This window comes from Aegilops tauschii, chromosome 1, assembly GCF_002575655.3.
Source record: "Aegilops tauschii subsp. strangulata cultivar AL8/78 chromosome 1, Aet v6.0, whole genome shotgun sequence".
Lineage (NCBI taxonomy): Eukaryota > Viridiplantae > Streptophyta > Magnoliopsida > Poales > Poaceae > Aegilops > Aegilops tauschii.
Window position 1 is genome coordinate 280,296,254 of NC_053035.3, and position 72,089 is coordinate 280,368,342.

The 72,089-nt window shown below is 43.5% G+C and overlaps 4 protein-coding genes across 4 annotated transcripts; 1 reads left to right on the forward strand and 3 right to left on the reverse strand.

Annotated features, from left to right (window-relative positions):
- Positions 1–14,266: 14,266 nt before the first annotated feature.
- Positions 14,267–14,779, reverse strand: LOC109771513 (uncharacterized). The gene has a single exon (XM_020330208.1). The coding sequence runs from the start codon at positions 14,777–14,779 to the stop codon at positions 14,267–14,269; it is 513 nt and encodes a 170-aa protein (XP_020185797.1).
- Positions 14,780–24,801: 10,022 nt separating this feature from the next.
- Positions 24,802–32,582, reverse strand: LOC120976549 (uncharacterized). The gene is made up of 6 exons (XM_045234686.2): positions 32,159–32,582; positions 30,788–30,817; positions 29,972–30,204; positions 29,716–29,868; positions 25,226–29,629; positions 24,802–25,141 (listed from the first exon to the last, which is right to left on the reverse strand). Exons 1-5 carry the CDS (start codon positions 32,558–32,560, stop codon positions 29,494–29,496), a joined length of 954 nt encoding a protein of 317 aa, XP_045090621.1. The 5' UTR covers positions 32,561–32,582; the 3' UTR covers positions 24,802–25,141; positions 25,226–29,493.
- A 931-nt stretch (positions 32,583–33,513) lies between these two features.
- Positions 33,514–33,921, reverse strand: LOC141029187 (secreted RxLR effector protein 161-like). The gene has a single exon (XM_073506131.1). It carries the CDS (start codon positions 33,919–33,921, stop codon positions 33,514–33,516), a length of 408 nt encoding a protein of 135 aa, XP_073362232.1.
- A 1,982-nt stretch (positions 33,922–35,903) lies between these two features.
- Positions 35,904–36,296, forward strand: LOC141029203 (uncharacterized). Its single transcript, XM_073506134.1, has one exon. It carries the CDS (start codon positions 35,904–35,906, stop codon positions 36,294–36,296), a length of 393 nt encoding a protein of 130 aa, XP_073362235.1.
- Positions 36,297–72,089: the final 35,793 nt, after the last annotated feature.

A 72,089-nucleotide genomic window follows, 5' to 3' on the forward strand; every position in this document is an offset into this window, starting at 1 on the left:
CGCTTGATCAGTCCCCAATGAGTGTCACGCGGAGCATGCATATGTAAGCAAATCTGTTGGACAGCATACGCGATGTCTGGACGTGTCAAGGTGAGGTATTGAAGAGCACCAGCAATACTTCTATAGAAGGTGGCATCGGACACAAGTTCACCAGCGGAAGAGGAGACCATGGGTTTCGTGTCAACAGGCGTGGAGACAGGCTTACAATTGGACATAGCAGCACGATCAAGAAGCTCCTCCGCATATCTTTCATGAGAAAGAAAGAAACCAGAGGCCGTGCGACGAACCGCGACGCCGAGAAAAAAATGAAGAGGCCCGAGATCCTTCATCTTGAATTCAGTGCTGAGGGAAGTGATGATCAGCCGAAGAAACGTTGTCGAGGAAGCCGTGAGTACAATGTCATCGACATAAAGTAGCAAGTAGGCCATGTCTGAACCACGACAGAGCACAAAGAGCGAGGTGTCCGAAAGAGCCGAAGTGAAACCAAGGCGCCGAAGGAAATCACCAATGCGCGTGTACCAAGCGCGAGGAGCCTGTTTCAACCCATAGAGTGACTTGGACAGCAAGCAAACATGCTCAAGATAGTTGGCGTCGATGAAACCCGTCGGCTGAGCACAATAAACACGCTCATGCAAAACTCCATGAAGAAAGGCATTAGATACATCCAACTGATGGACCGGCCAATGTCTAGAAGCAGCAAGGTGCAAAAGTGTGCGAACTGTGGCAGGTTTAACGACCGGACTGAAAGTCTCACCAGAGTCAATGTCGGCACGCTGTGTGAATCCTCGAACGACCCAACGAGCTTTATAGCGATCCAAGGAACCATCTGGTTTGAGTTTATGTCGAAACACCCATTTACCGGTGACAATGTTGGCACCCCGAGGACGAGGCACAAGAGTCCATGTGTGATTAGCCTGGAGAGCATCATATTCCTCTTGCATGGCAGAATGCCACGCGGAATCACGAAGCGCCGCACGAGCAGACGTGGGAAGAGGCGAGGGCACAATTGCGGCCGTGTGAGCATCCTCAAAACGCCGGTGAGGTTGAAAGACACCATGGCGCGCACGCGTAGTCATCGTGTGTATGGACACATCAGAGGGGCGGAGCCATGGGGCAGCACGTGAAGGTGCCGTCGGAGCCAGGACCGGCGATGGCGAAGGCACGGCGAACTCAATGGCAGGGCCGGAGGACACCACGGGTGGCGAAGGCGCGGCGAACTCAACGGCAGGGCCGGAGGACACCACGGGTGATGATGACGTGCTGGTGGAGGCTGTTGTAGAGTTGCTGGAGGCAGCAGCCGCGTCACTAGGGAGTGGTGTCGGGGCTGCTGATACGTCTCCAACGTATCTATAATTTTTGATTGCTCCATGCTATGTTATCTACTGTTTTGGGCAATATTGGGCTTTATTATCCACTTTTATATTACTTTTGGGACTAACCTATTAACCGGAGGCCTAGCCCAGATTTGCTGTTTTATGCCTATTTCAGTATTTCGAGGAAAAGGAATATCAGACGGACTCGAAACGGAACGAAATCAACTGGAGAAGTTATTTTCGGAAGGAAAGCAACCCAGGGAACTTGGAGTGCACGTCAGAAGATCTCCGGGCTGCTCATGAGGGTGGGGGCGCCCCCCCCTAGGGCGCGCCCCCTGCCTCGTGACCACCCCGGAGGTCCACCGACGTACCCCTTGCACCCACATATACCTACGTATCGTAAAACTTCCAGAAAAAAACCTAGATCGGGAGTTCCGCCGCCGCAAGCCTCTGTAGCCACCAAAAGTCAATCGGGACCCTGTTCTGGCACCCTGCCGGAGGGGGGGATCCCTCACCGGTGGCCTTCTTCATCATCCCGGCGCTCTCCATGACGAGGAGGGAGTAGTTCACCCTCGGGGCTGAGGGTATGTACCAGTAGCTATGTGTTTGATCTCTCTCTCTCGTGTTCTTGATTTGGCACGATCTTGATGTATCGCGAGCTTTGCTATTATAGTTGGATCCTATGTTTCTTCTCCCCCTCCTCTCTCTTGTAATGGATTGAGTTTCCCCTTTGGAGTTATCTTATCGGATTGAGTCTTTAAAGATTTGAGAACACTTGATGTATGTCTTGTCGTGCGTATCTGTGGTGACAATGGGATATCATGTGCCACTTGATGTATGTTTTGGTGATCAACTTGCTGGTTCCGCCCATGAACTAATGCATAGGGGTTGGCACACGTTTTCGTCGTGATTCTCCGGTAGAAACTTTGGGGCACTCTTTGAGGTTCTATGTGTTGGTTTGAATAGATGAATTGAGATTGTGTGATGCATATCGTATAATCATACCCACGGATACTTGAGGTGACATTGGAGTATCTAGGTGACATTAGGGTTTTGGTTGATTTGTGTCTTAAGGTGTTATTCTAGTACGAACTCCAGGGCTGTTTGTGACACTTATAGGAATAGTCCAATGGATTGATTGGAAAGAATAACTTTGAGGTGGTTTCGTACCCTACCATAATCTTTTAGTTTGTTCTCCGCTATTAGTGACTTTGGAGTGACTCTTTGTTGCATGTTGAGGGATAGTTATATGATCCAACTATGTTATTATTGTTGAGAGAACTTGCACCAGTGAAAGTATGAACCCTAGGTCTTGTTTCAAAGCATTGCAATACCGTTTACGCTCACTTTTACTGTTTGTTACCTTGCTGTTTTTATATTTTCAGTTTACAAAAACCAATATCTACCATCCATATTGCACTTGGATCACCATCTCTTCGCCGAACTAGTGCACCTATACAATTTACCATTGTATTGGGTGTGTTGGGGACACAAGAGACTCTTTGTTATTTGGTTGCAGGGTTGTTTGAGGGAGACCATCTTCATCCTACGCCTCTCGCGGATTGATAAACCTTAGGTCATCCACTTGAGGGAAATTTGCTACTGTCCTACAAACCTGTGCACTTGCAGGCCCAACAACGTCTACAAGAAGAAGGTTGCGTAGTAGACATCAAGATCTTTTCTGGCGCCGTTGTCGGGGAGGCTAGGTAAGTGAAGGTATATCTTTAGATCTTGCAATCGAATCTTTTTGTTTCTTGTTTTAGCACTAGTTTAGTTTATAAAAGAAAACTACAAAAAAATGGAATTGAGTTTATCTCACACGCTTCATCTTTTTAATATCTTTCGTGAGTATGATGGAAAGGAAAATTGTGCTCAAGTACTAGAAGAAGAAATCTATAAAATGTTTGGCACTAAATCCTTGAATGATGAGCATAATTGCAATGTTGTTAGTATGAATTCCTTGAATACCCATGATGCTAATGATGATTGCACTAGTTATGATGAAAATGCCTCCTATAAACATGTTAATTTTTGTGGAGTGCATGTTTGCGAGAACACACCAAACAGGGAAGATAGATATTGCAAGAGGCATAAGTACTTAGAAACCAAATGGTTTCAAGAAGAGCTAGATGAATGTGCTGAAAGATTTAATATTTCCCGCGACCCTTGTGAACTTTGCAATGAACATGGTCATTTAAAGCTCCAATGCTATTTGTTTCATGATCAAGTCGTGTCCAAATATTGTGATAATTTGATTACCCTTGAGCATCATAAAGAGCTTAGCCTTCTTTTGGGGTATGAAGAAATGAAACGTATAACTGAGGGTATTCCAAAATTTAATCTCGATAAGTTTCTTGATTTTGATCTAGAGAAGATTTATATGTATTGTGCGGTGAATTGCATTGAAAATCCCTATATTGCCAATTACATAAAGAAAAGAAAACAAATAGAGGATGAAGAAAATACTAATGAAAGGGAAGAGACTTCCCAATATCCTTCTATTATCTCTTATGATGAATCAGGTAACGCGGAGGAGCCTTCTATTCAACCAATCTCATTAATAAGGAGCTCCAAAAAGAGGATTGAACCCACACATGATGTGGTGAAGAAGAAGAAAAGAAAAAGGAAGAGAGGTAAAAAGGTATCTCTCCCAAATAAAGTTGCTCCTATTATAGTTGTGCCTCATGAAAATGAAGATGATACACTTGATGATGATCTCGTTATGCCTATTGCTTATTGTGATGATTATGATTGGGAGGATAATGATACTTCTTATGATCTTAAAAATCTTTTTGGCACTTGCTTGGAAGAATATGATAGTAATGTTTGCTATACTATTGGTGCTATCCATGCTATTAATGATGAGAGTGATTATGCTTATGATATGAAAAGGCCCAAGCTTGGGGAAGCTATGTTTGATAAGGATGACATATTTGAGAATATATTTGCTGCAATTAATGTTTGTCCCAAGCTTGGGGATGCTATATTTAATAATGCTGATATTTTTAGCCTCTCAAGTTTTGATATGCAAAGTGGTTATGATGATAGCATGCCTTCTACCTATGATGAATATATTGATGAATGTGGGTTCGGAAGAGTGTCAACTTTAGGAAGTAGTGATCCCACTATTTTGGAGGATGTTGAATCTTATAATATTTATGAAAGTGGATTTGGAGAGGTCATGACTTTATTTAGTGATGTATCCACTATTTCGGAAGAGGTTTCAATTGATTATGATGAGATCAAAGTTGCTACTTATGATGATTATTGTGATAGAACTTATGCTATAAAGAGTAGTGATGATTATATTTATAAAACTTGTCATGATTATGAGTACCCTTTCTCTGAACATTACTCTTTTAATGTGGAGACAATTTATAGTGTTCAAGTCTCTTATGATACTCCCACTATTCCGAATGAGAAGAATTTTGCTTATGTGGAGAGTAGTAAAATTTATATGCTTGTAGATCATGAAAAGAATGCTTTAGGTGCTAGTTATATTGTTGAATTCATTCATGATGCTACTGAAAATTATTATGAGGGAGGAACATATGCTTGTAGGAATTGCAACAATATCAAGTTTCCTCTCTATGTGCTTAAAGTTTTGAAGTTATGCTTGTTTTACCTTCCTATGCAAGTTGATTATTGTTCCCATAAGTTGTTTGCTCACAAAATCCCTATTCATAGGAAGTGGGTTAGACTTAAATGTGATAGTCATATTCTTCATGATGCTCTCTTTATGTTTCAATTCTTATCCTTTATGTGAGCATCATTGAAATCATCATGCCTAGCTAGGGGCATTAAACGATAGCGCTTGTTGGGAGGCAACCCAATTTTATTTTAGTTTCTTTCTTTTTGATTCTGTTTAGTAATAAATAATACATCTAGCTTCTGTTTAGATGTGATTTTAATTAGTGTTTGTGCCAAGTAGAACCTTTGGGAAGACTTGGGTGAAGTCTTTATGATCATGCTGTAAAAAACAGAAACTTTAGCGCTCACGAGATTAGCTAGAACTTTTTACTGGAGAGTGCTATTTAGTTGATTATTTTTGCAGATGATTACTAGAAAACTTCCTCAGGTCCACCAATTTAGTTTAGAATTTTTTGAGTTCCAGAAGTATACGTTTGATACAGATTACTACAGACTGTTCTGTTTTTCACAGATTCTGTTTTTCGTGTGTTGTTTGCTTATTTTGATGAATCTATGGCTAGTAAAATAGTTTACAAACCATAGAGAAGTTGGAATACAGTAGGTTTAACACCAATATAAATAAAGAATGAGTTCATTACAGTACCTTAAAGTGGTGATTTGCTTTCTTATACTAACGGAGCTTACGAGTTTTCTGTTAAGTTTTGTGTTGTGAAGTTTTCAAGTTTTGGGTAAAGATTCGATGGACTATGGAATAAGGAGTGGAAAGAGCCTAAGCTTGGGGATTCCCAAGGCACCCCAAGGTAATATTCAAGGACAACCAAGAGCCTAAGCTTGGGGATGCCCCGGGAAGGCATCCCCTCTTTCGTCTTCGTTCATCGGTAACTTTACTTGGAGCTATATTTTTATTCGCCACATGATATGTGTTTTGCTTGGAGCGTCATTTCCTTTTGTTAGTTTTTGCTTGCTGTATTTTAGATTAGTGTTTTGCGTCTCTAGTTTCAATAAAAGTGTCAAGGATAGCTTTTTGCCATGCTTATTTTGCAAGTATGCATGTTGCTGTTTGAAAACAGAAAGTTTACCGCTGTTGCAGAAATTCCACAGAAAAGTCAGAGTGTGATAAAATGTTGAAACATTTTGCATAATGAGCTATGATAAATTATCTACAGTGGGAATTTTATTTCGTAATTTTTGGAGCTAGGGAAGTATGGATATTGCTGCATTCTTTACAGACTGTCCTGTTTAGGCAGATTGCTGTTATGTTTGCATTGTTTGCTTATTTAATGATTCCATTTGATGATGGGAGTTCTAAATATGCAGAGGCATTTAGTATACAATGTTTAATAATAATTTTAGTGATTTTCTACAGTAGAGTATGATAAGGTTTGTGCATTGGTTTACACTAACCTATCTCACGAGTCCTTGTTGAGTTTTGTGTGGATAAAGCTTTTGAGATTTAGGAAACCGTGATATGAGAGAAATTAAGGAGACACAAAAGCTCAAGTTTGGGGATGCCCAAGGCACCCCAAGATAATATTTCAAGAAGTCTCAAGCATCTAAGCTTGGGGATGCCCTGGTAGGCATCCCACCTTTCTTCTCCAACAATTATCAGTTAGTATCGGTTGAACCTAAGTTTTTGCTTCTTCACATGATTTGTGCTATCCTTGAAGTGTTATTTTCTTTAACTTTGCTTGCTGTTTGAATAAAATACCAAGATCTGAAATTCTTAAATGGGAGAGTCTTCACATAGTTGCATAATTATCCGACTACTCATTGATCTTCACTCATATCTTTCGGAGTAGTTTGTTCTAGTGCTTCACTTATATCTTTTAGAGCACGATGGTAGTTTCATTTTGAAGAAATAGACGAACTCTCATGCTTCACTTATATTATTTTGGGAGTCTTAAATAGCATGGTAATTTGCTTAAATCATCCTAATATGCTTGGTGTTCAAGATTTGTGAATCTTTCTTTTGAGTGCGTTGAATACTAAGAAAAGTTTGATGCTTGATAATTGTTTTGAGATATGAAGATGGTGATATTAGAGTTATGCTAGTTGAGTAGTTGTGAATTTGAGGAATACTTGTGTTAAAGCTTGTGATTCCCGTAGCATGCACGTATGGTGAACCGTTATGTGATGAAGTCGGAGCATGATTTATTTATTGATTGTCTTCCTTATGAGTGGCGGTCGGGGACGAGCGATGGTCTTTTCCTACCAATCTTTCCCCCTAGGAGCATGCGCGTAATACTTTGCTTTGATAACTTGTAGATTTTTGCAATAAGTATATGAGTTCTTTATGACTAATGTTGAGTCCATGGATTATACGCACTTTCTCATCCTTCCACCATTGCTAGCCTCTCTAATACCGCGCACTTTTCGCCGGTATCATACACCCACCATATACCTTCCTCAAAACAGCCACCATACCTACCTATCATGGCATTTCCATAGCCATTCTGAGATATATTGCCATGCAACTTTCCACCGTTCCGTTTATTATGACACGCTCCATCATTGTCATATTGCTTTGCATGATCATGTAGTTGACATTGTATTTGTGGCAAAGCCACCGTTCATAATTCTTTCATACATGTCACTCATGAGTCATTGCACATCCCGGTACACCGCCGGAGGCATTCATATAGAGTCATTTCTTGTTCTAAGTTTTGAGTTGTAATTGTTGAGTTGTAAGAAAAATAAAAGTGTGATGCTCATCATTATTAGAGCATTGTCCCAAGTGAGGAAAGGATGATGGAGACTATGATTCCCCCACAAGTCGGGATGAGACTCCGGACAAAAAATATAAAAAAAGGAGAAAAGAAAAAAAAAGGAAAGAAAAAAAAAGAGGCCATAAAAAAAAGAGAAAAGGCCCAAATAAAAAAAAGAAAAAAAGAAAAAATGAGAGAAAAAGAGAGAAGGGACAATGCTACTATCCTTTTACCACACTTGTGCTTCAAAGTAGTACCATGATCTTCATGATAGAGAGTCTCCTATGTTGTCACTTTCATATACTAGTGGGAATTTTACATTATAGAACTTGGCTTGTATATTCCAATGATGGGCTTCCTCAAAATGCCCTAGGTCTTCGTGAGCAAGCGAGTTGGATGCACACCCACTAAGTTTCTTTTGATGAGCTTTCATACACTTATAGCTCTAGTGCATCCGTTGCATGGCAATCCCTACTCACTCACATTGATATCTATTGATGGGCATCTCCATAGCCCATTGATACGCCTAGTTGATGTGAGACTATCTTCTCCCTTTTTGTCTTCTCCACAACCACCATTCTATTCCACATATAGTGCTATGTCCATGGCTCACGCTCATGTATTGCGTGAAGATTGAAAAAGTTTTGAGAATGTCAAAAGTATGAAACAATTGCTTGGCTTGTCATCGGGGTTGTGCATGATTTAAATACTTTGTGTGGTGAAGATAGAGCATAGCCAGACTATATGATTTTGTAGGGATAACTTTCTTTGGCCATGTTATTTTGAGAAGACATAATTGCTTTGTTAGTATGCTTGAAGTATTATTATTTTTATGTCAATATGAACTTTTGTCTTGAATCTTATGGATATGAATATTCATACCACAATTAAGAAGATTTGCATTGAAATTATGCCAAGTAGCACTCCGCATCAAAAATTCTTTTTTATCATTTACCTACTCGAGGACGAGCAGGAATTAAGCTTGGGGATGCTTGATACGTCTCCAACGTATCTATAATTTTTGATTGCTCCATGCTATGTTATCTACTGTTTTGGGCAATATTGGGCTTTATTATCCACTTTTATATTACTTTTGGGACCAACCTATTAACCGGAGGCCCAGCCCAGATTTGCTGTTTTATGCCTATTTCAGTATTTTGAGGAAAAGGAATATCAGACGGACTCGAAACGGAACGAAATCAACTAGAGAAGTTATTTTCGGAAGGAAAGCAACCCAGGGAACTTGGAGTGCACGTCAGAAGATCTCCGGGCTGCTCACGAGGGTGGGGGGCGCCCCCCTGCCTCGTGACCACCCCGGAGATACATTGGTTGGTTGCAAATTGGTGTTTGTTTGTGCAGGGATTCGGTGGCTTGTTGCGTAGTCTCCTATTGGATTGATACCTTGGTTCTCAAAACTGAGGGAAATACTTGCGCTATTTTGATGCATCACCCTTTCCTCTTCAAGGGAAAAAACCAACGCAAGTGTAGACTAGATGGATTTTGAGAATATGATTCGCATGTATTGCAGCCCATAGGATGCATATATATAGAGGTACAAAAGCAATCCTATACTTGTACTCCAAGATCTAATCCTAGTTAAAAGGAAAGGATAGATGTGGAGATAGAGATAGGATGGTAAAGAGTACATCACGTATATGTGCTAATACATGCTAACTTATTCTTACACCCCCCCCCCCCCCCCGCAGTCGAAGCATCGTCAGAGGAGATGCCAAGACTTGATCGAAAAGCTTCGAATGAAGACGAAGGAAGCCCCTTAGTCATGATGTCTGCAAGTTGATGAGTCGTTGGGACGTGAACAACACGAAACTGTCCCAAAGCCACCTTCTCGCGTACAAAATGAATGCCCAACTCAATATGCTTCGTCCGACGATGATGAACGAGGTTAGCAGAGAGGTATACCGCAGAGATATTATCACAGAACACCACGGAAGCCTTGTCGACGACACAATGGAGCTCGACAAGAAGTTGACGAAGCCAGCAACATTCAGCCACGGCGTTAGCCACCGCACGGTATTCGGCCTCAGCACTCGAGCGAGAGACAGTAGGTTGGCGTTTGGAGGACCAAGACACCAAAGTGTCGCCGAGGTAAATGCAATATCCTGAAGTAGACCGGCGAGTGTCTGGACAGCCAGCCCAATCAGCATCCGAATAAGCAGCAATCGCAATGGAGGAACTGCCGGCGATCCTGAGCTCGTGAGAAGTAGTGCCGCGAAGATAGCGAAGTAAACGCTTGATCAGTCCCCAATGAGTGTCACGCGGAGCATGCATATGTAAGCAAATCTGTTGGACAGCATACGCGATGTCTGGACGTGTCAAGGTGAGGTATTGAAGAGCACCAGCAATACTTCTATAGAAGGTGGCATCGGACACAAGTTCACCAGCGGAAGAGGAGACCTTGGGTTTCGTGTCAACAGGCGTGGAGACAGGCTTACAATTGGACATAGCAGCACGATCAAGAAGCTCCTCCGCATATCTTTCCTGAGAAAGAAATAAACCAGAGGCCGTGCGACGAACCACGACGCCGAAAAAAAATTGAAGAGGCCCGAGATCCTTCATCTTGAATTCAGTGCTGAGGGAAGTGATGATCAGCCGAAGAAACGTTGTCGAGGAAGCCGTGAGTACAATGTCATCGACATAAAGTAGCAAGTAGGCCATGTCTGAACCACGACAGAGCACAAAGAGCGAGGTGTCCGAAAGAGCCGAAGTGAAACCAAGGCGCTGAAGGAAATCACCAATGCGCGTGTACAAAGCGCGAGGAGCCTGTTTCAACCCATAGAGTGACTTGGACAGCAAGCAAACATGCTCAGGATAGTTGGCGTCGATGAAACCCGTCGGCTGAGCACAATAAACACGCTCATGCAAAACTCCATGAAGAAAGGCATTAGATACATCCAAGTGATGGACCGGCCAATGTTTAGAAGCAGCAAAGTGCAAAAGTGTGCGAACTGTGGCAGGTTTAACGACCGGACTGAAAGTCTCACCAGAGTCAATGTCGGCACGCTGTGTGAATCCTCGAACGACCCAACGAGCTTTATAGCGATCCAAGGAACCATCTGGTTTGAGTTTATGTCGAAACACCCATTTACCGGTGACGATGTTGGCACCCCGAGGACGAGGCACAAGAGTCCATGTGTGATTAGCCTGGAGAGCATCATATTCCTCTTGCATGGCAGAATGCCACGCGGGATCACGAAGCGCCGCACGAGCAGACGTGGGAAGAGGCGAGGGCACAATTGCGGTCGTGTGAGCATCCTCAAAACGCCGGTGAGGTCGAAAGACACCATGGCGCGCATGCGTAGTCATCGTTTGTATGGACACATCAGAGGGGCGGAGCCATGGGGCAGCACATGAAGGTGCCGTCGGAGCCAGGACCGGCGATGGCGAAGGCGCGGCGAACTCAACGGCAGGGCCGGAGGACACCACGGGTGGCGAAGGCGCGGCGAACTCAACGGCAGGGCCGGAGGACACCACGGGTGATGATGACGTGCTGGTGGAGGCTGTTGTAGAGTTGCTGGAGGCAGCAGCCGCATCACTAGGGAGCGGTGTCGGGGCTGCTGATATGTCTCCAACGTATCTATAATTTTTTATTGCTCCATGCTATGTTATCTACTGTTTTGGGCAATATTGGGCTTTATTATCCACTTTTATATTACTTTTGGGACTAACCTATAAACCGGAGGCCCAGCCCAGATTTGCTGTTTTACGCCTATTGCAGTATTTCGAGGAAAAGGAATATCAGACGGACTCGAAACGGAACAAAATCAACTGGAGAAGTTATTTTCGGAAGGAAAGCAACCCAGGGAACTTGGAGTGCACGTCAGAAGATCTCCGGGCTGCTCACGAGGGTGGGGGCGCCCCCCCCCTAGGGCGCGCCCCCCTGCCTCGTGACCACCCCGGAGGTCCACCGACGTACCCCTTGCACCCATATATACGTACGTATCGTAAAACTTCCAGAAAAAAACCTAGATCGGGAGTTCCACCGCCGCAAACCTCTGTAGCCACCAAAAGTCAATCGGGACCCTGTTCCGGCACCCTGCCGGAGGGGGGGATCCCTCACCGGTGGCCTTCTTCATCATCCCGGCGCTCTCCATGACGAGGAGGGAGTAGTTCACCCTCGGAGCTGAGGGTATGTACCAGTAGCTATGTGTTTGATCTCTCTCTCGTGTTCTTGATTTGGCACGATCTTGATGTATCGCGAGCTTTGCTATTATAGTTGGATCCTATGTTTCTTCTCCCCCTCCTCTCTCTTGTAATGGATTGAGTTTCCCCTTTGGAGTTATCTTATCAGATTGAGTCTTTAAAGATTTGAGAACACTTGATGTATGTCTTGCCGTGCGTATCTGTGGTGACAATGGGATATCACGTGCCACTTGATGTATGTTTTGGTGATCAACTTGCTGGTTCCGCCCATGAACTAATGCATAGGGGTTGGCACACGTTTTCATCGTGATTCTCCGGTAGAAACTTTGGGGCACTCTTTGAGGTTCTATGTGTTGGTTTGAATAGATGAATTGAGATTGTGTGATGCATATCGTATAATCATACCCACGGATACTTGAGGTGACATTGGAGTATCTAGGTGACATTAGGGTTTTGGTTGATTTGTGTCTTAAGGTGTTATTCTAGTACGAACTCCAGGGCTGTTTGTGACACTTATAGGAATAGTCCAACGGATTGATTGGAAAGAATAACTTTGAGGTGGTTTCGTACCCTACCATAATCTTTTCGTTTGTTCTCCGCTATTAGTGACTTTGGAGTGACTCTTTGTTGCATGTTGAGGGATAGTTATATGATCCAACTATGTATTATTGTTGAGAGAACTTGCACTAGTGAAAGTATGAACCCTAGGCCTTGTTTCAAAGCATTGCAATACCGTTTACGCTCACTTTTACCGTTCGTTACCTTGCTGTTTTTATATTTTCAGTTTACAAAAACCAATACCTACCATCCATATTGCACTTGTATCACCATCTCTTCGCCGAACTAGTGCACCTATACAATTTACCATTGTATTGGGTGTGTTGGGGACACAAGAGACTCTTTGTTATTTGGTTGCAGGGTTGTTTGAGGGAGACCATCTTCATCCTACGCCTCTCGCGGATTGATAAACCTTAGGTCATCCACTTGAGGGAAATTTGCTACTGTCCTACAAACCTGTGCACTTGCAGGCCCAACAACGTCTACAAGAAGAACGTTGCGTAGTAGACATCAGCTGCCGACATGGATGGCCCAGGGGCGTCACTGGGAGAGGCAGCTGCTGCCGTGACACCACCATTCGCTGCCATGGCAGCCGACGTGGTTGGCATGGCAACCAAGCTGGGCGGCCTTGAAGAAGAGGCAGCCGCCGTGGCGGCCGTGGATGGTGATGCAGGGGCGGCCACGGCTGGACTCCCGGCGACCCGAGGAGCGGCCGGAGGGCCACGGCGTCGAGCGGCCGGTGGTGCAGGGACCACGACGGGTTCGGGCCGAGAGGGCCCAACTGATGGTGATGGAGACTCCGGCAGCATGTTCCTGAAAGGAAAAACACACTCGTCGAAAACAACATGGCGTGATGTTAGCACACGGCGACTGACCGGATCATAGCAGCGGTATCCACGATGATCAGGAGGGTATCCGAAGAAAACACAAGCTATGGAGCGAGGTGAGAGTTTATGAGGAGCAGTAGCGGTGGTATTTGATTAGTATAGACATCCAAAAACTCGAAGATGAGAGTAGTCAGGTGGGAGACCGAAGAGAAGTTGATGGGGAGGAAGATTATTGCGTGGACGACAAGGTCGGAAATTGAGAAGATAGGTTGCAGTATTGAGTGCTTCAGCCCAAAACCTAGGAGGCATATGAGCATGAAATAATAGAGTACGGACACTATCATTTAATGTGCGAAGTATGCGTTCTGCGCGGCCGTTTTGTTGCGAGGTATATGGGCATGTGAGACGAAGGTGGATGCCGTGTTGTGCAAAAAAGGTGCGAGAAGCATGGTTATCAAATTCACGACCATTGTCGGTTTGAAAGGCTAAGATGTAACGTTGAAATTGGGTGGCGACAAAGGCATGAAAGCGAGAGATAATGGAGAACACATCCGACTTGCGACGCAAAGGAAAAGTCCAAACATAATGCGAGTAGTCATCTAGTAGAACAAGATAATATTGAAACCCCGAAACACTTGTGATAGGAGATGTCCAAACATCGCAATGAACAAGAGCAAAAGGAAAACTAGCTTGACTATCAGACTGTTTGAAAGGTAAACGAACGTGCTTCCCCAATCTACAAGCATGACACGCTGTAGTGGGTGATTTATTACAAGTAAAATCAAAAGAAGAAAGTGTCCTAGAGAGAGCAGCATGTCCTGGATGGCCAAGGCGTTGATGCCAAAGGTCGGTGGTGCCGGCGAGAAAGGCTTGAGGTCCGGTGACAACAGGGTATAGGTCGTCGGGACTATCACATCGGAGAATCACCGCGCGGGTACGACGATCCTTGACAGAAAAACCAAGTTCATCAAACTCAACATTAACAGGGTTTGTACGAGTTAAAAGACGAACAGAAATTAGATTTTTAATGAGATTAGGAGTGATAACAACATCACGTAATGAAAGTTGAAAAGAAGAAGTAGGGAGAGAAGCAGTTGGCGACGAGGGCGGTCGCCTGGACCTGCTGGGCATGGCGCGCAAGACGTCTTTCCTCCTGCAAAAGAGCGCCACGAGCACGGGCGAAAGTCAGTCCAGCAGGGTTGATGGAGAGGGCGGCGATGCAGTGGCCAAATTCGCCGTTCAGCCCGTTGAGGAAGGTCGTGAGCATGTCCTGGTCCGTGACCGGAGTGCCCACGTCGCGAAGAGTGTCGGAGATGCACTTGAGGCGGCTCGCGAAGGCGGTGACGGAGAGGTCGCCTTGGACGAGGTTGAGGAAGTCACGCTTGGCGAACATGGACCGTTGAAGACGATTGTCGCGGAAGAGGTCGGTGATGACAGTCCAAGCGTTGGCGGCGGTGTCGGAGGGCTGGATGATGATCTCGAGGATATCTTTGGAGACCGTGGTGTAGAGCCAAGAGACGATGCATTGGTCTATTTGGGTCCACTCGACATCGCCGAGAGCCATGAGGGCATCAACGGAGCCATCGATATGATCAAGAAGACCTAGCTTGCGGAAGGTGAGATTGAAGAAAGTCTGCCAGATGCAAAAGTTAGACTCGTCGAAGTCGAGGATGACAGTGACGTGGTTGCGGATGTTGATGAGCTAGATGGCGGTGGCGCTAGGGGCAGCGGGGTTGGCGGAGCTAGCGGCAAAGGGGTTGGACCCGGAGGAGGCGAGGGAGGAGTTGGGGGTGGAGGCGAACTCGCCGAAGTCCATGGCAGCAGCAGCGTGGAGGACGTGGCGGCTGTAGCTAGGTTTCGGCGGCTAGGGTGCAGCGGAAGCAAGGCAAGGAACTAGAAAACTGATACCATGTAGACTAGATGGATTTTGAGAATATGATTCGCATGTATTGCAGCCCATAGGATGCATATATATAGAGGTACAAAAGCAATCCTATACTTGTACTCCAAGATCTAATCCTAGTTAAAAGGAAAGGATAGATGTGGAGATAGAGATAGGAAGGTAAAGAGTACATCACGTATATGTGCTAATACATGCTAACTTATTCTTACAGCAAGCTCAAGAGGTAGCACCGCCATCGGCAGCACCTGTGGGTGTTGGTTTGCAGCACTTGTCGCTGGTGGGGTTGAGGAGGGGCAGGGGTGGGGGCAGCCACGGCCAACGCATGATTGAAGAACCAAAGTAGCATGGTGGCCATGGCCGACCGGCACAGCCAGTCACCGGTGGGGGAGGTGCGAGCATCTACAGAAAAGAAATAAGGGGAGAGCGGAGCTTGCGGTGTACAAGAGATGTGAACGAAGAATGATGGGATGGGAAGAGATAAGATAACATTGGGGGGGGGGGGGGGGGGGGGCGTTCTGTGGTGGGCCTACGCGTAGACGCGGAGCGAGTGGTGCGACCGGCCGAAAACTCGGCAGGCGCACCGCAGAGAAACGTTTCCCTTACAACAAATAGGAGAGGAATGAGATGTGTAGATAAAAACACCGTGTTACGCATGCATCGAGCCCTTTGACTACCTCATTTACACTAGGCATCAGACTACTGATGCTTGCTTCGTATCAGACCAGACTACTGATGCTTGCTTCGTATCAGACCGGTCCATGGCCATCCGATCAGATGCATGCTGGCCGTCAGATTAGCTAGTAAACTCCCCGGCGTGATTTCTGGATTTGAAGCGTTAATTGATTGGTGCATCGTACTAACTGCCATGCATGCATGGGTACGTTGGTAGTTCCTTCTCTTTTTTGCGTAGATGGGCCTGGTAGTCCGCTGTTTCCACTAATAACGTTATGGCTTGTTTCCTGCTTCGAATAATTGCTTCTGAAAATCATTTGGCATGGATATATCTACGTAAGATAAAGTGCATATTTATATCATGGAAGCATTCCTTTTAAGCGTGGGAAGCATGCACTTCAAATAAATCTAGTACAATCACTATATGTTTTTCCGATCCCTGAAATAAAACTATGTTTTTTTAGATGCATTTTTATGCGACGAGCCGACGGTGACATGGCTTTTGTGCCATGGAAACATTCCACAAACTGATGGAAGCATATATTTTGTAGTGCAAACAGAAAAATATCTTTCAACGGAATGATTTATTATGGGATATATTTTTTGGAGAAGGAAATAAATGTTCGGTGTAAAAGAAAGCATTTTTGTTGTATATGGAAACATTTGCTTCACAAAGAAATCATCAGCAAGCACAACAAGAAAGATCAAGCACTGAAACAAATTCATAAGATATACAAAAAGAAATATATTACAACTCCTTTTTGCAACTAAATAAAAGATTATTGCAACAATATTTTTTACAAGCTAGTCATGGGCAAGATCTAAGCGTCCCACGAGCTCTCTTTGACTCTATCGTTCCAGTAAAACCTAGAACTTAGAGCAGTGACTGGTTTGTCTCCGTTATAGCGCACACAACTTTATTGCAAGGCATCTTGCTCGCGACGAAGAAGCACATTTGGAGCCGGGTGCATGTGTCTCCACATTAGAAGCATTCGGCGAGAAAGAAGAAAGCGCGCACTGATAGTTGTTGATACAATAAAATATGAAAAATGTATGTACAATAAAGTTTCACCAATAGAAGCAATATTGACACTGGGAAGCATATAATATTAGTGGTGGAAGCACAAATGTCTGCTAATGGTCTATCCGTTTTTAGACAAACCTAAGACAAGAATTTTGGGACGGAGGGAGTACTAAAAAGGTCTGTTATCAATATAACCAGAAACATGTATATGAATTAACTATTGTTGTCAACATAACCGGAAACATGTGTATCTAAATTAACTATTGCCAAGAAAATAATAATTTGTGAACCTAATTACACAATCTGTCTGGACTGAAGTACAATACTTCAGAAGCATAGATATTTGCAAGCAGCAATTTCATGCCATCTAACATAAAGCAAGAGTATAAAAAATGGAAGCATGGTTATGGATATTTCAGGAGCATCAGATTCATGCCTTCTAACATAAAATAAGAGTACAATTCTTCTCTATGCAGTAAAGAACAGAAGTATGATACATGTGTAGGATGGATATTTCAGGAGCATCAGATTCATGCAATTAAACACAACACAAATGAGAAGTGGTTACAGCAGGAAGATCTTGAACCTGAGAAGCATAGTTGTAATGCCACTCCATCTGCATGTACGAGCTTGTATTGGATATATAGGAAGCATAGAATCTCTGCAGCAAAAAAAAACATCTTGCAAGCACAACACATGCGTGGCCTAGTGGAAGCATACAAATCTAAAAACGAATATTGGCATCCTGGCCACAAAAATGTTGGTGATTAGTATCATCGAACATAAGTGAAAATTCTGTGAGCCTAAATCAATTTCTACAGGGACAAATCAAGATCCGGGAAGGCATTGATTTGAGTAAGAAAATACACTCCTGTACCTTCACATATTTAGAGGAAACTGAACCTAGGAACATGCAGATTGAGGACCCAAAGCAGACGTTTGGTCAACCGTTCCTCACATGCTACTGCATATGTTAGAGATGGCGGCAGCGGCCACGGCCGCGGCCGCGGCGGATCGGGAGGGAGGACTTTGGGGCTTGGACCGGGGCCGCAGTGTATGGGGATCCAAACCTCGGCAGCATCGGCAGGGAGATCAGAGGGATCCGGGGAGGATTGCAAGCTCCACTGTGCGGTCCGTCGGAAGCAGGGTAGGTGACGGTGAGCTCGGCGGTGGTGTGTGGTGGATGCACTGTGGGTACAGGAGGAAGCTGGCGGCGCACGCGGACGGATCTCCCGTCGGTGACGACGGTGAGGTGAGCAGGGACGGAAACAAGAGGTGCGATATTTTGGGGATAAAATGGAGACGGGAGTTATGGCGACAGTTAGATTAGCGTGCGTCCTTGCGTGTTGTGTGGACCGAGTTTTTCTAGGGTGCTGTAGGCCGTCAGATATTGCAAGGATCAACGGCAAGCGATCAGTCTGATGTTTTCTTCCTATCAGATGTATGATAGGGAGTGTTTCCCATTTACTATAGAAGATGGAAGAACAAACAACCAACGGACGCTTGATCCTTTCCCTATCCTCTAAATAAAAGTGGTAACGAAAGAATGAACAGTTGATGAATAAATAAAAATTGTGTCGCACGGATTTTTTTTCTGACATGAAATGTGTGGGGCATGTGGGGTGATGTGGATAGCTTGCATGTCTAGATAAATTAGGTAGTGGGGTGAACTTCTTAGATATATAGGATATGCCCGTGCGTTGCAACGGAAGAAAAATTAGTATGCATTTAAAGTTTGTGGGAATTATATGTGCAAGCAAAACCCTGTGCACACGTGAAAAAGGAACATTTAGCTTCACGCTTTCGCCGGGAGTAAACTAATCAATCCGCTATTTTTTCATTCATTAATCGAGGGCATTTAAGAGTTTTGTTACGTCATTGTATGCCAAAGACGGCCCATGAATTATTTAATCTACTTTTCCTTTCAATCGAAGAGATTTTAAGATATGAAATTTTTTAATATTATAGAAAACTTGAACCATTTTTTAAATCCTGAATAGTTTTTTGAAAATTATGTGTACTTTCAAATAAAATGTGAACAAAATTTGAAACAGGAACATCTTCTAAAACTCACAAACATTTTTTGAAAACACCAATTTTTTTTATAAAAACATGAACATTATTTGAATTTGTGACCACTTTTCTAGAACCGGAACATGCGTTGAAAAATCATAACATTATTCGAAAATGTGTATCTTTTAACGTTATTTTGAATTGTGAAAATTTCACTAAAACAAGAATATTTTTCGAATTTGGAGCATTTTTAAATTACCATTTTCTTTTTAGAAATGTCGAACAATTCTGAAAAATAATAAAAGTATTCAAAAAATGGGAAAACTTTTTTCAAGTTCCAAATATTTTTTTAAAAATGGAATTCTGAACATTTCTTATAATTTAATATTTTTGCCTGAAATTCTCAATGTTTTTTGAGTTTATGAAATAAATTCTATAAGAAGAATAAACTTGGAAGTGAAAAAAGGGATTGGGGAAGGAGAATAAAAATAGAAATAAAACACATAAACAAAGAAAAATGGGTCAGCCCCTTATTGGTTGTCCTGTGCAGAGCTCCGACTATTTGTCGCCCAGTGTAGAAAATAGAATTTTCACAGCTGCGTGGGTAGAAAAATAAGTGGGCTGGCATGGCTGGGCCACAGCGCGCGGCCCACATATGAAATTCTGGAAAAGACTTTTTTCTAGCAGACAAACGCACAAGAATTTAGTATCACCTCTGATAGAAAAAAAATTCTTTTTGACAGTGAACAGATGTAAAAATTGGCGAAACGCACCTTGCTTTATTAGTAAAAAAATAAGGTATAGATATAGACTAAGACCAAACCCTTTCCATTCCAAGGTTGTCTTTATATCTCTAACCTCCTGTTTACCGCCGTCCGACTATCGTCAACTAGCACCACATCATCTGCAAAGACCATACAACATGGGATATCTCCTTGTATATCCCTTTTGACCACATCCATCACCAAGAAAAAAAGATAAGGGCTCAAAGCTGACCCCTGATGCAGTCATGTCTTAATCGGAAAGTCATCAGTGTCGACATCACTTGTTCGAACACTTTTCACAACATTATCGTACATGTCTTCGATGAGGGGTAATGTACTTTGCTGGGACTTTGTGTTTCTCCAAGGTCCACCACATGACATTCCGCGATATCTTATCATAGGCCTTCTTCAAGTCAATGAACACCATATGCAAGTCCTCCTTTTTCTCCTTGTATCTCTCCGTAAGTTGTCGTACCAAGAAAATGGCTTCCATGGTCGACCTCCTAGTATGGACGATTTTTGGACGCTCCATCAAGCCGTTCATGTGTTGGGCAAAAATGAATAGCACCATGGAGTTTGGCCGGCAAATGTGGTTTGCATCGTAGTTTATAACATGTTCTAGCATTATGTGGCAATAACATGTTATGTTACCATAAACACTTGCCCTGGGTGCATTATGTTACTAGTTAAATTACTCTCACTATGACTATCCTACCAAAGCTAGGGATGTGACGGGTTTTCCTTCCCTTTTCCCATCTATATTTTATTTAAATATCACATAGCTAATTACCAATTAGTCGTGACTTGGTGCATCAAATTGCCAAGTGTTGATAAGTGATATTTGGTAAAGGTTATTATTTACCACGATCGTTAACCTTAAAATCGGAGATATTCTTCTTGCTTTGGTCAAGTTTGACCTGCTATTGCCCGTCATATGACCTTTAAAGATATCACCTTCTCAAAGTGAAAACACATCCAATCAACTTGTGATACACACACACACACACACACACACACACACACACACACACACATATATATATATATATATATATATAGACATGGATGAAGAAGCCGGGACCTTTTTAACTTCAGGACATGTATAGCAAAATTCTTAAGTAGTTCTTTGTTAATAAGTCACAAAAGTAGCACCAATCACATGTACTTCTGCCATTTGCTTGCGGTTCTGTAGCTAGAAGCTAGAAATCGTATATGTAGGACTGTTGCGTTATGATCAATACTGTCAGGTCAACAAAGCGTATGGCACTCCTAGGCCTAGGAACCCCATATAAGTAGCATCTACTACCTCCGTCTCGGTGAATAAGTCATTCGCGTAGTTCTAGTTCGACGATTTAACTATCTAAATATGTATTATATGTGACAAAAAATATATATTTAGAAACCACATCCGTGTAGAAATCTAGTGATATACTTTTCATGACATATAACACATATTTAAATCCTCAAATCGATAACCTAGAACTATGCGAATGACTTATTCACCTAGACGAAGGTAGTAGCTTAAGATGTCTTTGCACTGATATTTTCAGTTAAACATTGGCTTCATTTCTTTCCAGGGGGCAATGGAAAGATGCTGGGCCGAGGGATGTCCACCGGTGCTGGCAACAGAGGACAGCACATGAAGTTGTTGGCTGGCAGTGGCATGGCTCAGGGGTGTGGCTCAGGGGTGTCAGGTGCTGGCAAAGTTGTTGGTCCGGCGGATGCCATTCACGGGAGGCAGGCAGTAGAGAGGTCATGAGGGCAACATCAGGCTATAATATTACAGCAACGTTTGTTGCTCGTCTCCTTTTGGTGTTTACGCAGAGCAATGCAGTTTGCTTTGTCTGTATCTCCTCGAGGGAGCGGAACAACAATATTATCTGAATCGTGAATGAACTGCTTGTAGTTGCATATCGTCTACTGCCATGAAGGTTATGAATGTTTTTGCTGCTCTCATGTGCTATATATGGTAACCTTACTATAATCTTGTTGGCTGCTGTTTTGGGGAGTTCTCTTTATATTTGCATGTTTCCTGAACCTATTTGCGGTATGTTTTGAACTGTATTTTGCTTTTCTTTCAATCCATATAGTATATTTTACATTGTACATGAGAACTCTAGTTCCATTGTGGTTTCAGATAGTCTACATTATGGGAGAAAAAAGAAATAAAGTTCTCCAAAGGCAATAATATTACAGCAACGTTTGTTGCTCGTCTCCTTTTGGTGTTTACACAGAGCAATTGAAGTTTGCTTTGCTTGCACCTCCTTGATGAAGAGGAACAACAATATTATCTGAATCGTGAATGGACTGCATATAGTTGCATATTGTCTGCTGTCATGAAGGTTATGAATTTGTGCTGCTACTTGCCCATCATATGACCTTTAAAGATATCACCTTCTCAAAGTGAACGCACCTCCAATCAACTTGTGATACTTTACATGCTTTTTTGTATTAATGCATGTTTAAATCTGTGTACCATAATATCAAACCAGCTATGTTAGGTGCATGAGTTTTGTATCTCCCAATCCTACTCATTCTACCTTGTGGGGCAATAAAACATTATCCTTTTAACATCCCGTATTTTTTTCAGATTTTTCTGAAACTTCAAAACATTTTCTTCTCATGGTTTTCACCGAATGTTGGTTTCCGTATAATATTGGGAGAATATCATACAGAAACCAATATTCAATGAAAACTTCGTGAAAACCATATTTTGAAGTTTTGAAAAAATCTGAATATAATACGGGATGTTAAGAGGGTTATGTTTTATTGACACACAAAATTGTAAGTTGAAACACATTGCGAGATGTGAGCTATAAAAGGACAAATTCAGCCCTGAATAGTGACATTACCGTTGGACACTATTCAACACTGATTTTTTTTCATAGCTCACATCTCGTAATGTGTTTCAACTTGAAATTTTGTGCGGCAATAAAACATCATCCTCTTCACATCCCTTATTTTTTCAGATTTTTTTGAAACTTCAAAACTTCTTATGGTTTTCACCGGTTTTCACCGAATGTTGATATTCTCCCTATAGAGGGAGAATATCATTCGGAAACCAATATTCAATAAAAACTTTGTGGAAATCATATTTTAAAGTTTTGAAAAAATCTGAAAAAAAATACGGGATGTTAAGAGGGTGATGTTTTATTGCCACGCAAAATTTCAAGTTGAAACACATTGCGGGATCTGAGCTATAAAAAAGACAAATTCAGCCCTGAATAGTGACATTACCGTTCGGCACTACGATGATTTTGTCTTTTTCATAGCTCACATCTCGTAATGTGTTTCAACTTGAAATTTTGTATGGCAATAAAACATCATCCTCTTAACATCCCATATTTTTTTAGATTTTTTTTGAAACTTCAAAACATCTTCTTCTTGTGGTTTTCACCGAATGCTGGTTTCCGTATGATATTCTCCCTAGGTCTATTGGTCTTATATTCGTTAGTAGTGCGGAACCGGATTTGTAGCACCCGGGTGCTCCACACCCCTATATGAACATTAAATTCAAAAAAATACCGAGAAATTTGGAAGAAAAAAATCTGAGATTTTGGGATATCAAACCTGGGTTCCTGATCTACCCCCGTATGAAATTTCATGAAGAAATACCAGGAAACGTATTCGTGGCCAAAAAGACAAAAGTTTCCTATGTATAGAAAAAAACTGTTTGGATGGATTTTTGTTCGGACAGTATTTCCTTCGGGCGACGCTACGCGTCCGCCAGCGGATTATTTTCAAATATCCGCCACCTTCATAGCCGTTCGATCTGGCGTATCCATCAGCCCGGCTCTTTCCTCACAATTGCAACAAAGGCAGTGTTGCGGAACCGTTTGCACATATCTCTTGTTGCGGAAACTTTTGCAACAGAGATTTTGTTGTAGATTCTTTTTACCATTATCTTTTTTGAAACATGTGTGTCTTTGCGGACGGACTTCTGCAACACAGATCATGTTGCAAATTTTTTTTCTAATCTTAATGTTTTTGTAACATGGACGTTGTTGCGGGATGACTTCTGCAACCCAGATGATGTTGCAGAAAAAATTGGCATAGACACGCGTCCAGTGATGTAGGTCTTGGGTGGCTGATGACGGCTGCGCGTGTGGCATAACTGTAGTCGCTAAATGTTGTTCCTCTTGCAACAAGGCCTTTGTTGCAAAACATTATATTCTCTAATTTTCTGCAACAAAACCCTTGTTGCAAAACCTTTTCTTCTCTAATCTCCTGCAGCAAGACCCATGTTGCACAACCTCTTCTTCCCTATTTTTCTGCAACAAGACCCTTGTTGCAGAAATTGCAACAACATCTCGGACGCACCTAATTTTCTGCAACAAGGCGCATGTTGCAAAAATTGAGGGAGAGAGACATGCGTGGTCAAGAAGGACATGTGTCAAGCAAGGGAGGGGACAGACGCCCCGTGCTACATCTGCTGATTTGAAAAGATGTGGCCAGGCGTAATCCAAAGAGAAGATAAGGCAACACCCAAAGCGGTGTGCTGGTCCACTTGGACACGAGTTGCGTGGGAGGCGGCGGATGAACGAAAGAAAATCCGCCAGTTGACGCTGAGAGTTTCCCATTTCCTTCACCACGGATATGTTTTCTGGTATCTTTTCATGAAACTTCACACGGAGGTAGATTGAGAACCCAGGTTTGACATCCCCAAATTTCAGATTTTTTTTTAATTTTTTGGTATTTTTTACGTTTAATATTCATATAGGGGTGTAGAGCACCCAGGAGCTCCTGTGTATTTTCCTTAAGAGTACCCAGGAGCCTCATATTTTATCCTCCATCGTTTCTACATTACTCTCTTTCAAACAATGCTTTTGGTGTTCCTGGTGTACCATCTTGCTCTGATAGAAATTTCTATATTTCTTATTATTTGTTTTGAACTTCCAGCTGCACAAAGTAGAGATTAATTTTGATGTCCTTTGGTGGTACAAGTGTTTGGTTTCTTCCAAAAATACTTAAAGATCCAAAATTAAGATATGCTTGCATGATATGGTTAAAACTGAAATGGATTAGACAGAAGTAAGAATTGAATGTGTGACCCCGATGATACGAAGGTAATCTATGGTAGATCGATCCACAGAACTATGCATGTTCATACAGTTCCGTGGTTTACTGGTTTTAGCTTATTCTAGAGCAGACGGAAAAGGCACAATTAAAAAACAATGGGTACTTGCACCGGCAAGGCATGCCGCCACACCTCAACACAACCGTTTTTGGGATAACCGTAACACACAATCCACACAGCAAGTCTCAATTGCAGAGGTAACCAACACCTCAACACAACCGCTGTTATCCCACCCAGCAGTCTAAATAGACAATGCAGAATATTTCTGTAGTTTGGGTTACAGTTAGCACCTTTCAGCTCCAAGAGTCAGTGTGCCCCATTCTTCTTTTTCCAGGCTTTATATCAAGTACAGATAGCTGCAACCAGTATCTTCGCTTTTCACGCTTACAGCTCATCACGTATCCTCGCTTTCCACATCTTCGGACTTGTCATATGAAGTGCAATTCTTGTATACTTTCCAATGAGGGAGCAACCTGCAGAAATATAGAAGGTTAGTGCCAGCTCAAGATAAAACGAGCACCAAAACACAGGATCAAAAGATTAAGAATACTACATACATTCCCTCCATTGCAGCGGAGTTGATCAGCGAGGCAATCACGTCTTCCATGACCTCCGCCAAAAACAGTGCAGCTGTTGTCACAACTTCATCTTGTAACTTTACCAATTGCTCTCTGGGTTCACGCCTCTGCTCCTCTACTGGCCCATCTTTGCCCAATAAGACTGGCTCAGATGGTCTCCTCTTCCGGGTGTTGTCAGTCGTGTGCAGACCTGAATGTCTCACATACGAGCAGAATGACTCAAGAGTTTCATTGTATGGTTCAGGCAAAGGCCTGCCTGGTTGAGCAATCCCTTTGGTAGGATACTCAAGTACCTCAATAAGCAGTTCATTGTTGGAATTATTCACCAAGTCTATCCAACTTTTGCAATCTTCATCAGCTCCCCATTCCTGGTATTCCCGTGATGCCAACACGGTCTTGTACCAGGCAACCTCATCACCATCGTCGTGTGCTCGACAGCAGCTGTGTATTCCAGTGAACAGATACAGAACTGCTATTGGAGGTTTGAGATATGGATGATGAAGTACTAACTCATAGTGCTCCTCCAAGTCTGACCACTTGATTATGCTGCCAAGCTTTAACTCCTCCAGGCAACTCTTAAAGGCTATATGGTGTGGATTGGAAAAGTTGTCAACCCTAAATTTTGGTAGGATGATCTTGGGTATGACTCCAAGATCATTACAGAAAGCTGTCCTGGTATCAGCTGGTATAATCGCCCCCTCCCCAATTTCATACTGAGTGGGCTTCTTGGTAATGATAATCTGATGACCATTAATTACTTCAAAATCATCCATTGTCAACTGTCCGTTCCATGACCTGCCCAGTCTATGATTCTTCACCATGTTGGCCAGAATACCTGATAGTTCCTCACAGCCAAACGGAGAAGGCTTGACCACAAGCCTGTTGTGGCGATGAACTTCTAGCTGCTCTGTGATCGAAGGAGTGACCAAAACATCCTGTAGCTTCTCAAGGATGCAAATTATTTATGAAAACTATTAGGGTTTCAGAAATAACCTTAATTAAGAAACAGAAAAATCATAAATCAGAGCACTGAATGCAAACATTAGCAAGATGAACACCTAAAAAGGTGGTATAAAGGGGATAAAAGAAATTTCAAAAACACATGCTGCCTTAAATTGATGTCAATATATATGGTTACGTACAAAGAGGATGTAAGTCAACTGTTAAAAGGAAATCACATTCTATAAAGAAAGGCCAATAGCAATAGCATATAGGTGAGTGGACAATGCGCATACAGGAGGTATTGCAGGCTTTGCAGCAACCAACAAATTGCATGGCACAACCTTTTAACATTTTTAGAACCAACATTTGATAATAGTAATGACGTATGATTATATGATGCAAACAAAAAGCAAATCAAAAGGCAAATGAAACAACTTACCAGCTAGTCTAAACTTGATCATAATACTGAATTAGCCAACTGCCAAACAAATCACTGCTTATAAACAACTAGCTTGCAAATACTTCTTAAGCAGTCATTGTGATCTCAAAGTTTGGCCAACTAATTATTCATTTATTTGCCTTCCTTTTGGCGTATTCAGGAATCACAAAGGTAGATCATCATCAATCTACTGCTATATAAAAGCACAAAGGGTGGAGATTTTTAAGACATCTACAACGTCCATATGGTCAAATCCAAAGTTCCACATAGCCGGATGTTTAACACTAGCACTAACCATGATTGCCTGAATCGATAACCTGAATCCCTCCTACCCCACGTCTCATTATTTCTCCTGTCTCATCCAGTTTGACCTCCCGTCCCATGTTTCGTCTAATCCTCACACGAAAAAAATCCGAGCACATGAAAATATTAAATCGTGGGAAAACCATAAGCGCCAGGGAGCAAACACCCTCTATCACGCAAACCCTTCCCAGCTTCCTCCCGCTCCCAGAACAGCCGCCTTCCCCCTTTTCACATCACGATCCACCCGGGCTAGAACCGTCATCTCAGTCGCATCCAGATCATTATAACTGAAACCCCTCCCCCTTCCCTTTGCTCATCACCCACGTCTGCCTGCGGTGCACCTTGCAGTTCACATCATGGTTCTGATGGCCTCCACCACCGGCACCACCACCATTGAATAGCGAAATCCTCGCCTCCGGCTCAGTCACAACCCATTCTCCCGCACTCGCCTCCACTCTCTTTTCCTTCCCGACGCTCAGCTGGGGCACGCACTGTGTCCTCAGCTGCTCAAGCACACTGCCTCCGCAGCCACCTCCTAATCATGATACCACCCGCACACGGCACACGCCGTCGCCGAAGGAGGGTGACGGTGGTGGCTCCTCCTGCGAGCCCCATTGCCGAGAAGGACACGTCCTCCGTCGGTCGCCTCCTTTTACTGAGTGCCGGAAGCAGAATAGGCAGTGGAGCGGACAGCATGTTTGCCTGCTGCACCGGTCACGGCTGGGTATGGCTCCTTGACGACCTCCTCAACGACATGCTCGCATCGCTCCTCCGTGCAAGCCTCGCAAATTTGGGCGCCAGGTAGCTATAGAAATTCTATTTGCATTAGCTGTAAAATCAGATGTCTTAGTTGTTGGATCGGGAATATGAGCCGGAAGCTTGGGTGCTTCGCCTGTTTGGTTTAGAGCAGTTGCTCGAATGAATTTAGTGCCGATTCTGATGCATCACATTTTGTTGTCTGTTTAATTTCCTAGGCCATAGATTAAAAACGAAACAATACTTGGGGGGTTATACTGCCAGATTGCTCTGCATATGTGGTGACCAGCTTGTATTCTACTCGCTATTTAAAATTACCATGTTCCTCTTTTGTAGACACTCTGATCGTTAGCCGGAGCAATGAGAAGTCATCTGTTATGGTGTTACACATTCCTCACCTACAAATCTAATCAGTAACTAAGCATGGTGGCTTGGCTGCGCATGATTTATATACATAAGCATTTTTCTTATATGCACAATCGCCATGCTTCTCCCTTGCAATATCTGAAGTTAACATGTGTTTCGCGGATTTCTTCAAAGATTACATAATAATGCAATGAAGCAAAGCAGTACAAAAACATCTGCAAGAGCATGTTCAGGTTCAGTGCTACTGCTATCTAAACTGCCAATTCCCTGCTTAAGAAGGGTAAAGCACCGCAAAGTCCAGGGAGCAAACTCACTTTCAGATTAAAGAAGACTGAAGTGGATGGAGGATTAAAACACCCAATACATTCCCCTTGCAGCACAAGTTCAAAGAATACCAGTAGGGGGATGTACATCCACTTGACCACTTGTGTTGCATTCAGTTTCATGCGCTCTGAGTATCGGTGTGTCCGCTCTTTTTTTTGCCTAAATTATATTCTAATCTACCTAATTCTCTTTCTTGTAGCAGTACAAGGTTGAGGCGTGCACGGTCATATTCTATTCTACACCACCCAGTCCTCCAAAAATGGTGACTGCAATATCTTTTGTGGTTTTTGTTGGCTCATAGAAAACATAACTAAATGCCTAATCTGATTGTAGAAAAGGTTTATCTTAATTTCGCTGTTTTGCTGTTTCTCGATCTACTCATAAACCATCGGATCTATGCAGTGATTCATGCAGGTTTCTTTTTCTTTTTGAGATTTCAAAACAGAAAAAGACAAGAAAAATGTTCTATGGTAATGTCAACTGATGATCTAGCCACACCCCAATTCTTATCATATCGGATGACATCTGATTTGGTAATTAGAAAATACTTCAACACTTGATAGATGTTGCTTTATTTACTGACAGCAAGAATCAGTTGTAGTAAATGTACTCGGTCTACTCAAAGTAATATTTGCCATCCATTTGTTTAGGATAGTAAGATTGACATTCAATCATGTATGCTTCTATTGGCAGTTTTGATCAAATCTGCCAGCTAGCTAATGTCGTTCTTGTAAATTGCAATGGCAGCACATACCATGCTTCCTTCATAGCATCGTCATATGGTTAAGCAGTAGATAATTACTTGTTGCTAGATGTAGCAGGAAGATGGTTACTAACAAGGATCAAAGAGAACAGCAGCCACGCCCAATTTTGAAGAAGAGGGAACCAATAGAGGCAGCAGAGCTTTAAGAAGAACAACATACAGTGCACGTTGAGCGCATACAGCTGTTTTCTTAACTGGGTTAAAGTTAGCTCAATGGTTCCAACATGTGAGATTGTGTTTTTCTCCTTGGTGCTTATTCTTGAGACGTTTTTGTACAAATATAAACAGCATGCAAGCAATAGAAAAAGAATTCAAGTATATTCGTGCAAACATGATAAGGAGAAACTAATGCTTTCAGGTATGAGCCTCATACCTCCTGGGCATTTGAATATATTCTACCTTCAGCTCTAATATCTCTCTCTGTATCTTTACTTTGGCTGCAACGTATCTCACAAATTCAAGTGCAGTGGTTGCCAATTGTGCTGCCAACCTATTGATGAATGGGTTAGAAAACAATGAATGGGTTAGAAAGAATTAATACATTAGAAAATACTGAAATGCTGTTACAGAACATACCTATCTTTATTGTTAACCAATTCCCTGACCCAATCCTTATCATGGCATGTGGCCAGATGACTGTAGCGCACATGCATGCTACAGGATCCACATGAAGCAATTCCAATAGCTTGACAAACATAATAGTACGAAGCATCACCTTCCACTCTGAACCTGATCAAATTCATTATGACACAAAGGGATGATATATCATTAGACCAAAGGATGACATATATAACACCAGGGCAACGTAGGGCAGGGGACAAAACATAAATACCTTTCTAGAAACTGTCTGAACTTGTTGAGGGTATAGGAATCTTTCTTTCGATTGACAACAGCAGAAAATGGTATCTCTAACCCAGATGATCCGGATGAAGATGGGTCTTCACTTTTATTGTTTCCACCACCTACTTCTGAAGCAGTAACTTCTTGATGTGTTTCGTCCAAAACCAAGTTGTTTTCACTATCCACTTTAGCATTTCGAACAGCAGCTCCTTTATTCTCATTTTCCTGCGTATTTTTATTGCATTAGCCACTAGCAATAACCAGCAGCTTTTGGATGCATGCACTTAGACATGCGTGATTAATACTGCTGTGTACACACCTCAGGCCTTAGTATGAACAATGTATGAGGTTAACAGACTAAATCTATGAACCTATGAAAACCATCTTGCACTTGTTTGCATTTCAAAAATATAGTTGGTGTTTGCAGCAGTGATTAATCCAAAAGGAAAAAGGAAATCAATGATCAAAATGAGGTGTAAATAGAGGACTACATGATACTCCCTCCGTCCCAAAATAAGTGTCGCTGATTTGGTACAACACTTATTTTGGGACGGAGGGATTTACAACAATTAGACCAAACGTAACATTTACTCATAAGTCATAACAGCAATATTTTCTACCAAATGGAAGGCCATTACATCAATGGCCATAGCATTCCCTGGCTATGATAAATCCAAAAGATAAACATAATTACTTATCATACTTGGGTGCAAATAGCAGGACTACATGGTACTGTTTCTACAACAGTTAGACCAAATGTACATTTACTCGTAACAAAACATATTTTCTACAAAATTGGAGGTATTACCTCATCTTTTTGCTGCTGCGGTATCTCCACCTGCATATTAAAAGCATAACAAAGGTGAGTACACCTCCTTAAGTTTTTATCAAGATTACAGAAGGAAAATGTATTACAAATTAAATAATGTAAAAAGAGGAACTCTTAAGTCGACAACTTCATCTTGAAGTTAAACCAACTAAATGTTCATTCATTTTTCTCTATCAAAGGAGTGATAACTACAATGTTAAAGAATGTAATACTGACAACATGTAGATATTTCATAAATAACAGATAAGAATCTACTAGTAACAATTGAGTGCACCAAAGATGAGTAGAAATAGAAAATGTTGCAGCAAGCCATGGTGCCCAAAACAACAACGTTACGAAATTGAGTTAACACGAGAGTAGTCAAAGTTAAAGGCTGTATGCCACCGCGTATTAATACAGGCCGGATATTTCGTTCGGAGGGAGCTCCGATATGAGGGAGATATACGCAGCCTGCAAACACAAAATCCCAGCGCAAAATTTGACCAATCAGAATTTGGTCGGTGCGTGATCGTAAGGTGTTCGACAAGGTCATGGTGGTTGAATATGTTGTCGCTAAGCACTGTGCTGACTGCTGAGACACTGAAACTTTCAGCTAATCGGGTGAAGAATGTAGAAAAGCTGCCTAAATGCTGAGACACATGCATGCTCCAGTGATCTTGTTTATCTTAAGCTGCATGGATATCGAACATGCAATACTTTTATCTACATTTGCTTATCCTAGTATTACAAGAACTGACAGAACAGTAAGAAACATCAGTAACGGTCATTTGCAGGGTTCCCTAGTCCTAGGATCAGCCATATATCAAAGTATCTGAATTTCCTAACTAAGAACCTCATAGGATGCTGTTGTGAACATCCAAGCAGGTTGTAACAACCTTTACTCCTATAGTCCTACGTCATGCTTTACTCCATTCAACATTGTCAAAGCAAAACCAGTGTAATATAATTCCTCGTTGGCTATAGTAACACTAGATCATTTATTGGACAATCACTACATTTCTTCACTTTACAATAATGGGCTCACGTTAGAATCACGACCATGAACAAATATTCAGAAGAAAAATACAGAAAAATGGCACAGGTGGACAGTCACCGATTCAAGGATAAAGCTACGTGTTTATCTTATTGTGCGTGGATGACACCACGAGCCTGTGCGGCAGCTAACCAGCGACCACTTCCCGCTCCAATACGTTGTGTGCCAAAGGCCCAACTCGGAAAAGTTTAGTAATTCAGGTCCGGGTGAGACGATTGACGCCAAATCAGCTTTGTTTATTACTCTCCCGAGTGTCACTCAAACACAAATTGGCAAATACCTTACGTAAATTGGGAATCCGTGACTCGAAATCGTACCTCGGGAGTATAGGAGGGGAACTGCTTGTCGAGGACGTCGGAGAGCTGTCGGCGGACGGGCTCCAGCTGCTCTATAATGGATTCCACGAACCACCTCGAGTACCGGAGTTGTTCCCGCGTTACATCAAGGCGAATGCCTTTCGCGACCGAAGCTTCAAGCCCGGAGATGACCGCAAGCCTCTGCTTGTACGCATCGATCCGACTCGTAATCGGCCTCAGCCCGGGCCTTACCAGGGGAAGCGGCGCTCCTGCCGCGCCGGGTGCGAGGTTGGCGACAACCAGCAGATCGGAAGCGTACGAGTTCTCATTCCGCGCCCAATGCGGGGTTGGCGGGAGCGGCGGAGGGGGGAGGATGCGAGGTCGAGGGGCGAGAAGTCGTGGCTTAGGGTTTAGCCGCCACATGTTTTTGATTTTGGGACGAACTGGTTTCGAGGAAGAGCTTATGTTCTCTTGGGAAGAGAGAGGGATGGGGGGTGGTGGGTGGAATCGGGGGAGCTCCTATACGGCGCTGCAGGCGCCGGTTCGCGCTCCTGGCGCCTGCAGCGCCCCACGAGGCCCCCCACGCTGGGCCGGCCCAGGAAACGCGCAGACTAGCGAACGCAGCTCGCAAAAGGAAAAAACGCAAAAAGTTTTGCTTTCTACATGTTTCGAACTCACCACGTCGACCACGGGCAAGGAGATCGATTGTTGGCACAGTCCCTGTACGTCGATGCTGCCCGTTGAAGTACTTTCTCAACAAGGTTCCTGGCCGGTCCTTTTGGCCACAGCAACGCGCGTGTAGACTACAGACGCCTTAGTATACGGTGGCACACACACGTACACAACTGGTCTAAGTAGGCAGGCAGGGAGGTGGATGGATAGTTGACGTACTAGTACATGCACATGCACGTACAATACAACCAGCCACTGGATCGATTGATCGAGGCGCTAACTCGCCGAGACACACGTACGTACGCAAGAACACGAGGGTATGATGGCTACGGGAGCGTGTCGCTCCCGATTGTTTTCTCTATTGATCTGAGTTTTGATCTGAGTTGGTTCTATTACAGGGGAGGTTACATGGGTATTTAAAGGAGCTAACCTAAGCTACCACAAGTCCTACTCGGTGATTGAACCTAGTCCGTTCCGGACAGGTTTTCCGCATCGTGGTTAATTCCAACCATCACCCCCTAAACACGATGTCCTTACTTGACAGTTTGACAACTGATCCTTCGCCGCATCTTCATGAATTTCTGTCGTCCCAAAGATCTGATTAGGATATCTGCAAGCTGGTCATTGGTACAAACATAGTTGACGTCAATCTTATTTTCTTCCACGCACTCCCTTAGGTACCGATACCTCGTATCGATGTGTTTTCATCTACCATGATGACACACTGGATTCTTCCACAGAGAGATTGTAGACTTGTCGTCAACGTTGAGCACCACTCGTTCAGGTTCCTTGCCTGTGAGGTCACCGAGTAGCCTTCCTAGACAAACACCTTGACACACCGCGGTTGCAGCTGCAATATACTCCGCTTCACGAGATGATAATGCGACCACCTTCTGCTTTTGTGATAGCCAACTCACTATGCTTCCTCCCAAGAAATATGCCACGCCCGAGGTACTCTTACGGTCGTCCACATCTCCTGCCATGTCGCTATCACTGTAGCCACGTAGCTCCAGCATCTCCTTCTTCTTCTCTCTCAAATAGACACAACCGAAATTTGTTGTCCCTTTGATGTACCTGAGTATATTTTCAACAGCTGCCCAAAGTTCCGCCATGGGTGCTTCCATGAAGCGACTCACTATGCCAACAGAATAGGCCAAGTCCGGTCTTGTATTCGTGAGATACCTCAGCTTTCGGACCACACTTCTATACTCCGTTGCATCAACCGCGGGTGCTTCACTCTTCTTGCTTAGAACAACACAAGGCTTCATCGGAACATGACTTGGGTTGCAATCTTCCATGCTACAACTTTCAACTATCTTCTTTGCATATGCCTCCTGACATAGTGTGATCCCCTCCGGCTTTTGTTGTACCTCTATCCCAAAGTAGTAACTCAAGAGCCCTAGATCAGTCATCTTGAATAGCTCCTCCATTCGTAGCTTGAAGTTTGCAATCACCTCTTCGTCTGCTCCAGTTATCAATAGATCGTCCACATAGATGCCCACTAACAGACGATCCTTGCCTTCACCTCACTTGTACATAGCATGCTCTAGTGGCGCTTTCTCAAATCCAAGAGAAATCAATGTACGATCAAGCTTGATGTTCCATGCTTGAGGAGCTTGTCGTAGCCCGTACAATGCCTTGCGTAGCTTCAATACCTTGTGTTCCTCTCCTTCTTGGATGTACCCCGGTGGTTGCTTCACATACAACTCTTCTTCTAACTCCCTAGTCAAAACGCAGAGTCCACATCCATATGATGTATCCTCCAAGATTCTTGAGCCGCAAGAGCTATAAGTAGCCTCACCGTGTCCATCCTTGCAAGTGGAGCGGACACTTCTTCGAAATCCATACCTTGGTCTTGCACGTTTGGTTTAGCCACGAGCCTTGCTTTATGCTTCACCAAGTTCCCTTTGGCATCCTTCTTGACTTTGTACACCCACTTGAGCTCTATGGCATTATGTCCGTTGGGAAGATCCACAAGCTCCCATATCTCGTTGTCACGGAATGACCTCAACTCTTCATCCATAGCACGACGCCAACACTCTTTCATAATTGCGTCTTCAAAATTTTCCGGTTCCTCGATGTGCAAACATCGTTGCCCTTTACTCTTCATCTTCACCGAATTTATTCGAAGCGCTTTCTCTGAAGAGATGTCCAACACAGGTCGTTCCTCTGCTATTGGAGAAGATACATTTGCTTTGAAACCTGCCAAAGTTTCTTTTTCTGGCAATTCTGGACCCATTACTCCGCTTCGTGGGCGTTTCGGCCCGTTCAAACTACTTAATGGAGTTACCGGGTTGCACCCTCGTAGAATGCTCCGTGGAGAATCTTCAGCCCGAGGTACTCTAGCTCCAGTACTGCTTGCTGAGCTGCTATGTCCCTCTTTTTCTGTACGTTGTCCATCTTCTAACACATCCACATGGCCATGACCTTCACGTGGTGATGAGCACTTCTTAAGGGAGCTAGCTGCATGCAGCTTATACTGGCCACCACCGTCCTGCTTGTTGGACTGGCCGCTCAGGGTAGCATCCTTGCCAGCAGCCGTAGCGCTCACTGCGCTACCATGCCGGGTTAACATGGCTGGTTCGAGCTCTCCTGGCTGAGCGCCGTTTCCTTCTGGATACTGGTTGGGCTGCACCATGTCTCTATACGAGTTCGACATGCCCTGGCTCGTCACGCCATCCTCAGACGAGACACCCGTGCTCAATGCCGCTCCCGCATATGTTTTTCCTGATGCGTCCATACCGATCCGTCTTGCGCCGTGAACTTCTGATGTCACAACTTCGCCTTCTTCTAGCGTGATCACACCATCATGCATTGTGTCGTGGACTTCTGGCACCATGTCTTCGCCGTTTTCGAGCGCGACCACGGGCAAGGAGATCGTGACGGCGGCAGCAGGAGCACCGATGCCGATGGTGGGGGGATCACAATTCCCCCGTCTGGATCGAGAGGACTACGCACTATGGGCGATGAACATGGAGGTCGCGATGGAGGGAGTTGAGTTCTGGGAAGCCGTGGACCCCGGCGGTGCCGAGTACGCGAAGGCGCGGCGAAGTACCGGAAGGATCATCAGGCGTTAACGGCGATCTACTCCGTCATGCCGAAGGATGTGCTGCAGCACCTCATCGGAAAGAACTCGGCGAAGGAGGCATGGGAGACCATCAAGATCCTGCACCAGGGTCATGACCGTGTCAAGGAAGCACACCTTCAGTCCCTGATGAGAAGCTACGAGTGCCTGAAGATGGATGAAAGTGAGACGGTTGATCAGTTTGCCTCCCGTCTCAAGACCCTCGTCAACGGCATACGCAGGTATGGTTCAACCCTGGAGGAAGTTGCGATCGTCCGACGATTTTTGCGCGCCGCGCCGGCACGCTACATCCAAATTGTCACGTCGATCGAACAATGTCTCGACCTAAAAACCCTCACGGTTGAGGATCTCGTCGGAAGGTTCAAGACCCATGACGAGAGAATTCGTCTCAATTTCGGCTAAGCGGAGGCGAGTGAGCACCTGATGCTGACAAAGGCGCAATGGATCGCACTGTTGAAAGAAAAGCAAGGCGGATCCACGAGCAGTGGCAAGAAGAAGGGAAAGGGGAAGCAGTGCTCGGCGAGAAAGAACTTCGCCGACTCGGACGACGAGGATGCGCCTGCACCACCGAGGAGGAAGTTTGACATCAGAAAAGTGAGATGTTATAATTCAGATACATGCTGTCTATGTAAACATCATGGCATGATATAATTCAAATATATGATTTATATACTAAGGAAGTGAGTAGAGGGCAATCGCATATATGATGTGTCAACTAAGGAGATGGCATTCAATATCGTGTATATGATGTAAAAACTAAGCATTGCAATACAACATATGCATGATATGAGTAATATAACCCTGCCAAGTTTGAGCATACACCTCAGGGGGATAATAGGACTGGTCATCTGCCTCTGAATCCTCCTCTGAAGAGCTATCTGTAACCAACAAGATACCTGCTTCACCAGGTAGCATTGTCTGCTCTGAAGACCTTGTTTTCACTCCAGATTTATCCATCACCAATTCAAATGGCTGACACACAGGAAGAGCCGTTGAATATACAAACATTGTTGACAAAAGCAATGAGAAATACAAAAAAAGGACGGCATGATATAATTCACATATATGACGCTTGGCTAAACAGCATGCATTGCATAATTCACATATATAATGCCTTGCAACAAGATATCATTGCATAATTCACATATATGGTAATTAGACACTAAACAGGTGGCATTCACACAAAGCATGTCCAAACTAAGCAAATGACATAGCAATGCAAGATACCATACACACGATATGAGCAACATAACCCTGCCAAGTTAGAGCATGCACCTCGGGGGGGGGATAGGACTGGTCATCTGTCTCTGAATCCTCCTCTGAGGAGCTATCCGTAACCAGCAAGATATGCGCTTTTTCAGATAGCATTGTCTGCTCTAAAGACCTTGTTTCCACTTTAGATTTTTCCATGACCGTGTCGAATGGCTGATGCACAGGAAGAGTAATTGAATGTACTAAAATTATTGACAAATTTAACACGTAATAAAAAATGATGTCATGATATAATTGACATATAAGATGACTGACTAACCAGGGTGGCATTGCAAAATTCACATATATGATGCCTGGCTAAACAAGATGGCATTGCATAATTCACATATACGATAAAGAAAGTAAACAGATGGCATTGACACAAAGCATGTCTAAACTAAGCAGATGACATCTTTGATGTATATAGTAAGCAATGCAAGGCACCATATGCATGATTTTACCAACATCAGCATGCCAAGTTAGAGCGAAGACCTCATGGGGTAAATAGGAGTGGTCTTGTGCTTCTGAATCACCCTCAGAACAGTTATCTTCCTCTTGATTACGATCCGAAATGGGTGGAGGGGGGCTGCCTTTGCTCCCACCATGGAGCGACGTCTGCATGAAATTTTATTGCCACACAAGGCTCGTCTCTTTTTCTCTACATGTTCAGTTCTATTGTGTACAATAACTGACATGCATAGGAATAAAACATAGTGAGATTATGTAAGGAGTGCATGCACAAATCCAGAGTGATGGTAGCAAACTGTGGATAGACCCAAAACAAATGATATCAGGCAGATAATAGCTTTAGTTAAAAAATACAGATAATGGCTCCTTTAATGTTTGTTTGCACCCAACATGAAACTCATAGTAGACGCCCGAGATTAACCAGATAGTAGACAGATAGTACTGATTGCTGCCCCAATATGTACCCCACAACCATTTAAAAACTCAAGTTTCAGCATAAGTTTGGACCTGAGTCGGAGTCTAATAGGTGAACACAACGATAAAGTAGCATGTCATCATATTAAGCAATGCATAACGTAAGCAGACATGGAAGAGTGCGACCTCTCTTGCGGACCTGTGTAGTCCTCAAGGTCATCTGCTCAGTTGATGATGGTAATGCAGTTGTCGTGGCTGCCGGCGGCGGGGAAGAAGATCTGAGGCGGTGAAAGACAGTCTGGAGAGCGGATCCCTGCTGTGGTGAACCCTTCCGTCATTGGAGCAGCTGAGCTGGGGTGGAACACATCACCGCAGGAGCAGGACAAACCACACAAGGTTTTCTTTGACACATATCTGTAACAGAAGTAATTGTGTAAGGGCTTGTTTGAATTTGAGGATTCTAACAATGCAGGGATAGGAAATAGACATGAATAGGATAGGAATGCACGTGCAAAACAGAGAATTTAAAAACACAGGATTTCTGCCAATCTGGGTGTTTGGTTCACAAGAATTGGAAGATCACAGGATGCAAAGAAGCATGGTGAGATTAAGTCAAACCACAAGAAGTGTACAACCTCTTTGGCGAAGCCATGTCGATCTCAGCGTGATTGGGTTGGCCGGTGAGGATGCTCCGGCTGACTTGGCTGTTGGAGGAGGGGAAGAAGATCTTAGGCGTCTGGAGATGGAGCCCGAGGTACTGCTCCGCTGTGATGGAGGGTTTCTTCGTTGGAGCAGCTCCGGTGAGTTGTACGACGCCGAGGCTGAAGCAGGACAAGAGAGATAACGTTAACCTGAGTGGAATTCTAATAGGACCTCCAATAGATGACCTAAACTACATAACCACAAAGTGCTAGATGTATACATCAGCCGCTCATCTCTGAACTTAACTATCGAAACTGAATTTAACTGTCGAAACTAAACTTAACTGTCGAAACTGAATTTTGCTGTCGAAACTAAATTTTACTGTCGAAACTGAACGCACTAGAGGTGAGGCTACAGGTCAGTCGACTGACTTTTTCATCTCTGGTTAGTCAATTTTGCAGCCATTGAATACGAAATCAAGGGCCTGCAGTTCATCTTCAACCTCCACCCCCCTGAGCCGCCAGCCACCATCGGCCAAACAACCGCCCCCTGCCGCCCGCGGCCGGCGGTGCGCCGCCCCGCCCGCCCCGAAAACACTCCCCACCGCTGGTCCGCCGCCGCCCCGGCCATCCCTCTAGGCCCCCCGTGCCGAGCTTTTTCTCCGGCGATCCCCACGCCACCGCCCCACCACCGTCGGCGACCATCGCCCCCACCCTGAACCCTAAGATAGATAGTGGGGGTACCTCTTCGGCGAGCCCCCCTCCCCGCTACGGTTGGCTCTTCCTTAACTCCGGCGAGCCCCCCACACCCTGAAAATCGACTGACCCAAAAGTCGATTCAGTCGACTGAAGTGTAGCTAAATCGGAGCAGCATCGCAAGCAAGAGCAAGAGCGAGAGCAGTAGCGCGAGCAAGAGCAGACCAAGCAGGGGACCGAGAGCAAGAGCAGAGCAGCAGCGCGAGTGAGAGCTAAAGCAGCAGCAGCTCCTACTGATGTGGACATCGCCACCGAGGGAGCGACGCCGTGGAGGAAGTGGCCGGCGACGCCGCCGTGGATGGAGCCGCGCCGTGTCGGCTCGGGACCGAGCACTGGCAGCACCGTGAGATCGAATCAAGAAGAAAATGCGGCGATTAGTGTACAATCTCTTTGGTGGCGCCGATTAGGCCGCAGCTTCATCCGAGGAAACAGTGATGATGATGCTCTTCCGGTGGTGCAGGTGAAGACGGTGGTGTGGGAATGGAGGTGGCGCGAAAGACGAGGGGAACGTCGGGGCAGCTCCTTGGAGGTGGAGGACGGGGTGGCTGAACTGGCGTGACGACCAGATCGACGACGGATCCTCATCCGGTACGGTGGATGAGGGACGTCGAGGTGTTGCTGTGGACGACATCATCGGGGAAGAGGCTCCGGCTGGGTGGCGAACGGAGGAGGGTGTGGGGCTTCGCGGGTTTTCCCGGCCTCAGTGTACGAATGGGTGGGCGAATGGGATGGGAGTAGGGAACCTTGGCTTATGGACGCGCTTGTCCGAAATGTGGGGTAAGTTACGAAAGTACCCCCACCGATTTGAGGCAGTTCTTTCGGTTCAGGGGTACCACGGGCATTTCGCGTGTCGGGATTTCACAGGAGGTGGGAGTTTTCGCGCGCGTTGTAATTTTGGAATAGGAAGGCGCGGGTTGAGATGGAGGGAGTTGTCGGAGCACAACGAGACAAAGATTTATCTTAATTATTTCGGGGTAACAAGGCGCGGGTTGAAGAGGCGGGAGTTTCGCAGCACGATAGACAGAGACGCTAGCTTGAAATTTCGGCATAACAAGGCGTGGCTTGAAATTTTGGGAGAACAAGCTTAACGTGTACCCAGAAGAAAAAAAGACAATTTAGACTAGTATGATATACTACGTACAATGTGTTTAACACCCACAACACACACAGACACCATTTAGACTAGTAAGGTACACGTGCATTGCACGCATGAGATTTGGCAACCAAATTATGAATAAATACCACATTATAGCATGTAAGCTTTGAGTCATATATGCATGATGTAGATGTTCATTGAATTCTTATAGTTCATTTCATTCAAAATCATCTAGTTTTTATAAGGAAGCTAATCTATTTTAAGATTCATGGAATTGTGCGTTGTAAGGCATAAAGTAAAAACAAATCATGTAGAAAAACATTTGGGCAATTCTGATACGGAAGATTCTAGAACAAATAAGAAGTGCTTGTGTTTTGAGGTTTGTGCATTATGCTTAAGTTCAACCATAGAGTCTTCTAGATTGTACATGTGGCAAAATCTGGTGGAATCTAGATGATATCCAACGGCCAGTAGTGCTCAAATTTGCCAGCTCTGCACCATCGGATTGGCCTCATCCAACGACCATCTTTCAAAGTTAAAGTTATCCGCACACTATATAAAAAATATAAAATATAATATATATAGGGGTATAGATATAGATATGTGATGCGAAAGCCACCCATCATCTCCAAGTAGAATAGTGTGTCCATGCACGGATGCAATGTGGCCAAACGATGTCTGCCATCGGTATCTCAAATTCAAACCAGTCTGACCTTGTTCAATGTGTATACACTACAACATGCTTGTTTCCAAACCACACCGCGCAGATCTCCGTTATATTCATGCATGCATGGGTTTCAAACATCATGATCTCTTATTCAAATATTTGAATTCAACTTTACATTGATTATGACCTCACCTAGTCTTTTACACCCACACATTGGTCTTCTCTTTATAATTGTACCACTAACTTTCTCTCGTGCATGCATGCACACACACTACCAGTCGGCATTATCCATCGCACACATGCAATCTTTTTCTCCAGGTCGATCTCCCATGAAGGCACACACACACACACACACATCCCCCTCTCCATCATATCGGGCATTCTTTATCTCTCACATGCATGCGCAACGATCGATGTCCCTCTATGTGTGTGTGTGTATAGCTAGGTCTTTCATAGTTTTCCACATAAACCGATCAATCTATATACCTAGTGAGGTCTCACCCTCTTTCCCACGTCCACATCGATCAATCTATACCTCTCTATATAGGATTACATATATAGCTAATACACCCACATTAATTATATATCCAACGCCCCCCTCTCATCATCCATGCCTTCCGCTTCATCTCTCAGACGCGCGCACAATGGCGAAGACAGGGGGCAGCAAGGGACATGCCCCCCCTAACATCACTATATATCGAGGCTAATATGAATGTGATCATTAGACAATTGCAGGTAAAAATGGTTTAAGTTGATGAATTGGCCCTCTTCGTAAAGGATTAGCAATGCTTGGCCCCCTAGCTCATGGGACAGCGCACGTTCTCGCCCCCTCTCTCTAAATATCGATCTCGCAGTTGTGCACTCCTTCATAGTCTCCCTCCACTCGGCCCCTCGCACCATCTTCTAGCCCCCCATCGGATTTTGCCACATGTACAATCTAGCAGACTCCATGGTTGAACTTAAGCATAATGCACAAATCTCAAAACAACAGCGGTTCTCCTTTGTTCTAGAATCTTCCGTATCATAATTGCCCAAACTTTTTTTCTAGTTGAATTGCCATTATTTGTTTTTTACTTTATGCTTTACAACGCACAATTCCATGAATCATAAAATAGATTAAGGGCTTCTTTGATTCAAAGGATTCTCGAAGGAATTTTGGAGGATTCTAATCCTTAGGAATTTTTCCTATCTTGGTTGTTTGATTCGTAGGATTGTAAACCATAGGAATTTTTCCATATGATTCATTTGCACTAGATTTCATAGGAAACATCCCATCCACTCAAACCTCTTTGAAAGAATTCTGCGTTTTTTCTATGCACAATCAAACACTCTTACCATCCTGTAGGATTCAAGACGACATTCCACTCTAATCCCATGTTCTTCCTATTCCCGCGTTTTGGAAATCCTACGAATCAAAGAGGCCCTAGGTTTTTTATAAAAACTAATTGATTTTGAATGAGATGAACTATAAGAATTAAACGAAGGTCTACATCAGGCATATATGACTCAGAGCTTACATGCTACAGTGTGGTATTTAGTCATAATTTGGTTGCAAAATCTGACGCGTGCAATGCACGTGTACCTTACTAGTACTTCGAGTATGTGCAAAACACAATGGCACGCTACACAGTGTCTCTCTTACAGTTCATGAAGCCACGTGGCACATGTGGAGGCGTTGTCGCAACATCCTTGTGTGGATTGATCACAGTGACGTGCTGCTGGTTCCAGAAGAATGTACTCATCCTCCCTGAGCCGCACTGGCGGTACATACATGAAGCGAAGATGTGCATGCACACCACACACGCACTCATTCCCTCACACGCACACGCGGGTACACGGGTGGACGCAATTTTGTACCAAGATCCACCCCATGTGATAATTTGACGCGTGTAAAGTCCTTCACTTCATTGATGGTCAATTAATACAACGCATGCAAATTGAGTGGACGTGAGGGCGGAAGAAAGACATTACTACTCCACTGCGCGCATGCGAGTAGTTAAATCATGGGTTGATAGTAGTACTTCCATTGGTCTCCTTCGTATTTTGTGCTAATTTTTGACAGTAACATAATATTTACGCATCTGAGCAGTGTAGTCTACTTGAAATTTATGTTCCACTAAACTCGTCGGGAGCCGTTTCGGGCCTCGAAACCAAAAACCATCAATTAATCTTTACCTTGTTCCCATCACATTCGAAAGTACTAGTGCTACAATTAAGTGCAAGCCTGCTCACACCTACCAGTACATACCAAACCTGAACGTGTTCCCACTATGCAGGTTTTAGTACTAGTGCTAGTACTTAGGTTATAAAAAAGGGAGCTACCTAACCGAAAATTACTCTACCTTCCTCCTCATAAGTCCTCCTTCTTCGTCCGTCCTTGCCCTGGCCGGTGTGCAGAGCTCTATGTCGAGAACTACTTGTAACAAGGGAGCGGCAACCAAGGCTGCGAAAAAAAAGAGAGGGCTCACCGCCACGCAGAGATCTCGACAGATCTCTCACGGGCAGGCGATGGCTCCCAGGAGCGCCCTAGACGCGGAGGCGAACATGCCGAGATGTCGGCGCAGGAGTCGTTATCCCTCGACGGCATGCCCGATCAGCTCAATAAGCATCTCAATAAGCAGAAGGAGTTCATCCACGGGTTGGTGGAGCTGCTGAAGGAGAGCCTCGACGACATGCCCGCTGAGCTCAATGAGCAGGGGGAGTTGACCGCCGGCTTGGTGATGCTGCTGAAGAAGAGCATTGCCTCGGAGAAGAAGGCGACCGGCGAAATCCTGCAACTTCAGGAGGACAAGGCGAAGCTCTGCCACGAGCTCGACCTGCTGAAGGAGGAGAACACTGATTGGAAGAAGCTGCATGAGAATAGTAGTTCCTCGATGAAGATGTTGCAGGCCCTCGTCATGGAACAGAAGGAGGAGTTGGCGAAGCTCCGCATCGAGCACCCGGCTGCTGTCAAGGTACGTAATGCGGCCGTGGAACATATGATGAAGGTTCGCATCGAGAAATCCCGCGTCATGGACACAATGATGAAGATGGCAGAGGAGACGCGCAAGGAGATGGAGGTCGTGGAGGCGATGAAGAAGCAGTCACGACTCCATGACCAGCAACCCTTCATGTAGTGAGAGCAGCGCCCCAGACTCGTGTGTGCGTCTTCCTTCTTTTTTTGGGGTGATAATCCTCCTTCTTTTGCTCCTGTATTTCTTATTTTGCTTCGGGTGTTTCGCCGCATGTGTCACCTTCTCTGCGAGGCATGAATAGAACAATGCTAAAAATGAGATGACTAGCAAATTAGATCATTCTTTATCGCCAATAGAACAATGCCTCTTGCTAGTAATATATAATAAGAGTAGAGAGTAGAGGATATGGCACTGGGCTGCCGTGTTTCGTGCTCCTCTGTCGTACTCCAGTGGAAAACTTGAGTATACCACACGGTTCTTTGCTCCTCCTCAGGTCGTCGGCACATTTATACGAGCAGTCAAATCACAAGGCCCCGCCTTCCAGCAGTAATGAGTCGTCAAATCACAAAGGCCCTCGCCTCTCGTGAAAAGGACCAAGCTAGACTGCCCCGCCCTCTAGACTTTTAAAAAATGTATATATTTGTACAGTAGTAGTATCGGTGGATTGCGCCATGGAGCAAAACTAACAAGATGTAATTAAATAAAAAGGTGGTACATATAGAGAGCGCTCGTCGCCAAATTATGCATATACTATATGACACTACCCACTATAAAGGTACTAGTAACATAGACTAGTAACTAGTCTATGCTACTCTCCACTATGACCAGCCAAAGTCGAGGCGCGGATACCAACGAGGGCCTGATTGTGTCTATACTTGGACAACTCACCCGACTGCATGCGCACCAGGCAGACGAAGCTCGTGTCGTGTTGGTGCCGTGCGCAGCCTGCACATTAATCAAAACCTCGCGCCTCCATCTTAGCCTCCGCGTTTTAAACTTCTCAATCTCAAGGCCAAGGAGCAACGTGAAACCTATGATAGAGCCAATCAGATGGTTGAGAACACTACAATTCGTAGCTACAGATGCGTGTGTGAGAGAGGACAAGTGCGTGCGTGCACCTCTTCTCAGAGTACAACTATATGTGGGTGGCATCGACCTAGGGAGCAGTGATGGTGCGTGTGAGAAGTCCCGAGAGATAGGTGTAATGCTTCTGAAAAAAAGACTAGTCTATAGCTCGCCACGAGGCTATTGCTGTCGAACGCCAAGCGTAAGATATGTATCCGACGGTGCCAGTTTTGCCACGTACACAACAATAGAAAAAGAACTAGTACCATGGCATATGCTACACCACGGCTAAGAAAACTTGCCGACGTTACGCCATCTGGGAATAGTGCCGCACTTCGAAACTAGAATCGTCAATAAATTTTGAGCGCGCCTCGTCACATTCCAAATTACTACTACTACCACGCTATATTTAATTGCAAATCTGTTCACACGCTATATTCCTAGAATGGACCGCTGTAGATAGATGGGGGAAGGTGATGAAGATGTTGGTGAAGATTACAGAGGTGTTGGTGTAGATCACGGTGATGATGATGGCCCCTGGCGGCGTTCCGGCGCCACCGGCGAGGGGGAGAGAGCCCCCCTCCTTCTTCTTCTTCCTTGACCTTCTCCCTAGATGGGAGAAGGGTTTATCCTCTGGTCCATGGTCTCCATGGCGTGGGAGGGGCGAGAGCCCCTCCGAGATTGGATCTGTCTCTCTGTCTCTCTCTGTTTCTGCGTTCTCTGATTCTGCCCTGGCACCGTTTCTTTTATATCCGGAGATCCGTAACTCCGATTGGGGTGAATCTTTCGCCCAGATCTTTCTCATAAAATTAGCTTTCTTGCGGTAAAATAAGAGTGTCAACCGCCTTACGGGGTGCCCACGAGGGTCCAGGGCACGCCTGCCACCCTGGAGCGCGCCCCCTGCCTCGTGGCCCCCTCGGGCACCGTCTCGCGTTGATTTTACTTCCCAAAAATCATAAATATTCCAAAATAATTCTCCGTCCGTTTTTATCCCGTTTGGACTCTGTTTGATATTGGGTTTGTGCGAAACATAAAACATGCAACAAACGGGAACTGGCACTGGGCACTGGATCAATATGTTAGTCCCAAAAATAATATAAAAAGTTGCCAAAAGTATATGGAAGTTGTATAATATTGGCATGGAACAATAAAAAATTATAGATACGACGGAGACGTATCAGCATCCCCAAGCTTAATTCCTGCTCGTCCTCGAGTAGGTAAATGATAAAAAGATAATTTTTGATGTGGAATTCTACCTAGCATAATCTTGATCACATATCTAATCATGGCATGAATATTAAGACACGAGTCAAAGCAATAGTCTATCATTTGACATAAAAACAATAATACTTCAAGCATACTAACCAAGCAATTATGTCTTATCAAAATAACATAGCCAAAGAAAGCTCATCCCTACAAAATCATATAGTCTGGCTATGCTCCATCTTCACCACACAAAGCATTCAAATCATGCACAGCCCCGATGACAAGCCGAGCAATTGGTTCATACTTTTTAACGTGCTTCAGCCTTTTCAACCCTCACGCAATACATGAGCGCAAGCCATGGATATAGAACTATAGGTGAAATAGAATATGATTATGGGGGTTATGTGGAGAAGACAAAAAAAAAGAGAAAGTCTCACATCGACGCGGCTAATCAACGGGCTCTGGAGATGCCCATCAATTGATGTCAATGTGAGAAGTAGGGATTGCCATGCAACGGATGCACTAAGAGCTATAAGTGTATGAAAGCTCAAACTGAAACTAAGTGGGTGTGCATGCCACTTGCTTGCTCATGAAGACCTAGGGCATTTGAGGAAGCCCATCGTTGGAATATACAAGCCAAGTTCTATAATGAAAATTCCCACTAGTATATGAAAGTGATAACTCAAGAGACTCTCTATATGAAGAACATGGTGCTACTTTGAAGCACAAGTGTGGTAAAAGGATAGTAACATTTCCCCTTCTCTCTTTTTCTCTCATTTTTTTTATTTTTTTTGGGCCTTCTCTTTTTTGGCCTTTCTCTTTTTTTTTCGTCCGGAGTCTCACCCCAACTTGTGGGGGAATCATAGTCTCCATCATCCTTTCTCACTGGGGCAATGCTCTAATAATGATGAACATCACACTTTTATTTACTTACAACTCAATATTACAACTTGATACTAGAACAAAGATATGACTCTATATGAATGCCTCCGGCGGTGTACCGGGATGTGCAACGATCTAGCGTAGCAATGACATCAATCAGACAAGCCATGAAAACACCATGCTAGCTATCTTACAATCATGCAAAGCAATATGACAATAAATGCTCAAGTCATGTATATGATGATGATGGAAGTTGCATGGCAATATATCTCGGAATGGCTATGGAAATGCCATGATATGTAGGTATGGTGGCTATTTTGAGGAAGATATAATGAGGTTTATGTGTGATAGAGCGTATCGTATCACAGGGTTTGGATGCACCGACAAAGTTTGCACCAACTCGCGAGGTGAGAAAGGGCAATGCACGGTACCGAAGAGGCTAGCAATGATGGAAGGGTGAGAGTGCGTATAATCCATGGACTCACATTAGTCATAAAGAACTCATATACTTATTGCAAAAGTTTATTAGCCCACGAAGCAAAGTACTACTACGCATGCCCCTAGGGGAATAGATTGGTAGGAAAAGACCATCGCTCGTCCCCGACCGCCACTCATAAGGAAGACAATCAATAAATACCTCATGCTCCAACTTTGTTACATAATGGTTCACCATATGTGTCAACACAAGTATTTCTACAATCCACAACCACTCACTAGCATGACTCTAATATCACCATCTTTATATCGCAAAACTATTGCAAGGAATCAAACATATCATATTCAGTGATCTACAAGTTTATGTAGGATTTTATGACTAACCATGTGAATGACCAATTCCTGTCATCTCTCTAAATAGATATAAGTGAAGCAAGAGAGTTTAATTATTTCTAAAAAAGATATGCCCACGCTCTAACAAGTATAAGTGAAGCAAAAGAGCATTCTACAAATGTCGGTTGTCTATGTAAAGAGAAACAGGCAATCCAAACTTCAAATGATATAAGCGAAGCACATGAAGCATTCTATAAAGCCATACTCAAAATATATAAGTGAAGTGCAAAGATAATTCTATAAATCAACCAAGGACCATCTCATACCAGCATGGTGCATAAAAGAAAAAGTGAAAACTAAATGCAAAAGACGCTCCAAGATTGCACATATCGCATGAATGAAACGAATCCGAAAACATACCGATATTTGTTGAAGAAAGAGGGGATGCCTTCGGGGGCATCCCGAAGCTTAGACGCTTGAGTCTCCTTGAATATTTACTTGGGGTGCCTTGGGCATCCCCAAGCTTGAGCTCTTGTCTCTCCTTCTTCTCCTCACATCGAGACATCCTCGATCATCGAACACTTCATCCACACAAAACTTCAACAGAAAACTCGGTAAGATCCGTTAGTATAATAAAGCAAATCACTACTCTAAGTACTGTTGCAAACCAATTCATATTTTGTTTTTGCATTGTGTCTACTGTAGTATAACTTTTTCATGGCTTAATCCACTGATATAAATTGATAGTTTCATCAAAACAAGCAAACTATGCATCAAAAACAGAATCTGTCTAAAACATAACAGTCTGTAATAATCTGAACATTCACCATACTTCTGATACTTGAAAACTTCTGCCAAAAATAGGAAACATAAACAATTTGTATAGAAAGACAGTGCAAAAAGAATCAGAACCGTTTGACGTTCCAGTTAAAAATGTAAAATCATGCACTACAGCCAAAGTTTCTGTCCTGCACCGCACAAACCAACAAGCATTGTAAACATCCTAAAGGCAAACCTTGGCACATTATTTTTATTTCTAAACTTTATAAAAGCACACAACAGAAATAAATGACTCTCTAAAACTTCCTGGTTGTCTCCCTGGCAGCGCTTTCTTTAAAGCCATTAAGCTAGGCATATAGTGCTCAAGTAATGGATCCACCCGGATCCCAAGGTATATCAAAGCCAATTTTAATTAACAATGATTTGTGATTTAGTAGTGAGCACAAAGTAACATATATCATGCAACAACGAAGTCTAACTCTCTTCCTATGCATCGGCATGTCATAAAAGAACAATTCATGCACACAAAGTAAAGGCCAATGCATAGTATAGGCAGTTTCTTGCAATTTTATCGTGTTGGAAACATAGAGAGGTGGAGATATAGTTCCTCTCTCATAATAATTGCAATTAGGAGCAGTAAGCACATGCATATTGTACTCATCAAAATCATCACGTGCAACGGTAAAAGGCAACCCATCAATATAATCCTTAATAAGTGCAAACTTCTCCGATATAGTATAATCGGGAGAATTCAAAAAGATAATAGGACTATCATGCGTGGGTGCAATAGCAAAAATTTCATGTTTAACATAAGGAACTATAGCAAGTTCATCTCCATAAGCATAATTCATATTGGCATCTTGGCCACAAGCATAGCAAGCATCATCAAAAAGGGATATTTCAAGAGAATCAACGGGATCATAATAGTCATCATAGCAATCATCCTTCGGTAAGCACGAAGGGAAATTAAACAATGTATGAGTTGAAGAGTTACTCTCATTAGAAGGTGGGCACGGGTAGCTAATCCACTCTTCCTCCTTTTGTTCTTCACTCTTCTCATCATCTTTTTCATCCAATGAGCTCACAGTTTCATCAATTTCTTCTTCCATAGACTCCTGCAAAATATTAGTCTCTTCTTGGACAGCGGAGTAGTCCTCAATATATGGTTCAACATAGGCATTAGAAGCATAATTATCATAGCAATATTTAAGTATGGCAAAATTTTCAGATTTGTAAAGAGTAGCATCATACTTTTCAATCAAAGAAGCAATTTCATAAGCACCCTTAAAAGCAACAAATTCTTCAATTTGTTGAACATCATAGTAATTATAAACACCCTTAGCATACGAAGATACAATTCCATTATCACTAAACTCACATTGATAGGGAAGGTGTTTCTTAGGGTTTTTAGAACAACAAGTAAAATCATATATTTCACATAAATTCCAAGCATAGCATTGCAAACGATGAATTTGACCCAGTAAAAGTTCCCTTTTTCAGATATACGGTGTCACACATAACAAGCATGCTCATCTAAAGATTTGCCATCAACTAAGCTAGTTGGGGTTTCAGCACGAGCACATAGGGGTCGAAGATGATCCAAGTAATAAGCTTCAAGAGTGTGATAGATTTTGAGTGGTTCTTCAACCATTTGTTCAGTAGGTACAACTAAATTTTTTGGTATTTTGCGTTTCCTACCCATAACTAAAGATAGAAAACAACTAAGAACAGCAAATAAAAATTACTTAGTGATAAAGCAAACAAGCACACACGAGAATATTCACCCCACGCTATTGCTCCCCGCCAACGGCGCCAGAAAAAGGTCTTGATAACCCACAAGTATAGGGGATCAATTGTAGCCTCTTTCGATAAGTAAGAGTGTCGAACCCAACGAGGAGCTAAAGGTAGAACAAATATTCCCTCAAGTTCTATCGACCACTGATACAACTTTACGCACGCTTGACGTTCGCTTTACCTAGAACAAGTATGAAACTAGAAGTACTTTGTAGGTGTTGTTGGATAGGTTTGCAAGATAATAAAGAGAACGTAAATAAAAACTAGGGGCTGTTTAGATAAAGACACAATAAAGTAAATATAGCGAGTGTGGAAAAGTGGTGGTAGGAGTTGCGAAATTGTCCCTAAGCAATTGACTACTTTACTAGACCGATAGCAAGTTTTATGTGGGAGAGGCCACTGCTAGCATGTCATCCCTGACTTGGAATTCTATGCACTTATGATTGGAACTATTAGCAAGCGTCCGCAACTACTAACATTCATTAAGGTAAAACCCAACCATAGCATTAAGATATATTGGCCCCCCTTCAATCCCGTATGCATCAATTTCTATGCTAGGTTGAAGCTTCTGTCACTCTTGCCCTCCAATACATAATCCTATCAACATACAACTAACCCTATGGTGTGATCCACGCGCGCGCTCATATGATGGGCACCAAAGGACAGCAACATAACCACAAGCAAATTAAATCAATCATAGCAATTCATCAACCACCGATAGGACAACGAAAATCTACTCAGACATCATAGGATGGCAACACGTCATTGGATAATAATATGAAGCATAAAGCACCATGTTCAAGTAGAGGGTACATCGGGTTGCGGGAGAGTGGACCGCTGTAGATAGAGGGGGGAAGGTGATGGAGATGTTGGTGAAGATGGCGGAGGTGTTGGTGAAGATCGCGGTGATGATGATGGCCCCTGACGGCGTTCCGGCGCCACCGGAAGCGAGGGGGAGAGAGCCCCCCTCCTTCTTCTTCTTCCTTGACCTTCTCCCTAGATGGGAGAAGGGTTTCCCCTCTGGTCCATGGTCTCCATGGCGTGGGAGGGGCGAGAGCCCCTCCGAGATTGGATCTGTCTCTCTGTCTCTCTCCGTTTCTGCATTCTCTGATTCTGCCCTGGCACCGTTTCTTTTATATCCGGAGATCCGTAACTCCGATTGGGGGGAATCTTTCGCCCAGATATTTCTCATAAAATTAGCTTTCTTGCGGTAAAAGAAGAGCGTCAACCGCCTTACGGGGTGCCCACGAGGTTCTAGGGCGCGCCTGCCACCCTGGGGCGCGCCCCCTGCCTCGTGGCCCCCTCGGGCACCGTCTCGCGTTGATTTTACTTCCCAAAAACCATAAATATTCCAAAATAATTCTCCGTCCGTTTTATCCCGTTTGGACTCCGTTTGATATTGGGTTTCTGCGAAACATAAAACATGCAACAAACATGAACTGGCACTGGGCACTGGATCAATATGTTAGTCCCAAAAATAATATAAAAAGTTGCGAAAAGTATATGGAAGTTATATAATATTGGCATGGAACAATCAAAAATTATAGATACGACGGAGACGTATCAAGCAGCAGGGAGGTCCCGCCGCGCCGCGGCGGCCTGGGAAAATTTCTCGCGGGCAAGCGAGGACTCTTACAGGCGCACGCATGCGATAGTCCATAGCCAGATGGATCAGATCTCTGGCTGGGCGAGGATGCAGGACGAGGCTACCGGCGTCATCCGGCAACTAGGGGAGGGCAATGCGAAGCTCTGGGGCGAGCGCGACCTGCTGAGGGCAAAGATCGCCGGAAGGGCGAAGCAGGAGGAGGAGACCGCTGCCTTGTTGCAGGGGACGGGCGTCATCATCAAGAAACTTATGGACGAGAATGCCATGCTCCGCATCAAGCGCAACAGGCTGGTGGAGAAATCCATGGATGCTGCCAAGAAGCGTATTAAGGACATGAAACTGATGAAAGAGATCATAGCCCGCCGCGAGAACTAGTCTCCGCGACCTGCAGCGCATAAAGAAAGTAGAGATCAGCGTGCCAGATCGTTGTATCCGTCTTCCTTCTTCTTTTGCCCTTGTGTATTTCGGGCGTAGCCGCATGTGGCTTTTTTAATTATTTTCCTAATTATGTAAGACAATTATTATCCACTCTTGACGTCCTTATATATATTCATCAGTCTTGCTATAAGTCGCAGTAGATGCTATATAGGTCCGTCGGATCTTACATCAAGATCCGTGCAAAATTTTCTTTTCAGATTTTCTTTTTTCTCTCTTAAATCTCAGTCGAGTGAGACATTGCCATGCCATTAAACAGAGGCTCGGGCGCCATTAATGGAGACCTTGGGAGAGAGGTGGACAACAGATGGAGGTCAAAGGGCTCTCCTTTCGATAAGCACACGCAGGGGTCTGATCGCACGCCTCCCATACTCAAATAGCTACCCTGCATGGCGCCTCCTAGCTAATAAAAAAGGGGACGCGTGGCGGCACGTAAATGGTAAATAGAACGCCCACGGTTTCAATAATACTTGCGTTTTCGATTGTAACGTGACAACAGTTGTTCCAAAATGACTTTGTTGATTGTTAATGTGTGCGCCTTCGCAAATCGGACAGCAAAATTACCACAGCATGTTGGTGCCATGTCATAACACCAAGCCAAGTTTCATGATTTTCATGCGTGTTTAGGATTTACAGGAATTAAAAAACCAAGTTTCTCAATGTTTCCAGCCGAGCCATGACGCCCAGATGTTTGAATTTCATTCCCATTTTTGGCATGGGACCTAGAAATTTACCCGAGGACACACATGTGATTTTTCAACCAGCTTTGGTGCACTGGAGCATGTGCTTGTATTTAAAATTTGAATTATGCACACAAAGGTGACACGTTCCTTCTCAGAACCGCGAGCCTTCTTGAGAGAAACTCTGGTTTGCAAAAAACTTATACCAAAACTTGTTCCTATTCTGTAAATTTTTTTACCACAGCATGGTAGACCATGACATGACACCATGCGAAGTTTCATGATTTTCAGGCGTGTTTTGGATTCACAAGAATTTTAAAACCAAGCTTCTCAATGTTTTCGGCCGAACCACGATGCCCAGATATTTGAATTTCATTCCCATTTCTTGAATGGGACCTAGAAATTCACCCGAGGACACACATGTGATTTTTCAGTCAACTTTGGTGCACGGGAGCATGTACTTGTAGTTCAAATTTGAATTATGCACATTAAATGACCACAAACTCAATTAATGTATAAAAAGGCCAAACGAACCAGAATAATGCCAAAATTTAACAGGGCACTCATATAGTTCTATGTTGCCTCTGTAAAGAAAATCTGGAAGGAGACAGCGTATATTATTTCGCACACAAAGGTATAAAGAAATAAAGAAATTAGCATACCTATTTAATTCTTGGGTTCTTATTATTTATGCCACTAGTTGTGTATCACTACTCAGTTTTTCCATTTAAAAACATTACAACCGAGCACTTTTCCAGCCGTCTCAGGCTATTAGTATCTCAACCGTCGCATCTGCACTTCTAGATGTTTTTGGCCGTTGGATGCACCTTCCACCCCGCTGGGAGCCCTAAACGGACTGGGCCGATGCTCCCGCAACAAAATCAGCGATCTGCTATTGTTTGGGCCTGCCGGGCCGATGCTCCCACCACATGCATGAGCAGTCCTCCCCTCGCCTCCACTCCCTGACGGCCTGACCTCTCGTCTCTCTCTCGTCTGTCGTCTGGGATTCAGTTGCGCAGCCACCGCCGAAATCCCCATCCCCATCCGTGGAAGGACGCCTCTTCGTTGCCCAGCCGCCGCCATCCTCCTTCTCACATTTTACCCTCAAGATGCAACAGGAAGAATCCCCTCCCCGCACCCTCCACTCCACCCGATCCCTCTAGGTGCGCCGCCGCTGTGGTCGTATCCGCAGAGAGAAATAGAGAGAGGTGTGATGAAAATGTCAACGGCGGGCCAAACAGATCGCCAAGCACATGATGCGGAGTGGAGCTACTCAGATCGCTGACCTTCTAGACTGAGCCTCCAAATCTCGCACGAAAAAAGGAGATCATGGCGAAGGAGGTGGCCAGAGTCACTTCCTCCATCCGTCCTCTATAGGTCTGTGTATCTCTCCTACTTCTGTGCATCCTCCGTCACCGACCAACCCAGTCTCATTCCAATCCCTCGTGTGCGAGTGATCGCCTGATGCGAAGCGACACGAAGCCATGCGTGCTTCACCGATCGATGCGGGGCGAGGCGATGTAGGGCTTCACCGATCGATGCGGGGCGAGGCGATGTAGGCAGCCGATGCGGGGAAGGAGAGGGGTTCGGAAGCGGCTGTCGTGGCGCGCTAGTTGAACTCGCAAGGGCTACTATGTGGTGGCAGCGGACATCTCTCGGGGAAAACCTAGGCTAGGCACCAACTTCACCGTTCTGGTCCTTCAGCCCCGATCTGAATCTCTTCCTGCTTGTCAAGTAGGTCGTCAGCCACATGTGCGTTTCCATCCAAGTTCCAAGATGGCCTCTGCCCTGCTGCACTTACTACACGCTGGTCGTCCTTGCCTACAGGTACATCTCAAGATGGCCGCCGCCCTGCTGCACTTGCTCCACGTTGGTAGTCGCTTGCCTACAGGTATAGTTCTCCTTTCCCCTTATACCATATGACTAGACGACAGGGGAATGCCATGCTTCAGACGACCAAAACACGAGAATCATCCCAAAAGAAATGGCTGTAGACACTCTCATGCAGCTTGCTAGGTCTTAGAATATCTGCTTTACGCGAGAGCTTTGACATGATACAAGGCCCCTGACAATTATCACTGATACACTCGATTGAATCATGTGAGTTACATTGTATCTATTTAATAATTTTTTTCTACTTGTTCAAGATATTCCAAATAAACTCAAATTTCTCTTAATTCTTTTATGTACAGTTTGATCGTTTTCTGAAGTGTAAAATTTATGTTGGTGATACTTTTTTAATTGGTTCTTTCTCTTTTACAGAATTGAGCAGAAAGAAAAGAATATGATTTTTTGTTTGCTTTAATAATGAAAGGTTCGTACTTGGAAAATACTTCAGTTCTGTCACAGGAGTTGATGCTCAAGTTTCTTATGCATTTAAATCTGAGGGGAAACCACATGCAGAAAAATTCAAGAATAAGTTGTATAACCAGGTTTACCAACATCTATGTGTTTCTCTTATTTATTTTATGCATTCATTACTATTTTTAATTTCTCTCTTCATCTCTTGAAATTAGTATAGTAACCAATCCACTTTCTGATTTGCTGTGTAGCAACTATACTAGAAGCTGGCATGTACAACGAGGATGGTTACGCGCCTCTTTAAGTTATCCAGTGTTACATTAATTCTTTTCTTTGTACTAATTTGGTAAAAAAAAGTGGAATTCCATCTTTGAAAAATGATGTTAGTGAGCATCTCAATTTAAATTTTTACATTCCAAAATAGTCAAGTTTTTTACGTAACATTTTATTTGGCTCGCATAATTCTTGAATGCCTTCCATGGGATGACAGGAATCTTGCTCATCTAGCAAAATAAAAGATTTCGAAAAAAATTAGAAGGTGGGAAAACTTGGAATTTCTCGGAGGTATTGTGATGGCGGTGCCCATGTAGTTTGGGAAATTTTGCTTTTAGCTTGGATGAAGCTTTGTCATAAATGACGGCACATATAATCTTAAAGGTAAGAGGGTTTAGTTGTTTAAGTAAAAAGGTTTATACATCTTGCGGTGGATTCAACCTACAAACCTCATAAAGTGCTCCCCCAGTGTCCGACTAATCAAATCCTGAAAGCTTTCGCTGATGGTATTTAAAAAAAGTTGTGTGGTTACAGGTTTCCTACATTTTTTTGGTCACCATGCATTTCCTTCCCATTTAATAAATGAATTCGCACAAAATAAATAGTCAAATTTTAACTTCTGAGATAGGGCAAAGTCAATAACAGCGGAACATATAGTATGTTAAATGTTGATTGCTCTGGCTTACATGATGATAGATTGCTTCTTGAAAGCTCTTTTTGTATAGAGTAATGCTTATACTGGATATTTGAGGGGAGGTTTAACTCAATAGATATTGTTACAGATTGTTTTCTTCTTATTTTTTGAGTCTACCTGATTTGTGAGTTTAGCACTGTAACGATTGATATCTAGAACTCTTTTAAATTGCTGTCATAGTTGCTTTACCCATTACTGACTTACCATTCTCAAACCTTTTGTATCACATATTTTTGTGACTCTGCACTTGCCTGTTGCCTCTAGGTAAAATTTCTAAGCAGAGATAACCATTAATATATGTGTTACAATACTTACTATGAGCCATATGTGAGCCCTTTTCCTTGCAGTTTTATGTTTTTTTTTTCATTTTCTGTTGTCCATCAATTAGTTGAACCATTAACATGACTGCAGACTATTTCATAGGTGAGCCTGGGTCCATGACTAAGATTTCGTCCCGCTAGCGCAGTCTGAGCCCACTAAACATTACTTTTATTGTACTAGGAAAATATTTAGGCTCGGAGAAAATAAGTAAAGAATAATATTCTTTAGGTAATGAGCTTATCATTTCTGAAGCTTGGCCAGCGTCGATCATCATGACCATCTATGACAATAATAAATTGAATATTTCTCCTTTTTTACTATATTTGTAGTGGACTTATCGTTCGTATGGGTAATGTAGTTTACTAATTCTGTGAGAAGTACCAAGAGGACACAATGTTACAATTGGAACTATTTGTAGCTCTTGACTTTCCTGGTTAGGTTGTTATCCCATGGAATAACTCTCTTTGTTCTGCCCGTTTAGGATAGACTCTGACTTAACCAACTTCGGCACTCTGAAGTTTTGCTACAGTGCTCTTCTCTAGCTACTGAGCTCATTTTTTGAGATTTAGTTAATCTATGCGTTCCTCTTATTCCACAAAGTAGAAAGTTGGCAAACTATTTTACCATGTGTACGATTGCATGCAATTATGAGTACAACACTTCGTGTATTTCGTTACAGCCCAAGCTAAGATATCTTCATTTTATTATAAGATCAAAGATACATAATCAGTAAATCTACATGCTTTCTTATATCATATTGCTACATATTAATTATTTGTGCTGTACTAATGTAGGATGTGGTGGTATTTGATCGAAACATCCAGGTTGGAAAGGCACATTTCTTTGACAAGCACAAGTAATGGAAGGACCAAAAGATCCATATTAGGAGGACACCGTTCCAAGGTACAAGCACATGTGATGGAAGTATTGCTACCAGTGGTTGTAAAGTCCACATATCAGTATGTGATGTGGATGAATGATGTTATATCTTCTTGCTTTGTATGTCTAATTTTATGATGGTGAATTGATGGATGTTGACTATTGGACAAGTGATGCCAATTATTTTACCTTGCTAATTTCTAATGAGTAATGCAAAGTTTTGTCTCGGATAAAAATGACTTTACTTTCCAATTTGGTGATCAAGGATTCCCTTATATACTTATGGAACTTATTATCACTATATTGTCAAAATACACGGGTGCGGCAACGCGCGCCATCATGGATCTAGTTAGAAGTTACAACTACTCAAAAATGCCATCGATCCGTGAGATGTCTGCTCAAAAATGCAATTAGATATCTAAAAAATGTCATCGTTAAGTTAGATGTTTGCTCAGAAATGCCATTAGACATTGTTATTTTCACGTCAAACCCGTTGACCATGTTACATGAAAAAAATAAGCCGATTCTCACAATAATAAGTTAATGGTGTCCAGCACAACACACCCCTCAAATAAAACTAAGCACCCTGAAATTCTTTGACAAAACTAAGCACCCTGAAATTCTTTGACAACTAAACTGCTGGCTATATGATGTTGGCCATATATATTGTACGTATATAATGTCAAGAAATGAGTGGTAGTACTATACCAACTAAAAGATGAAATGTACGAAATATAACGAGAAGAAACATAACATAGTTCTGCTGGGGGCTCAGCACAACACACCCCTCAAATAAAACTAAGCACACCAGAAATTAAATTAAGCAACTAATCCGGTAGACACTGCATTAGAACCACCATGAGCAACGACACTGCCACCTTACTCGGAGTCCTCGTCCACGTCCTCGACTTCGTCCTTATCCCTCTTGCTCTTGGGCGATACTTCTTTGCTTGAACCACACACTTGGCTCTTGCTCTTCATCCAACCCTTGTAGATATTGAAACAAAGGTAGCCATCCATTGCAGCGTAGTAGATGTGGTCTATATCTAGTACAGTCCACTGCCATGCAAGATGAAACGTGTGCGGAGGTTTCTTCAGTTCATCGTACGAAGGATGAACCATGGCTCCTGCCAGGGTCAGCATTGAAGGCTGATCAAGGGAGGGCACCAGCCCTTCCTTCTGGAGGTCGAAGGGGTCGCCTACAACGAGGCCTATCCAACCCAGGATTTCTTTATCGTTCCTAAAGTCTACAGTAATGAATTTGACTCGGCCGCCCTTGAGGAACTTCTTAAATTCCTCGCACTCAACGTCGGCATGGTATATGTGGTAGACCAAGCATAAGTCATGCACGCAAACCTGGATCACGGTGGGCTTCTTCTTCTCTGCCTCCTTTAGTTTCTTCTCGCTTCCTAGGACTGTGGTGTACTTGATAACCCACAAGTATAGGGGATCGCAACAGTTTTCGAGGGTAGAGTATTCAACCCAAATTTATTGATTCGACACAATGGGAGCCAAAGAATATTCTCAAGTATTAGCAGCTGAGTTGTCAATTCAATCACACCTGGATAACTTAATATCTGCAGCAAAGTATTTAGTAGCAAAGTAGTATGATAGTAACAGTAACGGTAGCAAAAGTAATATTTTTGGGTTTTGTAGTGATTGTAACAGTAGAAATGGAAAAGTAAATAAGCGAAGAACAATATGTGAAAAGCTCGTAGGCATTGGATCGGTGATGGAGAATTATGCCGGATGCGGTTCATCATGTAACAGTCATAACATAGGGTGACACATAACTAGCTCCAATTCATCAATGTAATGTAGGCATGTATTCCGAATATAGTCATACGTGCTTATGGAAAAGAACTTGCATGACATCTTTTGTCCTACCCTCCCATGGCAGCGGGGTCCTAATGGAAACTAAGGGATATTAATTCCTCCTTTTAATAGAGTACCGGACCAAAGCATTAACACATAGTGAATACATGAACTCCTCAAACTATGGTCATCACCGGGAGTGGTCCCGATTATTGTCACTTCAGGGTTGCCGGATCATAACACATATTAGGTGACTATAGACTTGCAAGATAGGATCAAGAACTCACATATATTCATGAAAACATAATAGGTTCAGATCTGAAATCATGGCACTCGGGCCCTAGTGACAAGCATTAAGCATAGCAAAGTCATATCAACATCAATCTCAGAACATAGTTGATACTAGGGATCAAACCCTAACAAAACGAACTCGATTACATGATAAATCTCATCCAACCCATCACCGTCCAGCAAGCCTACGATGGAATTACTCACGCAATGCGGTGAGCATCATGAAATTGGTGATGGAGGATGGTTGATGATGACGACGGCGACGGATTCCCCTCTCCGGAGCCCCGAACGGACTCCAGATCAGCCCTCCCGAGAGAGTTTAGGGCTTGGCGGCGGCTCCGTATCGTAAAACGCGATGAATCCTTCTCTCTGATTTTTTTCTCCCCAAACACGAATATATGGAGTTGGAGTTGAGGTCGGTGGAGCTCCAGGGGGCCCACGAGGCAAGGGGCGCGCCCAGGGGGCAGGCGCGCCCCCACCCTCGTGGAGAGGGTGTGGGCCCCCTGGCCTTGATTCTTTCGCCAGTATTTTTTATTATTTTCAAAAATAATCTCCGTGAAGTTTCAGGTCATTCCGAGAACTTTTGTTTCTGCACAAAAATAACACCATGGCAATTCTGCTAAAAACAGCGTCAGTCCGGGTTAGTTCCATTCAAATCATGCAAGTTAGAGTCCAAAACAAGGGTAAAAGTGTTTGGAAAAGTAGATACGACGGAGACGTATATGTACTCAACATCTAGCTCAGCGACCCACTCATCATTTGAGTTTTCGAACATGCGTTTGAAGCGAGCAAGGCATTCTTTCACTATTGCGGAAGAACGGGTGTAGATGATGTCGAACTCATCGCCGGTGATGGTTCTAACCTTGTACTCACCGTCGATCATGGAGATTTGGGACGCCATGGATTTGGGAGGAGGGTTAGGATTAGTGGAACTGCCGTAATGTGAAAGGACAGGACGACAAGGAGCGGTTTATCGATTGTAAAAATGTCGAGTAGGGGGGCGCATGCGAATGGCAGGGTAGTGGCTTGCCTGGTGGATAAATGGATTCATGCACAGTACTATGGGGGCCCAATTAGATGTCATGTCTACTCGACGCCCAATTAAATGGCTTTCGATGTCATGTCAAGCATCGGGAAAATTACAGGTGATACGAAGCTTTCCATTCTCCCATGATATGGGCTTCCGAGAGCCCTTGGATCTGAGATCGAACGGTTGCATGGCGTGATTCTAGACCTATGGGTGAATATCCTATCCTGGAGGGTTATTCTGCAAATTTTCAGCAACTTCGCATGCGACCGTTCGATCTCAGATCCAAGGGCTGCTAGCAGCTCGTATCATGGTCGCGCCTACCATGACCGTAGCCTCGCTCGCACGGTCGCGCCCTTGGAGATTTAACACAGTGCATTAGGCTGTCTGATGTTGGCATGTCATACATAGTCATCACTTAGTCATTCATACAACAAGGTTAGCTATAAGGTTGGCTATAAGAGTATTTTTTGTTTACTTCTCTCTATCTCTTTCTTCGTAGTATTTATTGCATTTGCCAAGGAGTGACCTCTTCCAATGAAATGGTGCTTAGATGAGGTGCTACGGGCATTAAATGGCTTAGCAACTCAAGTCCCCAATGCATAGGTGCTTAGTTTTTTGTTGCTAAGTTTGCTTCATCTAGGTACACGCGCTTATCACCGTTTCTTCCTGGGGTCACCAAACTAGTCTCTCTCTTCTTAATTAACTTGCCACATCAGACTTTATGCCTATATGGCAGGCTTAGCACCTGTAGGATCAAGTACAATAGTGGGCTATAAGCCCGCTTTACATGGCATTTTTGCTTATGTGGGGGAAAGAGGCAAGGAAAAAGTGGAGGAGTGGGCTCTCAAGCAAGAGCCAGCCTCTACATGGTGGAGCATCGGGAGAGGCACCTGTATGGAGGTGGTCAGGAATCGGGAGACTCAAGCCAATCGTAGCGCCGCAGTTAAAATGATAATGGCAAGTCAAATCACCGGGCCCCACCTGTCCAGCAGTAACTCACTGTCAAATCACACAACCCTATGTTTGCAGCAGCCTACTCCCTCATCTTCTCGCATCTCTGTCGAACCGACTAGGCGGAACTGCCCCGCCTACCGCGCGGGAAAAGCCCCGCCCTCGACTTTTAAATAGTACAGTATACTATTTTTGTATCCATGTATTGCGCCATGGAGCAAAGCCTTAAGAAAACGGCGGTACACATGTACGGAGTATACAACACGCCCGTCGCGTTCGCGTCGCACCCTAGACGGTCGGTCGGTCTGGCATGCCGCTCTCCGAATGGAACGCGCATCATATTGCGTTTGCACACACATGTGGGACCGCAATTGAGAACCGACCATAGGCACACTCCCCGGCCCCGCAAGTCGGGTGAGTTAATAGAAGTACATACGTTGGTACCTGGACGATCCCTGCAAGACACGGAAGATCAGTTCGTCCATGCATGTGACCAGACTCCAGCAGACACGCCTGGATTGGCTATCATCTACATATCGTGCAGGCTGTGTTATACAGGGCTGTAGTTCTGGTGGGAAATAAAAAAAAAGGTTTCTTGTCATCTCGCAAAATTAGGTGTCATGTGCTTCGGATCACTGCGAGGGTTAAACAACGACAACTGAGTTGGGCTAGTCATTGGGGGCACCAACACGAAGACTACTCGGCTGCCATCTAGGTCAAGCCGGCTATGTTAATTAGGACATCTATCGATGGACCCCTTTTCTACGGGTTTATCTTTAATTTGAGCTTTAATCCTCGTCTAGTTTGTCCGTCGGGATTCATCTTGTCTCCTTTGGGCAGTGAGGTTATGATTTCTTGTCATGTGGCATTTTTTGTGTTATATGTTATAATCCGATGCTTCAGATCAAAATGACGACAACTGCGCCTCCGGGGCACGTGCATGAAGACTTCTCGACAGTCATTGCCGAGGTCAAGCCGGCTCCGGCCGGTAGACAAAAGAAAACTAGTACTCCACTATATAGGCAGGAGCCTTCGCTCTTGCTTGCTAGTGTTGCTCTCTTCACACTGTCTCGTCCTCTCCAGATCTAAACACGACAGCGCTGGCCACACACTCTCTCTCTCTCTCTACTCACCGCTGGTCACAGATCCAGCCGGATCCTCTCCGCCGGGGAAGGTGAGAAGGTGCAACATTCACGCGGTCGTCCTCAGTGACGGCTCTTACCCACTGCCGGCGCGTCCCGATCAGCGTGCCTTGCCATTCTCCCCCAAGCCTCGCTGGCGAGGGAGGGCCTCCCACCCCTTCTTCCTCGCTGCCGTAGTGTGGGCAGATCCGGCCTCCCGCCGCCCACCTAGTGACATCTCGGCGACCCTCAGGTATAACTTCCTTCAAAACCGGCCTTGCTCTACTTCCCGAGATCCTGACGTCGCTGCATTTGTATCTTTTACTATTTCTCAGGCCCCCTCGTGTAGATAGGATCGATCGGCTGTTCGAAAACCACCTAATTTTTTACTGTTAAGAGGTAAAACTAGTTCATGCACTCGAATCTAGTAGTACTTGGTTCAAACAAGGAAGAAAGGGGGTGGGGGGTGGGGGAAGATTTGTTACCTGAATCTAGGACTTGGTCGAAAGAGGAAATAATGGGGGCGAAAAGTAGCAGAGACTGGCTATCCAACTGGTCTCTAGGTCTAATAGGGAAATAAAGGGAACACAGTACAAACTCAATATAAACCCGATCTATTGGTTGAAAAAGGAAAGAAAGTGGGGACTGGGGGACATGTCAACAGAGTAAGTCCAGCACTAGATTTGCTAGCCTCACACAGTATAAGGTGGCTATATACCGAACAAAAATGGGACCAACCCAGATATCCTCTTGTGATGTTTGTTGCCCCGAGCCGCTCTTATGTAATGCCACTGGTAAAATGTAGCTGTCGCACTGTTAAAAGTAAGGACACGTTAAACCAATGTTGTTTTCAATGTAATGCCTCTAGTAATATGAATCAATGGCACTTTTTTTCATGTCCTGCTATATTTCCCATTAAGATAAGTTGCTTCTTTTCGTCACAGATGCAACTGTCCTAGTCCGCCTACTCTCCAGGAACTTCACGACCAACCTTGATGTTGCTCAATTTTATTGCAACTAATGAAGAAGAAGCTCTGTGGGTTTCGTTTTCTCATGGAAATGGAACCGGGGCTGGAGCCCTTTTCTTAAAAGAAGAAGAAGAAGCTGCTAGCTCATGGGACATTGCTTCATTTTAGGTGAACTGCACCAAAAGGCCCCATGAATTGAATCATCCATGTTGGTGACTGGTGTCATCCCTTCTACGATGGCGTTGACTGCAGGTATGGTTCCCATCACGAGGTACGTTCCTTTTTGGTCTGACCGTTTGCCAAAGATCCTGCATGTTGATTTCTACCTCTTGAGCACTGCGTTGGATTTCCCCGAAGAGGAAGGGATGATGCAGCAAAGTAGCGTAAGTATTTCCCTTAGTTTTTGAGAACCAAGGTATCAATCCAGTAGGAGCCTACGCTCAAGTCCCTCGTACCTACACAAATAACAAACTCTCGCAACCAACGCGATAAAGGGGTTGTCAATCCCTTCACGGCCACTTGCAAGGATTAAAACTGATAAAAGAGATAGATAATATTTTTGGTATTTTTGGTATAAGAAAGCAAAGTAAAACAAAGCAAAAGTAAAGTAAAGGTAGATTGATATGATGAGAATAGACCCGGGGGCCATAGATTTCACTAGAGGCTTCTCTCGAGCACATAAGTATTCTACGGTGGGTGAACAAATTACTGTTGAGCAATTGACAGAATTGAGCATAGTTATGAGAGTATCTAGGCATGATCATGTATATAGGCATCACGTCCGAACCAAGTAGACCGACTCCTGCCTGCATCTACTACTATTACTCCACTCATCGACCGCTATCCAGCATGCATCTAGAGTATTAAGTTAAAAACAAAGTAAGGCCTTAAGCAAGATGACATGATGTAGAGGGATAAATTCATGCAATATGATATAAACCCCATCTTGTTATCCTCGATGGCAATGATACAATACGTGCCTTGCTGCCCCTGCTGTCACTGGGAAAGGACACCGCAAGATCGAACCCAAAGCTAAGCACTTCTCCCATTGCAAGAAGAACCAATCTAGTCGGCCAAACCAAACTGATAAATCGAAGAGACTTGGAAAGATAACCAATCATACATAAAAGATTTCAGAGAAGAATCAAATATTGTTCATAGATAATCTTGATCATAAACCCACAATTCATCGGTCTCAACAAACACGCCGCAAAAACAAGATTACATCGAAGAGATCTCCACAAGAGAGGGGGAGAACTTTGTATTGAGATCCAAAAAGAGAGAAGAAGCCATCTAGCTAATAACTATGGACCCGAAGGTCTGAGGTAAACTACTCACACTTCATCGGCAGGGCTAGGATGATGTAGAAGCCCTCCGTGATCGATTGCCCCCTCCGGCGGAGCTCCGAAAAAGGCCCCAAGATGGGATCTCGTGGATACAGAAAGTTACGGCGGTGGAATTAGGGTTTTGGCTCCGTATTTGGTCTTGCGGGGGTACGTGGATATATATAGGAGGAAGGAGGGCGTCGGAGGTGCATCGGAGGGCCCACGAGGCAGGGGCGCGCCCTAGGGGGGGCGCCCCCCACCCTCGTGGACACCTCCCTTGTGCCTTGACGTGGGGTCCAAGTCTCCTGGATTGCTTTTGTTGAGAAAATCACGTTCCCGAAAGTTTCATTCCGTTTGGACTCCGTTTGATATTCCGTTTTTCCGAAACACTGAAATAGGCAAAAAACAACAATTCTGGGCTGGGCCTCCGGTTAATAGGTTAGTCCCAAAAGTAATATAAAAGTGAATAATAAAGCCCAATATAGTCCAATACAGTAGATAATATAGCATGGAGCAATCAAAAATTATAGATACGTTGGAGACGTATCAGGCATCCCCAAGCTTAATTCCTGCTCGTCCTCGAGTAGGTAAATGATAAAAAAGAATTTTTGATGCAGAGTGCTACTTAGCATAATATCAATGTAAATCTTCTTAACTGTGATATGAATATTCAGATCCATAAGATTCAAGACAAAAGTTCATATTGACATAAAGATTAATAATACTTCAAGCATACTAATAAAGCAATCATGTCTTCTCAAAATAACATGGCCAAAGAAAGTTATCCCTACAAAATCATATAGTCTGGCTATGCTCTATCTTCACCACACAAAGTATTTAAATCTTGCACAACCCCGATGACAAGCCAAACAATTGTTTCATACTTAAAGAATTTACAAACTTTTTCAACCTTCACGCAATACATGAGCGTGAGCCATGGATATAGCACTATATGTGGAATAGAATGGTGGTTGTGGAGAAGACAAAAAGGAGAAGATAGTCTCACATCAACTAGGCGTATCAACGAGCTATGGAGATGCTCATCAATAGATATCAATGCGAGTGAGTAGGGATTGCCATGCAACGGATGCACTAGAGCTATAAGTATATGAAAGCTCATCAAAAGAAACCAAGTGGGTGTGCATCCAACTTGCTTGCTCACGAAGACCTAGGGCAATTTGAGGAAGCCCATCATTGGAATATACAAGCCAAGTTCTATAATGAAAATTCCCACTAGTAAATGAAAGTGACAAAATGAGAGACTCTCTATCATGAAGATCTTGGTGCTACTTTGAAGCACAAGTGTGGTAAAAGGATAGTAGCATTGTCCCTTCTCTGTTATTCTCTCATTTTTTTCTTTTTTTTCTTCTTTTTTTTCTTTGGGCCTTTTCTCTTTTTTTATGGCCTCTTTTCTCTTTTTTTTTTCTTGTCGTCCGGAGTCTCATCCTGACTTGTGGGGGAATCATAGTCTCCATCATCCTTTCCTCACTTGGGACAATGCTCTAATAATGATGATCATCACACTTTTATTTTTCTTACAACTCAACAATTACAACTCGAAACTTAGAACAAAATATGACTCTATATGAATGCCTCCGGCAGTGTACCGGAATATGCAATGAATCAAGAGTGACATGTATGAAATAATTATGAACGGTGGCTTTGCCACAAATACGATGTCAACTACATGATCATGCTAGCAATATGACAATGATGGAGCATGTCATATGAAACGGAACGGTGGAAAGTTGCATGGCAATATATCTCGGGATGGCTATGGAAATGCCATAATAGGTAGGTATTGTGGCTGTTTTGAGGAAGGTTTATCGTGGGTGTATGATACCGGCAAAAGGTGCGCAGTATTAGAGAGGCTAGCAATGGTGGAAGGATGGGAAAAAGTGCATATGATCCATGGACTCAACATTAAACATAAAGAACTCATATACTTATTGCAAAAATTTAGAAGTCATCAAAAACCAAAGTATTACGCGCATGCTCCTAGGGGGATAGATTGGTAGGAAAAGACCATCGCTCGTCCCCGACCGCCACTCATAAGGAAGACAATAAATAAATAAATCATGCTCCGACTTCATCACACAACGGTTCACCATACGTGCATGCTACGGGAATCACAAACTTCAACACAAGTATTCTTTAAATTCACAATTACTCAACTAGCATAACTTTAATATCACCATCCCTATATCTCAAAACGATTATCAAGCATCGAATTTTTCTTAGTATTCAACACACTCAAAAGAAAGGTTCACAAATCTAGAATACCAAGCATATTTTATTCTTAAGCAATTTACCATGCTATTGAAAGACGCTCAAAATAATTTAAGTGAAGCATGAGGGATCAATAGTTTCTTTAAAACAAGTCTACCACCGTGCTCTAAAAGATCTAAGTGAAGCACTAGAGCAAAAATCACATAGGTCAAAAGATATAAGTGAAGCACATAGGACAAATTTATCTAGCTCAAAAGATATAAGTGAAGCACATAGAGTATTCTATCAAATTCCAATTCATATATGGATCTCTCAAAAGGTGTGTACAGAAAGGATGATTGTGGCACACTAACAAACAAAGACACAAATAACACAAGACGCTCCAAGCAAAACACTTATCATGTTGGTGAATAAAAATATAGCTCCAAGTAAATTACCGATGGAAGTAGATGAAAGAGGGGATGCCTTCCGGGGCATCCCCAAGCTTTGAATTTTTGGTGTCCTTGGATTATCTTGGGGGTGCCATGGGCATCCCCAAGCTTAGGCTTTTGCCACTACTTGTTCCATAATCCATCAAAAGATTTCACTCAAAACTTGAAAACTTCACAACACAAAACTCAACAGAAATCTCGTGAGCTCCGTTAGAGAAAGAAAACATAAAACTACTTTAAGGTACTGTAATGAACTCGTCCTTTATTTATATTGGTGTTAAACCTACTGTATTCCAACTTCTCTATGGATTATAAACTCTTTTACTAGCCATAGATTCATCAAAACAAGTAAACAACACACGAAAAACAGAATCTGTCAAAAACAGAACAGTCTGTAGTAATGTGCAACTAACGCAAACTTCTGGAACCCAAAAATTCTATCAAAAATTGGACGACCTAGATAATTTGTTTATTGAACAGCAGCAATTGGAATCAATATTTTATCGCGTTCTGGTGATTTTTAACAATTCGGGCACTGGGCGCAAAGATTCTGGAAATTACAGCAAGATCAAATAACTCTATTCCAAGAAGTTCCAATAGGTCTAACTTGGCACAAACACTAATTTAAGCACACAAACACAACTACCAGAGACTAAACAAATTTTATTTCTTCCTAAACAGCAAGGAAAATCATTGGGTTGTCTCCCAACAAGCGCTTTTCTTTAAAGCCTTTTTAGCTAGGCATTGGAATATCGATGATGCTCACATGAAAGACAAGAATTGAAGCACAAAAGAGCATCATGAAACACGTGACAAACACATCTAAGTCTAACATGCTTCCTATGCATAGGCATCTTATAGGCAAACAAATCATAGCAAGCAAAAACTAGCATATGCAAGGAAGAGGAAAGAAACAATGGCAATCTCAACATAACGAGAGGTAATTTAGTAACATGAAAATTTCTACAACCATATTTTCCTCTCTCATAATAATTGCATGTAGGATCATAAGCAAATTCAACAAAATAGCTATCACATAAAATATTTTCAACATGATCCACATGCATGCAAAGTTGACACTCTTCCAAAATAGTGGGATTAACATTAACTAAAGTCATGACCTCTCCAAACCCACTTTTATCAAAAATTTCATAAGATTGAACATGCTCCAAATATGTGGGATCTAAAGTTGACACTTTGCCAAACCCACTTTCAATAATATTGCAAACACTATTATCAATCTCATATTCATCATGGGGATTAAATAAATTTTCAAGATCATAAGAAGAATCACCCCAATCATGATCATTGCAACAAGTAGTAGACATAGCAAAACTAGCATCCCCAAGCTTAGGGTTTTGCATCTTATTAGCACAATTGACATCAAGAGAATTTATAATAAAATCATTGCAATCATGCTTTTTATTCAAGGAGGTATCATGAATCACTTCATAAATTTCTTCATCACACTTTTTAGATTCACGAATTTCAAGCAAAACTTCATAAAGATAATCTAGTGCACGATACTCACTAGCAATTGGTTCATCATAATTGGATCTCTTAAACAGATTAGCAAGTGGATGAGGATCCATAAACTTTTAGCAAGCGAAGATGCAAGCAAAAAGAGGGCACATGGTAACACGAGCAAACAGAAGGACGAACGGAAGAGAGGGCGAATAAAACGGCAAGGGTGAAGTGGGGGAGAGGAAAACGAGCGACAAATGGCAAATAATGTAATGCGGGAGATGAGATAGTGATGGGTACTTGGTATGTTGACTTTTTGCGTAGATCTCCCCGGCAACGGCGCCAGAAATCCTTCTTGCTACCTCTTGAGCACTGCGTTGGCTTTCCCCGAAGAGGAAGGGATGATGCAGCAAAGTGGCGTAAGTATTTCCCTCAGTTTTTGAGAACCAAGGTATCAATCCAGTAGGAACCTACACTCAAGTCCCTCGTACCTACACAAATAACAAACTCTCGCAACCAACGCGATAAAGGGGTTGTCAATCCCTTCACGGCCACTTGCAAGGATTAAAACTGATAAAAGAGATAGATAATATTTTTGGTATTTTTGGTATAGGAAAGCAAAGTAAAACAAAGCAAAAGTAAAGTAAAGGTAGATTGATATGATGAGAATAGACCCAGGGGCCATAGGTTTCACTAGAGGCTTCTCTCGAGAGCATAAGTATTCTACGGTGGGTGAACAAATTACTGTTGAGCAATTGACAGAATTGAGCATAGTTATGAGAGTATCTAGGCATGATCATGTATATAGGCATCACGTCCGAACCAAGTAGACCGACTCCTGCCTGCATCTACTACTATTACTCCACTCATCGACCGCTATCCAGCATGCATCTAGAGTATTAAGTTAAAAACACAGTAACGCCTTAAGCAAGATGACATGATGTAGAGGGATAAATTCATGCAATATGATATAAACCCCATCTTGTTATCCTCGATGGCAACGATACAATACGTGCCTTGCTGCCCCTACTGTCACTGGGAAAGGACACCGCAAGATCGAACCCAAAGCTAAGCACTTCTCCCATTGCAAGAAGAACCAATCTAGTCGGCCAAACCAAACTGATAAATCGAAGAGACTTGCAAAGATAACCAATCATACATAAAAGATTTCAGAGAAGAATCAAATATTGTTCATAGATAATCTTGATCATAAACCCACAATTCATCGGTCTCAACAAACACACCGCAAAAAGAAGATTACATCGAATAGATCTCCACAAGAGAGGGGGAGAACTTTGTATTGAGATCCAAAAAGAGAGAAGAAGCCATCTAGCTAATAACTATGGACCCGAAGGTCTGAGGTAAACTACTCACACTTCATCGGCAGGGCTAGGATGATGTAGAAGCCCTCCGTGATCGATTGCCCCCTCCGGCGGAGCTCTGGAAAAGGCCCCAAGATGGGATCTCGTGGATACAGAAAGTTACGGCGGTGGAATTAAGGTTTTGGCTCCGTATTTGGTCTTGCGGGGGTACGTGGATATATATAGGAGGAAGGAGGGCGTTGGAGGTGCATCGGAGGGCCCACGAGGTAGGGGGCGCGCCCTAGGGGGGGGGGGCGTGCCCCCCACCCTCGTGGACACCTCCCTTGTGCCTTGACGTGGGGTCCAAGTCTCCTAGATTGCTTTTGTTGAGAAAATCACGTTCCCGAAGGTTTCATTCCGTTTGGACTCCGTTTGATATTCCGTTTTTCCGAAACACTGAAATAGGCAAAAAACAGCAATTCTGGGCTGGGCCTCCGGTTAATAGGTTAGTCCCAAAAGTAATATAAAAGTGAATAATAAAGCCCAATATAGTCCAAAACAGTAGATAATATAGCATGGAGCAATCAAAAATTATAGATACGTTGGAGACGTATCATTGATCCTGCTCTTGTGCTACTGTTTTGGCACTGCCATGATAAAGTAGTAATGTTATTATTTTGCACCTTAATCTAGTGGCACTATTAATTTGAGGCAATGTTTTGGCACCACTAGTGCCACTATTTTTTTATATATCGAAAGAGGGGATTCCCTCTAATTTCATTAAAGGAACCCAACCATAGAGAACCATTATTCGACAACATCTCAGTGTAAATGAGTAGTTATGCAACTAATACTATAACAAACTGAGTACTAGCAGGAGAAAAGTTCGCCACATAAGTTAGGCAGGTAGGGGGACGCAGCACCAGCTCGACCAAGTTTGGATTACAACCCAAATGCTACCACAAGAACATCAGGGGGAAGATAGGGACTGAAAGAGCCAGCTTCAGCATCCCAGTCTAAGCACCCCCGGCCTTCATCCTTGCCATGCACGGTACACGTCGTTTGCCACCTGCTCGACCCTAGTGTCACTGATAAAATGAAGTAATAATACCGTTAAAATAGAGCGAGTGTCCTCTCTATCATTTCATTTCCAATGTAGATAAAGAAAGTGCTTCTCTTTGTTAATGTATGTTTCATCAACTAGTCCCATTGTTAATGTTTAAGCATCTCTGCAAACTGGGGTGCTTAATATTAGTTGATCTGCACAGAAAGAGAGATTTGAATGTCTCAAGGCCCCTCCTTGTACTACCGCCGTACACTGATGTTCATCACTGGCAG

What these genes read in the sequence shown, in the direction of transcription:
- LOC109771513 (XM_020330208.1), bottom strand. Translation starts at nt 14,779, where the DNA reads ATGGCTCTCGGCGATGTCGAGTGGACCCAAATAGACCAATGCATCGTC.
- LOC120976549 (XM_045234686.2), bottom strand. Translation starts at nt 32,560, where the DNA reads ATGTGGCGGCTAAACCCTAAGCCACGACTTCTCGCCCCTCGACCTCGC. An exon ending in TCCCCTCCTATACTCCCGAG is followed by an intron (nt 30,818 to 32,158) that starts GTACGATTTCGA and finishes TTTAATATGCAG; the next exon opens with GTGGAGATACCGCAGCAGCA. An exon ending in CGCAGCAGCAAAAAGATGAG is followed by an intron (nt 30,205 to 30,787) that starts GTAATACCTCCA and finishes AAAAATACGCAG; the next exon opens with GAAAATGAGAATAAAGGAGC.
- LOC141029187 (XM_073506131.1), bottom strand. Translation starts at nt 33,921, where the DNA reads ATGGCGGAACTTTGGGCAGCTGTTGAAAATATACTCAGGTACATCAAA.
- LOC141029203 (XM_073506134.1), top strand. Translation starts at nt 35,904, where the DNA reads ATGCCGAAGGATGTGCTGCAGCACCTCATCGGAAAGAACTCGGCGAAG.